Here is a 72,089-nt window from a genome sequence, read left to right on the forward strand (position 1 = left end):
TATAGAAATACCTAATATATTCCAAATCAAAGGACTCCTCTCCTAACAAAGAACATTTACTAAACACATAGAGCTAGAGCTAGGAATATAGCTCGGGGGTACAGTGCTTTCCTGGCACACCCAAGGTCCAGTTCTCAGCAGGGCAAAAGGAAAGACAACAAAACCATTTAAACAACAGCAACAAAGTACAATGTAAACTTATCTAAGATGAAATACTGAATATGCCTCAAGGGAAAGTAACATTCACAGCTCTTCTCCTACAAAACACTGGAGTAGAAATACTACCCAGTGCAGCAAGACAGGAAAAGATACATAGTTGAAAAGAAAAAAAATCTCATCCTGTCTGTAGATAATGTGACTTCCTTTAACATCTTTACAAATATTGTTTTTATTACTGCAAAGCAAGAAACAAACATAAAGTTCACCAAACGGCTAATTCCATAGCTAGGCAGGTATCCTGGTTTAGTTTCTGTGACTGTGATAAACACCATAACCAAAAGTAGTCTGGGGCTGAAGGGTGTGTTTGTTGCACAGGTTAGAGTCCATTATTAGAGGAGGCTAAGGCAGGAGCCCAAGGCAGGACCTGGAACAGAAGAGGAAGCAGAGTCCACAGAGGACAGCCACCTGCTGGCTTGTTCCGCTTGACAGGCCCACCTGCCTGGAGGTACCTAAATTTGTGAGCAAATAGGAAAATGTCATACAGGCATGCCATCAGCTCATTCTGATCCGGGCAGTTCTTCTGCTGAGGTTTCCCCTTCCCAGGTGACTCTGGGCTGTGCCAAATGACAGCTGATGCTAACTACACGGTTAGCTAACAGACGGTGGCAGGACATAAGTCAAAACTCATCATCTTGGTACACAAGCAGTGTTGAACAGATGGAACGTCATAGTTTCTTAAGGAATACATTACAATAGTATAAAATCATTTGAGCTGGTGTCGTGGTGCAAGCCTTTAATCTGTCCTTGGGAAGCAGAAGCAGGACAGTCTGGTCTGCATAGCAAATTTCAGGCCAGCCAATTCTAAACAGTGACACCCTGTCTCAAAAAATAAATAAAAATTATTTTTAAAATATGAAATCTAAGCTAGTGCATGCAAGGTCTATATGCCGAAAACAAACCAAAAGGAAACCTGACAAGGGGAGAAAAAGAGAAAGACTTCAAAACCCCTTATTTGCAGGAAATCATCTATTCTCAAGACAGCACACAGGGTTTCCATGAGCCAAACCACATCGCACAGAAGAATTTGTTTTTCAAGATACAGGCAAACTGTTATTATTTTTGCTATGGGAAATGAACTAAAATTGTGCAACTTGAAAAAGAACGTGACTGGGGATTCCTATCACTGTATCTCGTGACTAACTAAAAAGTCACAGACGGTTAACAAAAGCATAGACACATAGAGCAACGGGCCACATTTAATTCACCTGTGTGCCCACTCACACATGACCAATGCACGTGACGCAAAGTCGTCCAAGCAATTCAATGGAGGGATATAATTTCTAGACAAATAGTCATAAGAATTAAATGACCATATTAAAACTACTCAACACATCTTAGCTTCACATTATATACAAAATTAACTCAAAGTGAAACAGATGTAACAAGAAAAGTTAAAATGATACATTTCTTCTATAGTGCAACACCAGCTATACATGCTGCTATCTGCTATGGGCAAGGAGCTGGAGATTGAAACGCGCACGCACACACACACACACACACACACACACAGACAGAGACACAGGTCATCCTTGAAACAAGAATGCCCCCTTGAATCAAGAATGCCCACTTTATTGTGTTCTAGGGGAGCTTATATAGGGTTTCCTTGACTAATGACCATGCCCCAACTCTCAGCTGCAAGCCCACCAGGAACCACTCCCCTGTCTTGTGCTCACAGCAGCTACAAGCATAGGAAAAACAAGTTTTTTGCAGGAAATTCAGGGTCTGGGGGTCCACAGTTCCCAACATTCTTCCATTCTTCTTTCTTTCTTTCTTTCTTTCTTTCTTTCTTTCTTTCTTTCTTTCTTTCTTTCTTTCTTTCTTCCCTTCTTTCTTTCCTTTGTGTGGTTTTCCGAGGCAGGGTTTCTCTGTGTAGCTTTGGAACTCACTCTGTAGACCAGACTGACCTCGAACTCACAGAGATCCGCCTGCCTCTGCCTCCCGAGTGCTGGGACTAAAGGCGTGCGCCACCACCACTTGGCCCCAAATGATACATTTCTAGGAGAAAAAAAATAAGAATATATTTTTGATCTTGAATTAGGCAAAGATTTTGTAGCAACATTATCAAAAGTATGATTCAAAAACACTTTTTAAATTACTAATTGCACTTTAGTATAATCCAAAAGGTGTCCTCTTTGAATATTTAAGAAAATGCAAGACTGAGGGAGGAGGGAGGGGTCTAGTGGCGGTGTAGGGGGAAGAACCAGGAAGACCAACAGGGGAAGAAGGGTGAATGTTGTGTTTCCTTTGACGTGGGTACAGATTTAAATATATGTGCATATATGACCTGTATATGTGTCTATAAGCATATATAAGACCTTAAAGTAGACAAAGACTACTTGAGGGAGGGGTTATTGGCAAGGGTACGGTAAGTCATGGACATAGAGGATGATAAGGGAGGTGGACATGAGCAAAGTGCAGTGAGAAATGATAGTTCCCAGCAGTGTTGCCAGGGATCCCAAACTAACCCAAGAGAGCTTGCAGAGGTCTGAGAAGGTCAGTTTCTCCTCACGTACCACACGTAGATGGGGCGTTATCTTTCTCAGTGTCCCACCTATGAAATGACATCCACATTGTTTTTGAAAATGCTGACAGGACCACACTTACAATAACAATCACTGTGTCCAGTGACTACAACAAAGGCAAGAACAGGGGCAGGCACAGTAGAGAAGGGATCATTTGAATTATTAGGTTGACTTGAGAGCCCCCACCAGCCCTGATAATTCCCTGGAGAAAGAATCTTCCCATCCTAACCTGCACAGGAAATGAGAAAAATAAAATCAGAATCTCCCTGTGCTAAGAGATCTGAACTTGTTTTCTGATGCTGTAATAAAACCTCAAGACCAAAGCAACTTAAGAAGAAGCAGTTCGTGTTGTCTCACAGTTCCAGAGGGAGAGCCCTTAGTGGCAAGGAAGGCATGGCATGACAGCAGGAACAGGAAGTTGACTGATCACATTTTCATCCACACACAGGAAGCAGCAAAATGAGGTCTTTCTCTCATATCGACAATAGAAACCTTTCTTCCCTTTAGCCACACCATGGAGAGCTAATGTTTGCAGTTCTTACTGCTCCCTTCTGTATAGACTGAGATCTTTAATTCCAGCTCTTGGAAACCTGAGACAAAAAGAAATAATTTCAAGGTCATCATGGGTGAGACCCTGCCACAAAAGAGAAAAGAAAGAAAAACAATTTAAAAATGTATTAAATGTCTTTATGTCAATAGCTACAAGATTTTTTTTTTTTAAGAATTACATTTTTCTTGCTTTCTCTCTGTGGTTGTGTATGTTTATGTGTTCCGTGGTTGCATATGAAGGTCAGAGGACAACTTTTAGGAGTGACTTCTCTCCTCTGACCGTGTATGCTCTGGGGATCAAACAGACTTGGTGACAAGTGTCTTAACCTATTAAGCAGTCATGCTCACCCTACAAGTCATTTTGACTTTTTCTAAAAGATAAAGGGAGAAAAAGAAGCATCAAATGATGAGAGATCCATGGTGGTGAACGTTCAGTGTCAGTAGAAAATACATTACTTTTAAAACGGCGAATGGATTTACTGCTGCCAAATCAAATACCTTAAAATTTCTTCTTGTACATGGATGAACTTAGTCTAACAATTATTGGATTGGGGAATGAGAAGAGCAGCAAAGTCATTTGAAGAAAGAGCTGTTGAAATATATGACAGATGAAGATTAATATTGGGCACCTTATTGATTATAATGAGATCTTTTTGTAAAAACCATTCATCAAATTGAAGAGACCTTTGATTTGGGATTTATTGGGAATTTTTACATTAATTAATATTTTTAGAATTGGTCAAGTGCTGTTTCGACATCATTCATATAATTGTTTTAGAAGTCATTACAATTGGGCTTAGTAATTGATTCATACTGGGCTCCAATCTTGTTTTTAGGCCATACCAATGATGGTGACATTATTTGATTTGTGGTCTGATTTTTAGTAATGTATTCACTAGATTTTGGTATCAAGTTGATGCTGACTTTAACCTCTACTGTAACTTGATAAAATTTTATATTGTATTGCTGTGTGACACATAATATTTATATATTGTGGTACTACACATTATATATGTTATAAGCATCATTTTATCAGACATGATTAACTATAAATAATTAACCAAGGATATAACTCTAGCAGTGAGGACCTGTATAATAACTGATTTTCTGAGGATCCTAATTTTCATTGCCCAGACAGAATGCAGACTGTGAACACCTCACCTGTGTCTCTAATTAGAACCTCTGAGAAATCCACCCTGGGGGAGCTAGGGGAGCACACACTTGGCTCCATCTTCATGGCAGCACCACCTCCAGGGATGGAGCATCAATATATTCACTCCCAACCATCCAATCTTGACCAGAGAGAGCCACATGCCTCTTTCTAGATGTTCTCTTCTAGGGACAAAGGCCCTCCCCTTCTCAGCTTCAAGTGTGGATTTCTCAAAATCCAGCCTCAACCATGGCACCAGCAGAGACAGAACTTTCCTGAAGACATCTGATAACAGCCAGGAGCACCCAGGTAAGGAGGGTGGGGAAACAGCAGAGGGCACCCCCACAACAGGGAAACTCCCATAGACTTGAGCCCGTGGGATGACTTATAGAAAAAGAACTTCATTCAATCCCTCTGCATCTGACCAAGTTCAAAGGAGGAAAAATGTCTCACTCCTCCATGTCCATTCCTTGTTCCTACATGAGGTTCTCTGCACTAGGGACACAGGGGAAGCTGCTGTATGGGTAGAGGGAAGCACAAGAACAGAATGGAGTTTGGACGTTTAGGAGCATAACTACATGGTATTAAAAAGCTTTATCAGAAGTAGAGAGAAAGAGAGGGAAAAGGAGACAGAGACATAGAGAGACACAGAGACACAGAAAGAGACAGAGATGTAGAGACACACACAGAGACAGAGACAGGAAGAGACAGTGAAACAGAGACGAATGTCATTATTTTATCCTGGTCCTCATATTTGTTCTGTGCCTAAATCTGGAGTGTGTGGTTGTATAATGAAGGTGTCTCAGACTGTGGCTGCTTGGATGCTACTAAAACCTGACAGCAGAGTGTTGACTGCTGCTGGAGTCCAGAGACAAAGCAGCCTTTAAGGTTCAGGGTCTCAAACCCCAGTGATGCAGACATGTCTACACATCTGGCATCTCAGACACACCCAACAGTCCCTGACTCACAGAAATCATTCAGCAAAACAGACACAAAGTAAGGTATATATATATATACATACACACATATATGTAATGTACATACATATATATATGCATGCATATATTTACGTATATCCTGAAGGTTCTTTTTTATTAGTTGTGGCAGCTGCATTCTGTCTCATAAGGAAGCTTAAGGGGAAGTGGAATGAAATTTAAAAGCTGGAGTTGAAGAGTCAATCAAAGAAAGGGGCATCCGTGCATGGTCCTATGGAAGCTGTACAGCTAGGGCTTAACCCATGATATGTTAGTATTATTCCCAGCAACTGACTATTGCAATGCTCACCATCTCTTAATGCACAGCATGAGAAAATATGGAATATCTGCAGCTTAATGCTTCTGAGTGAGCCTTAGCTGTGGTCTTTCCCCACTGGAGCAAGTTGCCTTTCCATCCCACTCAGTCTCATTTTCTGTTTCTATCTGCCTTCAGGAACATTAGCATCTACAGACAAAGCTCTGTTTTGTTTGATTTTATGGACTATTGATCATTCTGTCTCTCATCTCTCTGCTTCTATAGTCCATTACACAGTGACCCATTAGAAGCTTATTCTAGCTTTATAAATTTTATGGTGTGTATGTATGTGTGTCTATGTGTGTGTCCATGTATGTTTATGGGTGTAGCTGCACATGTGTCACAGCACTCATGCAGAGTTCTGCTTCTCACTTCACCATAAAAGCACTGGGATAGCAGACGTGCTCTGTGGTGTGGAGTTTTAGGTGGGTTCTGGGATTTGAACTCAGATCTTCACACTTACATGGCACATGCTTTACCCACTAAGCCATCTCCCCAGACCTCATTCTAGCTCTTTGCTGTTGTGGTCACGCTGGTCTACATCCATGGCAACACTCCAGAAGTTACCTTGGACTCACATCTCAGCGCTGTGCTTAGCTCCACTCACACAGCAGCAGTCAGTTCGCTGTCTGAACCACACGAGCATCCTGTAACCAACATCACCAATTTCCATGTCATGTTCTGTCCCTGCAGCCAGGTCATTTCTCCTGACACCTGTCTCCTCTCTTCCCCTTCCCCAGCCAGGCCTCTGACCACCCCAGGGTGACTCTCCTCCCTTCTCAGCTGTAATTGCCTTGCTTCCCTCCGTGGGCATTGCAGTCCAGATGTTTTCCTGACCTCCTGACCATAGAGATGTCTTAGCCTGGGGATTGTCTTTGAGATGCACATGAATCTGCTTTTTATCCACTTGTAAAACCTCTTTCTTCCAGTTGGAAAGCAATGCACTTAGAATCTGTATGCCCCCCTCTTCTGAGTGCAGAAAGGAGAGGAACACTGCACACAGGAGTCTGGGCAGCGGCTCAAGTGTGAACTGTGGTGACAACATCTTAGCAGATAGAATGCAAAGGCCCAACCACCAGGCAGGTCTGTCAAAGCACAACCACCTGGTTTATCATACATGACAACTAGTAGTGACTTTTCATTTGATTAAAATTTAATAAATTGTAGCGAATATAACATAAAAATTTCTAGGGACTTGGTACCTGCCTATACAGAATCTGTATACTTGGGTATTCAGATTCTAAGTGCTTTATTTTTCTATTGGTGATAAAGGATTTATAGGTGGATGAAGTGGAGATTCATGTGCATCTCAAAGACAATCCCCAGCTTTAGTGCCATCCAGTTGGATGTTAAGGGAGGAGGATTTTTTTCAGATCAGAAATTCCTGGTCAGACAAAAGAATATGTAAGAAAAATCGTGTGTGTGTGTGTATGTGTGTGTCTTCTACAAATATCTATATGTATGTTTGTGTGCGTTGTGCATGTTCATATACATGTGCGTGTTTGTGTTTTGTACATGCAAGCATGCATGTCTATGTGTGTAATGTGTAACTCAGAGAACAAGACTATTAGCTTGTTTTGAACTCTCTTGCTATTGGCCAGTGATTTTTTGATATAGCACTTAGCTTCCCACTTCTCAGATTCCTCATGTATAGAGTGAAGTGGAGTATGCCAAATTTTGACTGAGTAACTACTGTATGAACTGTAATATATGAGATACTAAGCGAACAAGAGTAAAATCAATAAACTCATAGTCATTAGAATTCAGTTCTTTCAAAGAACCACTATTTGTTTTAAAAATGCCTTGTAAGGGATTTACTACCAACTAATTCTCAACTAAAGAGTCAAAATTTCCAAACTGCAAAGAAGTTTTCTCCAAGTGTTGGTCAATCATTTCTACATAAGTGTCTCACTTTCTTCTCCCGAGACATGGATGGTGACAATCAGACGACAGTCACAGAATTCCTCCTCCTGGGACTCTCTGAAGAGTCAGAACAAGAAGACGTTGTCTTTGGAATGTTCTTGGGGATGTACATGGTCACCATCTCTGGGAACCTTCTCATCATCCTGGCTGTCACCTGTGACCCTCATCTCCACACACCCATGTACTTCTTCTTGGCCAACCTCTCCAGTGTCGACATCTGCTTTTCCTCAGTCACCGTCCCCAAGGCACTGGTGAATCACATGGTGGGAAGCAAGTCCATCTCTTACACAGAGTGTATGGCACAGATGTACCTCATGTTCACATTCAGCAACATGGACAGTTTCCTCCTGAGTGTGATGGCCTATGACCGCTATGTGGCCATTTGTCACCCACTCCACTACACCCTGATGATGAGCCCCAGACTCTGTGTCCTCCTGGTGGCCATATCATGGGTCATCACACACCTGCATGCTCTCTTGTACATTCTCCTCATGGTTCGACTCACCTTCTGTTCCCACACTGCAGTGCCCCACTTCTACTGTGATCCCTACCTTGTCATGAAACTCTCTTGTTCTGATACCTTTATCAATGATGTCACAGCCTTTTCTGAGGGTGGAGTGATATTTATGACGCCATTTTTATGTATTGTTGTTTCCTATGCCTACATCTACTCCAAGGTCTTGAAGATGCCCTCTGCCCAGGGGATAAGAAAAGCCATGTCCACTTGTGGTTCCCACCTCACTGTGGTCTGTCTTTTCTACGGGGCTATCCTAGGAATTTATATGCACCCTTCTTCCTCCTACTCACTACAGGATGCAGTGGCCTCTGTCATCTTTACAGTGGTGACCCCTATGGCCAACCCCTTCATCTACAGCCTGAGGAATCGTGACATCAAAGGAGCCCTAAGGAAGATAATTCTCAGGTCCTAGAATTGGAAATTTTTAGAGCTGAGAGGACTCATTGATGTCATGCATAGTTTTCATTTTATAAATAGAGATCCAGATGGGTCCAGTGCTCAGCATGACTTCACCTGGGATTCTTGATAGATGTTTGTAATTATGCTTTTGATTGGGACGCTGACTAATGTTCTCTGTCACACACTCTGAACGTTATCTCTTCAAAGGGATGATTCTAAGACGCTCACTTCACAGATAAGAGAAACTGAGAACATTTGGGCACGTTCTGCCTTGGGATGTATTTAATATCCCCTGAGATCTTGGCTGCCACAATGATGAGGGGATTTTAAGAGATGGGATCACCTGACCCTATGGCCTCAAGCAGAGCTGTGGTTATCCTGGTAAATGACCCAGGTAGTTTAACTCACCCATGTTAGACAACTAGAGCTTGTTGGTAACTGAGGTGTTGGTGCTTCCCCCTTTTCCCAGCCTGAGGTCCCTCTCATCCTTTGTATAGCCCACAACACTACCTCTCTCCTTCTCTTCCCACCTAACATTTCAGGCTTTTGTTCCTCAGCATAAGTTTTAGGGGTACCTATGAAGTGCTATGGGAGCCTTGGATAGTAGCTGTGATCTCCCATAACATGTGTATGTTCCTACATGTTATCATGGGCTGCAGGAAGCAGAGAGTTCCATACATAGCTGAAGTATTTAGAGTCAGGGTTGCGCTAGGAACATGGGGACTGAATTAATGTCGATTATAATTGGAACTTAGGACTTTGGTGTGAAGTCCACGATTATTCTGGAATATGGACCATAGTAACCAGAGTTCCAGCCCTTTTTAGTGTATACTAAAGATCAAGTGTCCGCAATGTCACTTGTCATGTCCTTTTCTCACATCCAGATAGGTCTGCCCTCCATCTTCTGGGTTGGGGCAGTGGTCAGTCTTCAGTAGCTCTCCCTTCATGGTCTCTATATTCTCACTTCTTTCCTTCCCCGACTCTACTGGATTCTGTGTCCTTAGTGTCCTCACCATCAGCTGCTTCCAGACTCTGTCCTGTCTCTGACTGTAGCGATCTCCAGCCTGGGGAATCTCACCACTTTCTCTCCCTGCACATCTCTCTCCTCCACACAGGTGCCATTTGTTCCTCCTTGGGTGTCAAATGAGTCCTGTCACCCAACTCTCTCAGAATCACAGCAGATGTAAAATATCCTTTCTTCATGCAATAAAGCCTAATCAGTGATTTGGCACCGGATTTCCCTAGGGCCACTAAATTCTCCTCCTGGCCCCTTAAGAACCCAGAGTATAGTACCCACAGGTTCCTGGTGACTCTTAGAACAGACTACAAGATAATTTTGGATTCAGAGTCCTGGGCCAGATGGTTATTATATGGTTTAAATAAAAATGTCTCTTATAGATTCTCATATATGAACTCTTGGTCCCCAGTTGATGGTGTTTTTTGTGGGGTTTAGGAGGTGTGGCCTTGCTGGGGGCCGTATGCTACTGGGGGTATGGTATGTGACACTTCTTGTTCACTCTCTGCACCATGCTTGCCTTTGAGGATGAGTTCTCAGCTCCCCCATCCTGCAGCTGCCATGGTTCCCTGCTATGATGGACTCTTATCCCTCTGGATCCATTGGTCAAAATAAACTCTCTCTCCTGTCAGCTTGTGGTCACGTGTTCATCACAGCAACGGTAAAGGAACTACTGCAGTTGCTCTCCTGGGAGATTTCCTTTTCCTGTGTGGGGCAGGAATTGTTAGAGTAGGCAAGGAGCTAAGGAGCGGAGAGAGCAGGCAGATTCTCAAAGGGACAACTTCAAAAGTTAAGATCATCTTCAAATATAATTGACAAAATCCCAAAACATAACTGAGCTGTGGGCAGGCAACAGCAATATTATATTAGGTTCTGTCATTCGGTCCAATTTGTTATGGTTACTAAAGTGTTCTGTTTCTTTTCCTTTATTTATCTTCAGTAACTTCACACATGATTATGGTGTGTTTGGTTCATATGCAACTTAAAAAAAAGGAAAAGATAAGATTTGCAGATGGAATCCTCAAAATAAACAAGTGAACAGCTGAGCACTAAACTGGTCCTAAGGCTGATGGGAAAACTGATGGCAGTAAATAAGATTAACTGTGATAGTAGATACAATGTAAAAGCTATAAAGTCAGGAGAAGCTACAAAGGGAAAACTTGCTGCTGTTTATATGATTAGTTGTTCCCTATTCCAGGCACACATCTGGAGTTAGGGGCCACAGACAACAGCCTTGGTGTGACAGCCATGGTAGTTATGCAGAATGGACTGCAGTTATTTCTTCACAGGGTCGAGGAAGGGGAGCCTTTTTTATACCCAAGGCTCAAGTCATTATGGGCAGAACACACTTCATGTTATGACCCATAGGACTGTTTTTTTAGTCTTTACTTAAAAATAAATTGTTTATTGCATTTTATGTATTTACTCTTGCCCCATCTGTCTCTATGTCTCTCTGTGTGTTTCTCTGACTCTCTGTCTCTGTCTCTCTGTGTGTATGTCTCTCTCTGTGTGTGTCTTTGCCAGCATGCATGTGGAAGTCAGAGGACACCTTGTGGGATTCAGTTCTCTCCTTCTGGGAGAAATAATCATTCTGGTCCATTTTCAGTATGGAGCTCATCAGGGAATCCCACCCAGCAGGAGGCACTGGGCTCCCATCTTCCCTAGCTAGCAGCTGGTGCCTACTTGTCTGAGTGCTTTTGAGTTTATCCTAGGGGCGAAAAGGTGCAGTCATCTAGCCCTGCTATCTGGAAAGGGAGGGGTGCATCTAAAGCCCCAGGAGAATGGGGAGTTTGGTGGGAACCATACTAAGATTGCATCTCCTTGAAAAAGTCAGCCAATGAGAAATACAAGGGAGAGAAACACGGTCTGGAACCTAAGAACCAGTTTCTTTCCCTATTTTCTCAGGGCTGATGCCTGCTTTGCGGGTTCATGATAGCTCACTTTAGCGCACTGAGTCACCAGTGCTCTTTTTCAACATTTTCTGTTAATTTGATTTTATGTGTATGGTGTTTTGCCATATGTATGTCTGTGCATTATCTGTGTACAATGTTCAATGAGCACAGAGGCCAGAAGATGACATCAGATCCCCTGAGACTGGAGTCACAAACAATTGAGTGCACGTGTGCTGAGAATCAGATCTGTGTCCTCTGTTAGAACTGCCAGTGCTCTTAATCACTCAGTCACCTCTCCAGACCCTCCAGGACTCTTACTATGAAGTGAGGATCATCATTTCTCACACTGTTGCCATGTGGGTGCAGGGGACTGAATTTGGGTCATCAGGCTTGCTAGCAATCACCTTGAACCACTGAGCCATCTCATTGTCCCTGGTTCTTTGGTCTTGTCCCAATTCACCTGCCATGACTACTTTACTATACCACTGAACTCTCTTTGTTTTTCATGAAAGTTTCATTGGCCTTCCTTCTGGTCTCTTTGGGTAGGTTCTCCAGGGACAAGCCTTGAATCTTAGGAAATCTTATCCAATAACCAGGAACTTTTGAGCCTTCCTGTGTGTTTCCCCTACTGGTCTTTCTTTGTCAATAGAATCTACTCAAGAGCCTATCAGCATTAGGAAAAGACATTATACTTTTCCCTTTATGTTAAAACAAGCAGGTGGCTCATGGGTCCTGGGTCAACTCCAATGGAAATGTGACTGGGCAACAAGTAGCCTCTTCCTGTTTGTCAGCCTTGGCCCTTGAATGTTTGTGACCTACAGACCTAGATAATACTGTTTCGAGCCATGAGAACTAGAGGCTTGTCTTGACAAACTCTTTTCAAAAGGTTTGTTATTCTGGGCTTGGTGGAAAATGCCTATAATCATCCTGTGAGTACGCGGCCAGCTATGTTAACATAATGGGACCCTGTTTCAAAAATGAAATCAAAACAAAATTATATTTGTTTTGCATGTATGAATGTTTGAGTTTGTCTCGAGGCAATAAACTGGAGATTGATAGAGAAAGGCGCAGACATTCTTCTCTGGCTTCCACATGTGCACATGCAAAAACACACACCCAAATACATGTATGTGTATGTAACACATACACACACACACACAAGACAGGCATACTACATACCACACAGCTCATGTACTATGATTTTTGACCAAAACAAAATCAAACAAGAAAAATAACAATAACATGTCTAGAATGTAATCCCAAATATTACAAAGCAAAGAACACTCTCCTAAATTACGCACAGGAGAAACGGGAGTTTACAGTAGTGTTGCCAGGGAACCCAAATGACCCCAAGAGAGATGCCAGAGGTCCGACCTATGAAATGACATCCACATCGTTTCTGAAAATATTGACAGAATCAAACTTCCAATAAAAATCTCTGTGTCCAGTGACTACAACAAAGGCAAGAGCAGGGGCAGGCACAGTAGAGATCATTACCACCTACTTCTGTGCACTGCTTTCTTGCCTCTAACTTGAAGAGAGATCCAGACATACAAAAAGAATGCCATTGGATTTCCCAAAGGATTCTGAGACCTCACACAAACCTCTGGATGCTCAGTGAAGAAATCGGGATGCATAGAGTCTTTTTAACTAGCTTAGTTCTCTTTATAGTCAGTTTTCTCCTTCTTGAAACAAAGAAGGTTGCCATGAAACTGAAGCACTTATCGAATTAATATTCTTTATCAATAAGTATTGGGAGTCAGATTTCGGGGTAAGAACCTGAAAGATCAAAGGAGTGACCGAGAAGCCACCAGTGACCTCCTCTCCTTCTGTTCTGCAATCCAAAAAAGACTGAGATCCTCTCTCAGCCCCGCCTTACTACTTCCTGTCTTCCATCTGTCCTCAATCCTCCAAGACCTCTATGTTTTATTTTGGTCAGCTAGTAACTGGCATATGCCTGCTTCCCCAAAGCCATATGGCTTTTATAGAACTTTAGAGCTGATTCCCTTTCCCTGATCTCTCTTTGGCCTCTGATGAGGAACACCTAGTTCACCTGTCAAAGAGAAAATGGCAAGTTTTCCTCTGTTCCGGTTAAAGCATTTCACACTTCAGAATGCACCCTTTGCAGATCCTCTTCTTCCCTCCTGTCCTGTGGGCCTTTTCCTGCTCAGCATGGGCACCAGTCTGGACTGATGTCACTCAGCGATGGATATTGGAAGCTGCAGAAGTAAGCAAACCTATCTTTATAGGCAGAGTACATGGTGCATAAGAAATATTTTTAAAGAAACAATGCCAAAGCAAATCAAATGATTAGAATACTACTTTAAGATACTTTACATTTGTTTATATTGTGGAACATTTGTTTAATGATGCAAAGATGTATTGCATTCTTTTACGCTACATATGCTTAGCTCTGTGAAGCTGTTATACTTTTCCTGTTGAAAACACCTGATTGGCCCAATGAAGAGCTGAACGGCCAATAGCAATGTGGGAGAAAGAATAGGTGGGGCTGGTAGGCAGAGAGAATAAATATGAGGAAAAGTCTGGGTGGAGAAGGAGAATGAAGAGAAGGACTTCAAATTACACAGTCAGCCATGGAGTAAGAGTGAAGGTAAGTATACAAAAGTAAGAAGAGGAGAAATCCAAAAGACATAAAGTATTGTGATAATTTAAGTTAAAGAAAGTTGGCTAGAAACAACCTAAGCTAAGGTGGGGCATTCCTAAGCAATAATAATCCTCTGTGTGCATATTTATTTGGTAGCAGGGTTCCCCAAAAGATTAAAAAGAGCCAAAAATAAAAAGCTAACTACAACCAAATTTAGAAATGATCCAGTAAGTTATGAGTATTTTCAATTAAGAAATGGCTATCAATAGCCATCATATCCATGGGCAATGACCATTTACAAGACAGAACGTGTAAAGAGATCACACTTACGATAAGAACGCACTGTGTGGAACACACAAGACTACAGTTAACAGTAAAGTAAGCCGCTTAAGGACACTGCAAAGCACAGAGACAGAATTACACAAGGGGATGCTTCTTCCTAATAAACAGCTGATTCCAGCACTCCAGAGAAGAGGCTTTCTGTTTGTCTCTAACTGAAAAGCAGTAAATGACAATAGAAATACAAGACGATTTTATCAGGCTATTAGGGTTGGCACTAGAGTTGCACAGAAAGAGATGTGTCTCTATTTACATATAAATCCTCATTATAAACTCTTGTAGTCAAAGCAGAGATGAGTCCAAACATCCCACAGACTAGAGCATGAAGTACAGATTCAGACAGTGAAGGACAGGAACTTGTAGGGATTGGTCACCCCAGGTGTCAACCACGAAGCAAAGAGCCTGTGAATAGTAGCTATTTCAGAGTTCCAGAGCCTACTCACAGTATGACAATAACCTGGGACTCTCTGATGAAGTAAGGACTGGAGCTCTTTGAAGGGAAAGGCACGCATGAAGCACTCTCCCCATTTGTAAGTGTGGAGAGCAGTCCACTTCCTGAAACAGCCGGTGATAGAGGGTGCCCGGGCCCTTTCTCTTCCAAAACTAGTGTGTGGATGTTGTGGGATATTAGTATGAGCTGTATTGCATCTTAAACTGTGGAATATTTGTTTAAAACTGCAAAGATGTGTTGCATTCTTTTATGTAGCTTTTGTTTAACTCTGTAAAGTGGTACTACTTTGCCTAAAATACCTGATTGGTCTAATGAAGAGCTGAAATGCCAATAACAAGGCAGGAGAGAGCAATAGGCAGGGCTGCTAGGCAGAGAGAATAGATAAGAGTAGAGATCTAGGCTCCAGAGAGGAGCAAGGGGCAAGAAAAGGAGAGGAGCAAGTCAAGGTCAGTCACTCAGCTACAGAGCCAGCCAGTAAGAAGGAAAGAAAGATGTATAGAATTAAGAAAGGTAAAAAGGCGATATGCAAGATATTCATCAGTATGATTATAGGATAGGTTCATTTCAGGTTCCCTATCCTCAGGTGCCCCAATGAACTAACTGGGGACATTGCCCTGGGCATCTGGTAGCCAATCCAAGTTCAAGTCTCTTGCCACCCCTTAGGTGGCTCCCTTACCTAAGGTATGAGTTTCCCTGCTCCCCTATCCAACCTTCCTTTATCCCCAATCACCCCGATTCCCCAAGTTCCCCTCATCCTCTCCTTCACACTTTTCTCTCCCCATCACCCCTCATCCCCATCCCACCCCACCCCCAAGATTCCAATTTTTTGCCCATCAGTCATGTCTATTTCCCATAGCTGGGAGGATATCTATATGTTTTTCCTTGGGTTTACCCTCTTGTTTAGCTTCTTTAGGATCACAAATTATAGACTCAGTGGCCCCTATCCATGGCTAGAAACCAATTATGAGTGAGCTCTTAAGGTCCAAATGAGGAGCAGAAGGAGGGAGAACATGAGCAAGGAAATCAGGACCACGAGGCGTGCACCCACCCACTGTGACAGTGGAACTGATCTATTGGGAGCTCTTCAAGGCCAGCTGGACTGGGACTGAATAAGCATGGGTTGAAACTGGACTCTCTGAACATGGCGGACAATGAAGGCTGATGAGAAGCCAAGGACAATGGCACTAGGTTTCGATCCTAATACATGAACTGGCTTTGTGGGAGCTTAGCCTGTTTGGATGCTCACCTTCCTGGGCCTAGATGGAAGTGGGAGTACCTTGGTCTTCCTGTAGGGCAGGGAATTTGGTCTGCTCTTCAGTATCGAGAGGGAGGGGAAATGGACTGGGGGGAGGAGAAGAGGAGGGGGGATGGGGGAGGGGAGTGGGGGGAGGGGGCAATGTGTGGGAGGAGGGGAGGGAAATGGGAAACGGGGAGCAGTTGGAAATTTTAATTAAAAAAGAATAAAAAAAAAAGTATATAAAAAAAAAAAAAGAAAGGTAAAAAGCCCAGAGACAAAACATAGTTAAAGAGAAACGGGATAATTTAAGCTAGAAAACCTGGCTAGAAACAAGTCAAGCTAAGGTCAGACATTCATAAGTAAGAATAAATATCCCTGTATTTATTTGGGACATAGGTGGTGGACCACCAAAGAGTAAAAAACAAGAACAAACAAACACACCCAACTACAAGTGTATGTTTTGATTGCTCTGGAGGACCCTGAGAGAAGGGCAGGGATGGTAGCCTCACTGGAACCAAGAGTGACAATGTCTTACCAGAACATGAGAGGATTATCAGCTGTCCCTCCTGTTCCAGGGTTTGAAGCCAGACACTTAAGGAAGTCAAAGGGAGGATGCTCCACCACAGAAAGGGCTTTTTACAGTCAATCAATCGATCGATCGATCAATCAAACTCCAAACCTTACATTTTATTTAAGAAGAAAGAAAACTTTCTCTCCTCTAAGCCTGGGACAAGGTTAGAGGTAGGTTCTAATAACCCCAATTCAGCATTTTGCTGGTGTCCTGTTTTATTGTGCAAGAAGAAAAAGATGCAGAGATTGAAATGGAAAATAAATCATTAATAGCATTTGCTGGCTATAGAAAAGGCCAAGGGACATGTCAAAACCCTACCCAAACCTAACAAGCAAACAAACACATAAAACCCACTAAAAATATGATCAGATCTCAGGTTTTAAAGGTCATAGTGTGTAATTTCAATCCTCAAAACTAAATTGTTTTTCTATATGGCTACCTGTGGTGCCTATTAGCATAACCAAAGAGCACATTGGCTTCCAGGCTCTCTCAGTGTCACAGGGACCTGTCACACATGTCCTTGCTGGCATCCTACCCTCTCACCTTCTCCTCTACCCTAAACTCCCTCCAGCTCGGACTCCCTCCCCCAGCTGCTCATCCTCCTAACAACTCAGCTCACATCCTCATTCCTGCTGCTCTGGTCTTCTCCCTATGCTTCTCTCTTCTCTGTCTCGTCATTCTCTCTTCTCTCACAGGTAGCCCTGGCCACATTCAGTCTCCTTCTTTCTCAGTCTGCTCTGACTTCATCCAGATCCTCTGGTTGTTTTAAACCTCACATCAATAGAAATATTTCCTCCCTTTAGCCACATTATGGAGTGGTAAGGCTTGCACTTTTTTACTTCTCCCCTCTGTACAGAGTAAGATCTTTAATTCCAGGAAGCCTGAGACAAAAGGATGGGATTTTAAAGTCATTATGGTGAGACCCTGCCACAAAAGAGAAAAGAAAGAGAAATAATAATAAAAAAAAATATATGCAGTGTCTTTATGTCAGTGTCTAAAAGACATTTTTAAAGAGTTACATTTCTATCTCTGTGTGTATGTGTTTGTGTGTGCATGTGTGTATGTGTGTGAGTGTGCACATGTGTGTTTGTGTATCTGCATGTGTTCCATGTTTTCATGTGAAGGTCAGAGGGAAACTTTCAGGAGTCAGTTCTCTCCTCTGGCCCTGTGTGTTCTGGGCATCAAACAGACTTGGTGACAAGTGTCTTTACCTACTGAGCAATCGTGCTGGCCCTACAAGTCATTTTGATTCTTTCTAGAAGATGAAGGGAGAAAAAGAAGAGTCAAATGATGAGAGATCCATGGTGTTGAACTTCAGAAGACTCAGCATCAGTAGAAAATACATTACATTTAAAACAGCGAATGGATTTACTGCTGCCAAATCAAATACCTTAAATTTTCTTCTTGTACATGGATGAGCTTAGTCTAACAATTGCATGAATGGGGGCTGAGAAGAACAGCAAAGTCATTTGGAGAATGAGCAGTTGAAATACATGACAGATAAAGATTAATATTGGACATCTTTCTGATTGTAATGAAATCTTTTTGTAAAAACCATTCTTCAAGCTAGGTGTTGGTTGCGCACGCCTTTAATCCCAGCACTCGGGAGGCAGAGACAGGCAGATCTTTGTGACTCTGAGGCCAGCCTGGTCTGCAAGAGCTTGTTCTCTGACACACAGGGATGTTACACAGAGAAACCCTGTCTCAAAAAACAAACAATGAACCATTTATCAAGTTGAGGAGACCTTTGATTTAAGATTTCTTGGGAATTTTTACACTAATTAATATTTTTAGAATTTTGTCAAGTGCTTTTCTACATCATTCATATGATTGTTTTATAAGTCATTATAATTGGGTTTAGTAACTGATTCATACTTGATATAAAGCTCCAATTTTCTTATTAGGTAATATCGATGATGATGATATTAATTGATTTGTGTCCTGATTACTTTTTTTTAAAGTCTTTTTTTATTGATTTTATTGCGCTATACATTTTTTTGCTCTCCTCCCTTTCTCTCCCCTCCCCTTCAGCCCTCTCCCATGGTCCTCATGCTCCCAATTTACTCAGGAGATCTTGTCTTTGTCTACTTCCCATGTAGATTAGATCCATTCATGACTCTCTTAGGGTCCTCATTAATGTTTATGTTCTCTGGGATTGTAATTTGTAGGCTGGTTTTCTTTTTTTTTATGTCTAAAAACCACTTATGAGTACATATGATGTTTGTCTTTCTGAGTCTGAGTTACCTCACTCAATATGATGTTTTCTAGTTCTATCCATTTGCCTGCAAACCTCAAGATGTCATTATTTTTTCTGCTGTGTAGTACTCCACTGTGCAAATGTACCACATTTTCCTTATCCATTCTTCAGCCGAGGGGCATTTAGGTTTTTCTAGGTTCTGGCTATGACAAACAATGCTGCTATGAACATAGTTGAGCACATTTCCCTGTGGTATGATTGAGCATCCTTTGGATATATACCCCAAAAAGGTATTTCTGGGTCTTGAGGAAGGCTTGTTTCATAATTTTCTGAGAAATCTCCACAGTAATATCCAAAGGAGTGGTATCAGCTTGCATTCTCACCAGCAATGCAGGAGTGTTCCCTTTCCCCCACAACCTCTCCAGCATAAGTTGTCATCAGTGTTTTTGATCTTAATCATTCTTACAGGTGTAAGATGGAATCTCAGAGTTGTTTTGATTTGCATTTATCTGATAGCTAAGGATGTCAAACATTTCCTTAGGTGTCTTTCAGCCATTTTAGATTCCTCAGTTAAGAGTTCTCTGTTTAGGTCGTACCCCATTTTTTTTTTTTTTACTGGATTATTTGTTCTTTAAATGACCAGTTTCTTGAGTTCTTTGTATATTTTGGAGATCAGCCCTCTGTCCAATGTGGGGTTGGTGAAGATCTTTTCCCATTCTGCAGGATGCCATTTTGTCTTGTTGACCATGTCTTTTGCTTTACGGAAGCTTCTCAGTTTCAGGAGGTCCCATTTATTAATTGTTTCTCTCAGTGTCTGTGCTGCTGGGGTTATATTTAGGAAGTGGTCTCCCGTGCCAATGCGTTCAAGTTCCCATTTTATCTTCTATGAGATTAAGTGTGGTTGGCCTTATGTTGAGGTCTTTGATCCATTTGGCTTGAGTTTTGTGCATGGTGATAGATATGGGTTTATTTTCATTCTTCTGCATGTTGATATCCAGTTATGCCAGCACCATTTGTTGAATATACTTTCTCTTTTCCATTTTATACTTTTTCTTTGTCAAAAATTAGGGGTTCGTAGGTGTATGAATTGATATCTGGGTCTTTGATTTGGCTCCATTGGTCCTCTTGTCTGTTCTTATGCCAATACCAGGCTGTTTTCAGTACTGTGACTCTGTAGTAGAGTTTGAAATCAGGGATTGTGATGCCTCCAGAAGTTCCTTTATTGTACAGGATTGTTTTGGTTATCCTGGTTTTTTTGCCCTTCCATATGAAGTTGAGTACTGTTCTTTCGAGATCTGTGAAGAATTTCGCTGGAATAGTGATGAGCATTTCATTGAATCTGTAGATTGCTTTTGGTAAAATTGTTGTGGCCTGATTTCTAGTAATGTATCCACTAGGTTTTGGTATCAAGTTCATGCTGACTTTAACCTCTATTGTAACTTGTTAAAATTTTATATTGTGTTGCTGTTTGATATATAATATTTATTTATTGTGATATTTAAATATAGCTTTAAGAACCATATTATCAGACATGATTAAATATGAATAATTAACTAAGGATAGATCTCGAGTAGTGAGCACTTGTGAAAAAACTGACTTTCTGAGGATCCTAATTTTTGTTGCCCAGACAGAATATAGACTGTGAACACTTCGTCTGTGTCCCTAATTGGAACCTCTGAGAAATCCACCCTAAGGGAGCACCCACTTGGCTCCATCTTCACAGCAGCACCACCTCCAGGGATGGAATATCAATTTATTCACTTCCAACCATCCAAGCTTGACAGAGAGCCACATGCCTCATTCTAGATGTTCTCTTCTGGGGACAAAGGCCCTCCCCTTCTCAGCTTCAAGTGTGGATTTCTCAAAACCCAGCCTCAACCATGGCACCAGCAGAGACAGAACTTTCCTGAAGACATCTGATAACAGCCAGGAGCACCCGGGTAAGGAGGGTGGGGAATCAGAAGAGGGCACCCCCACAGCAGACAGACTCCCATAGACTTGAGCCCATGGGATGACTTATAAAGAACTTCATTCAATGCCTCTGCCTCTGACCAAGTTCAAAGGAGGAAAAGCGTCTCACTCCTCCATGTTCGTGCCTTGTTGCTACATGAGGTTCTCTGCTCTAGGAACACAGTGGAAGCTGCTGTATGGGTAGAGGAAGCAGAGGAACAGAATGGACTTTAGCTATTTAGAAGCATAACTACAAGGTATTAAACAGCCTGGTCAGAAGGAGATAGATAGATAGATAGATAGATAGATAGATAGATAGATAGATAGACAGACAGACAGACAGACATAGAGACACACGCACAAAGAGAGACAGAAACAGGAAGAGACAGGGAAACAGAGACAGAATGTCATTATTTTCATTATTTTATCCTGGTCCTCTTGTTTGTTCTGTGCGTATCCCCTGGAGTGTGTGGTTGTATAATGAAGGTGTCTCAGACTGTAACTGCTTGGATGCTACTGAAACCTCACAGCAAAGTGTTGACTGCTGCTGAAGTACAGAGACAAAGCAGCCTTTAAGGTTCAGAGTTTCAAACACACAGTGATTCAGATATGCCTATACATCTGGCATCTCAGACACACCCAACAGTCCCCGACTCACAGAAATCATTCAGCAAAGCAGTCATATATGTGTGTGTGTGAATTTTTTTTTATAGTGGCAACTGCATTCTATTTCCATAAGGAATCTTAAGGGAAAGAGGAATTAAATTCAAAAGCTGGAGTTGAAGAGCCAATCAAAGAAAGAGGCATCCATGCATGACCTACCACAATACACTGGGGTCCTCTGGAAGCTGTCAACCTAGGTCTCAACCCATGATATGTTAGTGTTATTCCCAGCAATGTCTACAATCTCTTAATACATGTTGCAAGAAATATATGGAATAACTGCAGCTTAATGCTTCTGAGTGATCCTTAGCTGTGGTCTTTCTACACTGAAGCAAGTTGCCTTTCCATCCCATTGAGCCTCATTTTCTATTTCTTTGATAGGAAACTACCTTCCTTCAGGAACATTAGCATCCATAGGCAAAAGACTCTTTTGTTGGTCCTTATGAGCTATTTATCATTCTGTCTCTCATCTCTCTGCTTCTATAGTCCACTGACACAGTGACCCATTAGAAGCTTATACTAGCTTTATAAATTTTATTGTATGTATGTGTCTATGTGTGGGTCCATGTATGTTTAAGAGTGTAGCTGTGTGTGTCACAGCACCCATACAGAGTTCTACTTCTCACTTCACCATAAAAGCACTAGGATAGCAGACGTGTTTTAGTTGTGCTCTGGGGATTTGAACTCAGGTCTTCACACTTACATGGCACGTGCTTTACCCACTGAACCATCTCCCCAGCCCCAGTTCTAGCTCTTTGTTACTGTTGTTGTTAGGCTGGTCTACATCCATGGCAACGCTCTGGAAGTTACCTTGGATTCACATCTCAGCGCTGTGCTTAGCTCCGCTCTCACAGCAGCAGTCAGCTCGCTGTCTGGACCACAGGAGCATCCTGTACCCAACGTCACCAATTTCCATGTCATGTTCTGTCCCTGCAGCCAGGCCATTTCTCCTGACACCTGTCTCCTCTCTTCCCCTTCCTCAGCCAGGCCTCTGACCACCCCAGGGTGACTCTCCTCCCTTCTCAGCTGTAATTGCCTTGCCTCCCTCCATGGGCATTGCAGTCCAGATATTTTCCTGACCCCCTGACCATGGAGATGTCTTAGCCTGGGGATTGTTTTTGAGATGCACGTGAATCTGCATTTTATCCACCTGTAAACCTTTTTTTTCTCAAGATAAACAATGCACTTAAACTCTGTTTGTTCCCCTTTTGTGAGTTTAGAAAGGGGGGGGGCGCACTGCACACAGGGATTTGGCCAGTGGCTCAGGTGAGCAGACAAACAGCTGTGCGATGTGGTGAAAACTTTTTAGTAGCAGACAGAAAGTGAAGGCCCAACCACCAGGCAGGTCTGTTGACGCCTATTGGTCTTCCCAGTTGTGAGGAAATAGAAAAGTCAAAGCACAAGCACCAGGTTTATAATCGATGATGCTTTGTAGTGAATTTTCATTTGATCAAAATTTAATAAATGATAGTGAATGTAACATAAAAATTGCGGGGGTCTTGGAACCTGCCTATAGTCCCAGCCAGTTGGATGTTAAGGCAGGAGGATTATTTAAGGCCGGAAATTCCTGATCAGACAAAAGGAAATGTAAGAAAAATCGTGTGCTTGTCTGTGCTACAAGATATCTATGTGTGTATTTGTGTATGTATGTGTGTGTTGTGCATGTTGTTGTGTTCATTCACCTGAGTGTGGTTGTGTTTGTGTATGTTTGAGCATGCATGCCCATGTGTGTGTATTGTAACACAGAGAATACTATTAGTTTGTTTTGAACTCTCACTGCTATTGATCAGCAATTTTTGATAAAGCACCTAGCTGCCCAGTCTCAGGTTCTTCATGTGTTCAGTTCAATGTAGTAGCCAGAATTAACTATTTTATTTTATATATATATATAGATAGATAGATATGTATATGTATATGACGCTAAGCAAACAAGAGAATCAATAAACTCATGACCATTAGAATTCAGTCCTTCAAAATGTACCGAAATTGTTATAAAATTTTTTAAAGGGATTTTACTAGCAGTTACTTCTCACTAATGGGTAAACTTTTCCAAACTGCATCAATGTTTTCTCCAAGTGTTGGTGAATGATTTCTCTATACGCATCTCACTTTCTTCTCCAGAGACATGGATGGTGACAATCAGACGACAGTCACAGAATTCCTCCTCCTGGGACTCTCTGAAGAGTCAGAACAAGAAGACATTGTCTTTGGAATGTTCTTGGGGATGTACATGGTCACCATCTCTGGGAACCTTCTCCTCATCCTGGCTGTCACCTGTGACCCTCATCTCCACACACCCATGTACTTCTTCTTGGCCAACCTCTCCAGTGTCGACATCTGCTTTTCTTCAGTCACTGTCCCCAAGGCTCTGGTGAACCACATGGTGGGAAGCAAGTGCATCTCTTACATGGAGTGCATGGCCCAGATCTATTTCTTCTTAGCATTTGGTACCACAGACAACTTCCTCTTGAGTGTGATGGCCTATGACCGCTATGTGGCCATTTGTCACCCACTCCACTACACCCTGATGATGAGCCCCAGGCTCTGTGTCCTCCTGGTGGTCATATCATGGGTCATCACACACCTGCATGCTCTCTTGCACATACTCCTCATGGTTCAACTCACCTTCTGTTCCCACAATGCAGTGCCCCACTTCTACTGTGACCCCTACCTTGTCCTGAAACTTTCTTGTTCTGATACCTTTATCAATGATGTCACAGCCTTTGCTGAGGGTGGAATGATATTTATGACACCTTTTGTATGCATTGTTGTTTCCTATGCCTACATCTGCTCTAAGGTCTTGAAGATGCCCTCAGCCCAGGGGATAAGAAAAGCCATGTCCACTTGTGGTTCCCACCTCTCTGTGGTCTGCCTTTTCTACGGGGCTATCCTAGGAATTTATATGCACCCTTCTTCCTCCTACTCACTACAGGATGCAGTGGCTTCTGTCATCTTTACAGTGGTGACCCCTATGGTCAACCCCTTCATCTATAGCTTGAGGAATCGTGACATCAAAGGAGCCTTGAGGAAGATAATTCTTAGGTCTAGAATTTCAAATTCTAGAGTTAAGATGATTCCTAGATGTCATGCATTTTTTTCCTCTTTAAAGAAATCCAGATGGGTCCAGTGCTCAGCATGACAATGTCAGGGATTCTTGATAGATGTTTGTAATCATTCTTTCGATTGGCATGCTGACTAATGTTCTCTGTCACACACACATTGAACTTTACCTCTTCAAAGGGATGATTCTATGATATTCATTTCCCAATTTTTTGAGAAACTACCATACTAATTTCCAAAGTAGCTGTACAAGTTTGCACTCCCACCAGCAATGGAGGAGTGTTCCCCTTATCCTACATCTCCTCCAGCATAAGTTGTCATTATGTTTTCAAGTTTAGCTATTCTGACAGGTATAAGATGGTATCTCAGAGTTGTTTTGATTTGCATTTCCTTGATGGCTAAGCATGTTGAGTAATTCTTTAAGTGCCTTTTGGTTATGTGATATTCCTCTGTTGAGAATTTTCTGTTTAGATCTGTACCCCTTTTTTAATTGGATTGTTTGGTATTTTGATATCTAGTTTCTTGAGTTCTTTGTATATTTTGGATATCAGCCTTCTGTTAGATGTGGGGTTGGTGAAGATCTTTTCCCATTCAGTAGGTTGACATTTTGTCTTATTGATTCTGTCCTTTGCCTTCCAGAAGCTTCTCACTTTTAGGAGGTCCCATTTATTGATTTTTAATCTCAGTATCTGTACTAATTGTGTTGTATTTATGAAGTGTTCTACTGTGCAAAAGTGTTCAAGGCTACTTCCCATTTTCTCTTCTATAAGGTTCAGCGTAACTGGATTTATGTTGGGCTGGAGAGATGGCTTAGCCTTTGCAGGCTAGGCTCACAACCAAAAACACAGTGCATTGAACGTTATCTCCAGTCATTTGTGACTTTACTGTTTGTACTGTAAGCATCTGATGTACTGGAGTCATACAGTTAATGAACAGATATCTTCCCCATACAGTAAAAAAAAATGATCACAGTTAAAGTGAGCAAGGATTTTAACTGAGTGATAATAGAAATAAACTCCATAAAACGTGTGGAATATTCACAGGGAGAGTTTGTCCTTTTAAATGCTTGCATTAACAAAATTACAAACCATGGGATAAGTACTTATGTTGAAACTAAGTTTCTTCCCCTTGTATTCTTTGACCCAAGCAGACAGAATGCACACAGTGAGCACTGAGCACACCCCTGCTGAGGACCTCTGAGGAATCAACCCTTGGGATGCCCCGTGTGACAACAAACCTCTCACCCCCATGGGAATTCAGGGACAGAGCCTGCATCTCTTAGTTTTCTCTCCACAATCTAGGCTTCACCATACACAGCCACCTCACTCTAAATGTCCCTGAGAGAAGAGCTCCCTCCGTTCTCACCCCATGCTGTGAATTTACCATCATCCAAGTCCAGGATGGAACCAGCAGAGACAGGGATTCTACGAGAGCCTCAGTGAGCAGCAGGTGAGAAGCTGGGGACACAGGTTAGGGACTAGTCCATCCAACAGCAGACAGACACCCAGAGACAGCGACTTAAGGTGTAACACTGGGGAGCACCCCTCCAAACCTTTCTGTAGCTAGCCAAGTGCCAGAGGAAATGTTTCTAAAGAGGAGACAACTGGGGTTAGAGACAACAGACCCCTAACAGCGTTTCCTGGAAAATGAGACTCTCCTCTCAGACACGTAAGCTTGATCTATTCTACACCAAGTCTCCACGTTTGTGCCAGTTGCTTCTCTGTGCTCGCTGACTGTGACCTGTGATTCCAGAACATAGGGGTCTGAGACCTAAGTACTTTGGATACTGTTCTGAGCCCCATAAGGAAAGTAGGCTATTCTAGAAACTACTCCTTTTAATTGTGCAGTCCAGGGATCCAAGTTCATGGACACAGCTATCAGATATTTCTGGCTCAGTCTTTAGCATGGCTCACAGGAGGCTAATGGATGAAGGAGATGTCAACTTGCTTAATTCCACCACTGAGCATCACTGTCAATGATAGCAGGGCTGTCTCTCTACAAGGAAGCTGCAATAGATGCTGACTTCTACTTCAGAGGACGCCTGCCAGTTTCCAGTCAGAGGGAGAGCAGTTAGGTGTGTGACATGTCTGAACACACTGCTTTGCTGAGGAAGCGCATCTTGCTCAGGTGTCACTGTCCAGGAGAAAACCTGCCTGTGCCAGGCCACCTCCTGTCACAAATACTACAGTAGGAGAGCAAAGAGAATTTCACCTTCTTCCGATGATGATCTTAGCACTGATTTCAAGTATGTGGGCAATTCCCCTGCAGACTGTATTTCCTCTCTTCTCTTTGTTTCTGCTCTGGGAACAGTCTGTACTTAGTCTAGGGACTCTTCCATGTGTCAAACTTCCTCCTTCACCCCTAGCATATATAAGTCATATAGCCATAAGTCATCAAGACCCCAGGACCACAGTCTAGGTTTCTTTAAACCCATGTACTCCATATACTGTCACTTTAGAAGTTACGCTAGGTTCAAATCAAAGTATTTCTTGGAGGCTAGAGAGACAGCTTAGTGTTTAAGAGCACTGCCTGTTTTTCTGAAAACCAGTGTTGGGTTTCCAGCACTGACACGAATGTGTAACTCACATGGTGAGTCACAGCCATCCACAATTTTAGTACAAGGGAATCCAATACCCTCTTCCTACCTTGCAGGGCACAGGCATGAACTTGGAACAATACATAACTGCAAGCAAAACACTTATACACAAATTTTAATGACTAAATATAAGAAACATTTTAGTGATTTCTTATCTTAGCACTTTTCCTTTAATTTCAAGAATTTCATCCCTTTGGGACTAGTCACCGTATACAGAGCCAGCAGCATCTCTAACCAGTCTATTAGATTCTCCTTCTGTGGAGCTCTACCCGACAGTCAGGTCCCATCACACAGAGTAGTGCTGTTCAGCCTTCCTAATACTGCAACCACTTAGCATACTTCCTGATGTTGTGGTGACCCCCACCCATAAATATCTTTGTTTCTACTTCATAACTGTAATTTTGCTATTGTTATAACTTGTAATGTAAATATCTGGTACGCAGGATGTCTGACATGCGACCGTGAAGAAGTCATGACCCACTGTGTCAGTGGCTCCGACTCTTTTGTGTGGCTTTGACCACCTAGGCGAGCAGTATTCTGCTTTCCTGGGCAAACACCTTGGTTTCTCCCAGGAGCACTGCAGCCCAAATGTCTCAAGTGACCCACCTGGCCATTTCACAGAGATGGTTTATCAGAGCAGGGTTGACTTTGGGACAGACTGTATTAAGTTGCTCCTTATCATTCTGTAATTGCTTTTTCTCTCAGAAAAAACCCCTGGTATGCTCACAGCAGGTTTTTCTCTGACTGCAGTAAAGAGGTGGGTAGTGCCCATGCTGGGGCCCTTGCATGAGCTCAGTGACAGATAAACGGCTAAGAAAGCCACTAGGCAGGTTTCTCGGAGGCCACACAGTTTCCAGCTCTCTGAGAGTAGGAAAAAGACAGAAGTTCGGGATTACAGTATAGAAAGCTGACACAGCACTTATTCTTTGGTTAAAATTTCCATAGATAAAAGCTATGAACATGCAGACTAAAGAAAAAGACTCCAAACCTGTCTTGAACTTTTTATTCCATTGGCTCCATAAACATGGTCCAGTGACCTAACAGCCCCATTCTAAATTTCTTTTTTTTTTTCTTAAAAAAAGAAAACAAAGCCAGTTCATGTATTAGGATCGAAACCTAGTGCCATTGTCCTTGGCTTCTCATCAGCCTTCATTGTCCGCCATGTTCAGAGAGTCCAGTTTCAACCCATGCTTATTCAGTCCCAGACCAGCTGGCCTTGGTGGGCTCCCAATAAATCAGTTCCACTGTCACAGTGGGTGGGTGCACCCCTCGTGGTCCTGACTTCCTTGCTCATGTTCTCCCTCCTTCTGCTCCTCATTTGGACCTTAAGAGCTCAGACTGTTGCTCCAAATTGAGTCTCTGTCTCTATCTCGATCCATCGCCAGATGAAGGTTCTAAGGTGATATGTAAGATATTCATCAGTATAGGATAGGATCATTTCAGGTTCCCTCTCCTCAGTTGCCCAAGGTACCAGCTGGGGACATCTCCCTGGACACCTGCAAGCCCCTCTAGAGTCAAGTCTCTTGCCAACCCTAAGATGGCTCCCTTAGTTAGGATATATACTTCGCTGCTCCCGTATCCACCCTTCCTATATCCCAACCATCCCAATCCCTCAAGCTCCTCCCATCCTCCCCTTCTCACGTTTCTCATCCCATTTCCCCTTAGCCCCAAGCCACCTCACCCGCAAGTTCCCAGTTTTTGCCTGGCAATCTTGTCTACTTCCCCTATCCAGGCGGATGACTATACGATTTTCTTTGGGTTCACTTTCTTATTTAGCTTCTCTAGGATCACAAATTATATGCTCAATGTCCTTTATTTATGGCTAGAAACCAATTATGAGTGAGTACATCCCATGTTCCTCTTTTTGGGTCTGGGACACCTCACTCAGGATAGTGTTTTCTATTTCCATCCATTTGCATGCAAAATTCGAGAAGTCATTGTTTTTTACCGCTGACTAGTACTCTAATATGTATATATTCCACACTTTCTTCATCCATTCCTCCATTGAAGGGCATCTAGGTTGTTTCCAGGTTCTGGCTATTACAAACAATGCTGCTATGAACATAGTTGAGCATATACTTTTGTTGTATGATAAGGCATCTCTTGGGTATATTCCCAAGAGTGGTATTGCTGGGTCCAGATAGAAGTGGGAGGACCTTGGTCTTCCTGCAGGGCAGGGAATTGGTACTGCACTTCAGTATCGAGAGGGAGGGGGAATGGAGTGGGGGGAGGAGAAGAGGAGTGGGGATAGGGAAAGGGGAGTGGGGGGAGGGGGCAATATTTAGGAGGAGGGGGAGGGAAATGGGAAACGGGGACAGGTGGAAATTTTAATTAAAAAAGAAAAAAAAAAAGAGGTGGGTCTTAGTTAAGGCGTGCTTTCGCTGAGACCCAGGATAAAATCTGTGCACCTCCAGGTGTTTCTTCTTCTGTGCTTTTTCCCGTGGGTGCTGTGCTTGGATTTTTTGTTTCCTGTTTGTGAGTTTTCCCCTTATAACAAGTAAAAATATAATTGTTTTATCATCAAAAAAAAAAGAAAACAAACGATTTTTTTCATTATACATACCAATCCAAGTTCCCACTCCCTCTCCTCCTTACATTCCGTCCACATACCCTCCTACCCCATCCCCAATCCTCAGAGAGAGTGAGACACATTGCTTTGGGGAAGGTCCAAGCTGAGCAAGGTATCCATCCAAAGAGAATAGGTTCCCAAAAAGCCAGTACATGCAGTAGGGATAAATCCTGGTGCCACTGCCAGTGTCCCCTCAGTCTGCCCCAGCCATGCAACTGTCAGCCACAATCAGAGGGACTAGTTTGGTCCAATTGGTTCCTTCCCTTTCCAACTAAAGTTGGTGAGCTCCCATTAGCTCAGGTAAACTGTCTCAGCGGGTGTACCCATTATGGTGTTGACCTCTTTGCTCATATTCTCATTCCTCCCACTTTTCAACTGGACTTTGGGAACTCAGTGCTCTAGTGTGAGTCTCTGTCTCTGTTTCCATCAGTTGCTGGATGAAGGTTCTATGGTAATATTTAAGATATTCATACGTCTGACTACAGGTCAAGTCAAGATCAGGCCCCCTCTCCTCTATTGCTTAGGGTCTTAGCAGGGGTCATCCTTGTGGATTCCTGGGAATGCCTCTAGAGCCAGGTTTCTTGCTAGCCCTATCATGTCTCCCTCATTCAAGATATCTCTTTCCTTGCTCTCATCTCTGTCTTTCCTCCTCCTCAACTATCCCATTCCACCCCTATTTCTCCCCCACACTCCCATGATCCCAATTTTGTCAGGGGATCTTGTCTATTCCGACTTTCCAGGTGGATCTATATCTGTTTTTCTTAGGGTTCACCTTATTACTTAGCTTCTCTAGGGTCACGAACTATAGGCTCAATGCCCTTTGTTTATGGCTAGAATCCATTAATGAGTGAGTACATCCCATATTCATATTTTTGGGTCTGGGTTACACTCAGGATAATGTTTTCTAATTACATCCATTTGCATGCAAAATTCAAGATGTCATTGTTTTTTACTGCTGAGTAGTACTCTAATGTGTAGATGTGCCACACTTTCTTATCCATTCTACCACTGAGGGGCATCTAGGTTGTTTCCAGGTTCTGGCTATTACAAATAATGCTGCTATGAACATAGTTGAACAAATGCCTTTGTATAATGATTGAGCATCTTTTGGGTATATTCCCAAGAGTGGTGTTGCTGGATCCTGAGGTATGTCAATTCCCAATTTTCTAAGAAACACCCACACCAATTTCCTAAGTGGTTGCACAAGTTTGCATTCCCACCAGCAATGGATGAGTGTTCCCCTTACTCCACATCTTCTCTAGCATAAACTATAATTGGTGTTTTTGATCTTTTCATCATCTGTAAATTAAATTCAGTCCCTCAATTATTAGAAAAAGGTAAGTATTATGTCAGAAATGTTCAGCATTGGAACTTAGCAAACAGGTATGTAGGTCAGAAAGTATGGGCACAAGAATACATTGTTGGTGAATTTAGCAGGTGTTTTATTGGAAAATTCTACAATATTGTAATTGTGTTTGTATTTATTCATCACCAACTAGAAAACCATTGATAAAAAGAAACTTTTTGCTTAAATCTTGGTGAATGATGTTACTGACTGATGATACTTTCTTCCCCACAGATGGTGTGGGAGAATGGTCTGTATTCTGTCAATTAGTAAGAAGGAAAGAAAGATATATAGAATAAAGAAAGGCAAAAAGCCCAAAGGCAAGATATAGTTAAAGAGAAATGGGATAATTTAAGTTAGAAAAGCTGGCTAGAAACAAGACAAGCTAAGGCCAGAAATTCATAAATAACAATAAGACTCCAGCCATTTATTTGGGAGCTGGGTGGTGGAGAAATCTAGGAGAGTGGATCAAATAAGGACAAGAGAACAAAGAAAGGAGGACTCTAGGGGGCCACCTACTCAGCCTCAAAGCCAGCCACAGAGTAAGAGTGAAGGTATGCTTACAGACATAAGGAAATGAAAAAGTCCAGAGGCACAAGGTAGATGGGATAATTTAAGTTAAGGAAAGCTGGCTATAAATAAGCCAAGCTAAGGGCTTCTTAAGTAATAATAAACCTCTGTGTATATATTTATTTGGTAGCTAGGTGATGCCTCCCCAAAAGAGTAAAAGAGCCAAAAGAATACAACTACAATCAAATACAGAAATGGTCCAGCAAGTTATGAATATTTTCAATTAATAAATAGTAATCAATAGCCTTCATATGCATGGTCCATGTCCAGTTACCTGACAGAGTGGGTAAGGAGATCACACTCATGACAGGAACACACAAGAATACAGCTGACAGTACATGTGAGCAGCTTCTGGACACTGTGAAGCACAGAGACAGATTTGCAGAAGGGAATGCTTCTCAATAAACAGCCAATTCCAACATTCCAGAGAAGAGACTTTCTGTTTGTCTCTAACTGAAAAGCAGTAAATGACAATAGAAATTTAAGACACCTTTACCAGGCTATTAGGGTTAGCACAAGAGTTGCATAGAATCAGATATGTCTCTATTTATGCATAAATCTTCAATATACACTCTTGTCATCAAAGCAGAGAATAGTCCAAACATCTCACAGACTAGAGAACGAAGCACTGAGCCAGACACAAGTGCACAGTGATGGACAGGAACTTGTAGGGAATTGGTCACCCTAAATGGCAACCAGCAAGCAAAACAACTGTGATAATTAGCTATTTTTTAAACTTTTTAAAAGACTTATTTATTATGTATTCCGTGTTCTGCCTGCATGCCAGAAGAGGGCAGCAGATATCACTATAGATAGATGTGAGCCACCATGTGGTTGCTGGGAATTGACCTCAAGACCTCTAGAAGAGCAGTCAGTGTAGTTAACCTCTGAGCCATCTCTCCAGTCCCCTATAATTAGCTATTTCAGAGCTCCAGAGCTTGCTCCCAGCGTGGAGTAGCAGGGGCTTTCTGATGAATTCAAGCTGCAGCTCTTTGGTGAGAAAGGGCTTGGCATGCATGAAGCACCCTCCCAATTCCTAAGCATGGAGGACTGTCTGGTTCTCAAAGGATCCCTGGACCTGTGCCTTCCAAAATTAGTGGGTGGATGTTGTGGAACATTAAAGATGTCTTATATCTTAAACTGTGGAATAAATTTTTTAATGCTTCAAAGGTGTGTTGTATTCTTTTAAACTACATTTGTTTAACTCTGTGAAGCTGTGTTACCTTGTCTGCCTAAAATACCTGATTGATTTAATAGAGAACCAAAGAGCCAGTAACCAGGCAGGAGAGAGAAATAGACAGAGAGAATAAATCGGAGAGATCTAGACTTGAGAGGAAAGCAAGGTACAAGAAAAGGAAAAGAGCAAACCAGGGGCCAGTCACTCAGCCACAGAGCCAGTCAAGAAGTAAGAAGGAAAGAAAGATATATAGAATAAAGAAAGGCAAAAAGCCCAAAGGCAAGATATAGTTAAAGAGAAATGGGATAATTTAAGTTAGAAAAGCTGGCTAGAAACAAGACAAGCTAAGGCCAGAAATTCATAAATAACAATAAGACTCCAGCCATTTATTTGGGAGCTGGGTGGTGGGCCCTCAAAGAATGAGCAAAACAAAACAAAACAAAAACCCAACTACAGGTGTATGTTTTGATTTCTCTGGAGGATCCCTGAGAGAAGGGCGGGATGGTAGCCTCACTGGAACCAAGAGTGACAATGTCTTATCAGAACACGAGAGGATTATCAGCTGTCCCTCCTGTTCCAGTGTTTGCAGCCAGGCACTTAAGGAAGTCAAAGGGAGTCTCCATCAGAGAAAGGGCTTTTTTTTTTCAACTAACCAACCAATCAGTGAGATCAATCAATTAATCAATCAATCAACAATCAGTCAAATACAAAACCTTGCAGCAAAAGTATTTAAGATGAAAGACTAAACCTTCTCTCCCCTAACCCTTGGACAAGGTTAGAGGTATGTTCTGATAACCCAAGTTCAGCTTTTTGCTGGTGTCCTATCTAATGGTGCAGGAACAAAATGATGCAGAGATTGAAATGGAAAGTAAGACCATTAAGGACATTTGCCTGAATTAGAAAATGCAAAGGGACAGACCAAAAACAAAACCAAAGCAAGCAAACAAACACTTAAAATGCACCAGGAAAAATATGGTCAGATCTCAGGTTTTAAAGATCATAGTGTGTAATATCAACATTCAAAACATAATTGCTTTTCTATATGCCAATAATGAAATTGGAAGTCAATATTTTTTAAAATACACTTTATAATGGCATGATATATGGAGTCAGTTATGGTGATGAGTGTCAGGTCCAAAGGAAATGCCAATTTCCTAACCCCAAAAGCTTGTCCATATCTTGATATGAGCTCAAGCTGGACTATAGTATTTCTGGCAGTTAGATAAAAGCCAGCATTCCTCAGGAATTTGTGAAGTCAGTTCCCATGGGCTGAAAGGGGTAATTTCCCTTATCTCTACCTGTGGTGCCTATCAGCATACCAAAGCTTGTGCTGGCTTCCAGGCTCCTCAATGTCACAGGGACCTGTCACACATGTCCTTGCTGGCATCCTACCCCTCACCTTCTCCTCTACCCTAAACTCCCTCCAGCTCAGACTCCCCTCCCCCAGCTGCTCATCCTCCTTACAAGTCAGCTCTCCTCACACCCTCACTCTTGCTGCTCCTTGTTCTCTGCCTGGTCATTCTCTCTTCTCTCACAGATAGCCCTGGCCAGGTCCATTCATCTCCTTTCTCTGTCTGCTCTGAACTCTTCCAGATCATCTGCCTCTTCTCTCTCAGATCAGTAGAAACCTTCCTTCCCTTTAGCCACACCATAGAGGGGTGATGTTTGCCCTTCCTTACTGCTCTGCTCTGTACAGAGTGAGATCTTTAATTAAAGCTTTTGGAAGCCTGAGACGATAGGATGTTTTCTCTAGGTATTCATGGGGTATATGGTGAAACCCTGCCAAACAACAGAAGAGAAAGAGAAACAATCAAATTTACCAAATTGACTACCTTAAAAAAATTTTAAAAATGGATGAGCTTAGTGTAGCAGTTCCATGAACAGGGGAATGAGTAGAACAGCAAAGTCACTTAGAGAAAGGTCAGTTGATAAAGATAACATTGGGCACCTTACTGGGTGTAATGAAGTCTTTTTGTAATAATCTTTCATCAAGTCAAGAAGCTCTTTGACGGGATTTGTTGGGAATTTTTACACTAATTAATATCTTTACAACTTTGTCAAGAGCTTTTATGCATCATTCATATGATTGCTGTAGAAACCATTGCAATTGGATTTGGTAATTGGTTCATACTTGATTGAGGGATCCAATTTTGTTATTAGGCCATACCAATAATGATATCATTAATTGGTTTGTGATTTGATTTTTAGTATGTATTCGCTAGGTTTTGGCATGAAGTTCATGGTGATCTAAACCTCTATTGTAATTTGACCAAATTTTATGTTGTATAGCTATAGGACACATAATACTTACATATTTTGATAGCATATAATATATGTTTGTAAGCACTATCTTATCAAATATGAATAAATATAAATAATTAACCAAGGATAGAGCCCTAGCAGTGAGCACTTGTACAAGAACTGACTTTCTAAAGATCCTAATTTTCGTTGCCCAGACAGAATGCAGACTCTGAACACTTCATCTGTGTCTCTAATTAGAACTTCTGAGAAATCCACCCTAGGGGAGCACATACTTGGCACCATCTTCGTGTCAGCACCACCTCCAGGGATAAAGCATCAGTTTATTCACTCTCAACCATCCAATTTTGACCAGGAGAGCCACATGCCTCATTCTAGATGTTCTCTTCTAGGGACAAAGGCCCTTCCCTTCTCAGCTTCAAGCGTGGATTTCTCAAAACCCAGCCTCAACCATGGCATCAGCAGAGTCAGAACTTTTCTGAAGGCATCTGATAGCAGCCAAGAGCACCCGGGTAAGGAGGGTGGGGAAACAGCAGAGGGCACCCCCACAGCAGGCAGACTTCCATGGCCTTAGGCCCATGGGATGACATGCAAAGAAAGAATTTTATTCAATGCCTCGGCCTCTGACCAAGTTCAAAGGAAGAAAAGTGTCTCACTCCTCCATGTCCATGCCTTGTTGCTACACGAGGGTCTCTGCACTAGGAACACAGAGGAAGTTGCTATTGGGTAGAGGAAGCAGAGGAACAGAACCAAGGTTAGTGGGTTAGGAGCAGTTTTCAGACTAATGAAAAGCCTGCTCAGAAGAGTGGGGAGGGACACACGGAGAGACACACAGAGGGAGAAAAGCGACAGAGACACAGAGACACACACACAAACACAAAGAGAGACAGAGACAGGGAGAGACAGAGACAGAGAATGTCATTATTTTTATCCTGGTCCTCATATTTGTTCTGTGTCCAGCCTCTGGGCTGTGTACTGTATAATGAAGGTGTTCCTAGTGTGAGTGCCTGGATGCTACTGAAACCAGGCAGGTAAGAGTTGACTTCACCTGATTGCAGAGACAAAGCAGCCTTTAAGTTTGAGGGGCTCAAACACCCGGAGTTGCAGACATACCTGCACATCTGGATCTCAGACACACCTGACAATCCTCCAACTCACAGACATCAACCCAGTACAAGAGACACACAGTTATGTTCTTGCTTTTTACATTGGTGGCAGTAGAATTCTGTCTCCATAAGGAAGTTTTAGTGCAAGTGGAATTGAAATCCAAAAGCTGGAGTTGAAGAGCCAATCAAAGAAAGGGGCATCCATGCATGACCTAGCATGATGCCCTGAGGTCCTGTGGAACATATACACCTAGAACTTAAACCATAAAATGTTAGTATTATTCCTGGCAACTGACTGTTCCAATGCCCACTATCTCTCGATGCACAGTGTAAGACACCACAGAATAACCAGGATTGAACCTTATGTGTGATCTCGCCCCACTGAAACAAGTTGTGTTTACATCCTATTGCACTCCTTTTTCCATTTCTTTAATAGAATCCATGTGGCTTCTAGATCATAAGCAACTATAGTCAAAGGACTCTTTCATTTGTCCTGATAATCTATGGTCATTCTGTTTCTTATCTCTCTGGTTCTACAGTCCCCTGACCCTGTGACTCACAGGAAGCATATTCCAGCTTTTTAAATTTTATATACTGTACATGTGTAACTGTGCTTGTGTGTGCATGTATGTTTATGAGTGTAGATGTGCATATGCCACAGCACTCATTCAAATTTCAGCTTAGCACTTCACCATAAAAGCACTAAGAGAGAAGACATGTGCTATGGTGTGGAGTTTTAGGTGGGTTCTGGGGATTTGAACTCAGGTCTTCACACTTACATGGCACGTACATCCCACTGAGCCATCTCCCCAGCCCTCATTCTAGCTCTTTGCTGCTGTTGTTGTCACGCTGGTCTACATCCATGGCAACGCTCCGGAAGTTACCTCGGACTCACATCTCAGCGCTGTGCTTAGCTCCGCTCTCACAGCATCAGTCAGCTCGCTGTCTGGACCACACGAGCATCCTGTAAACAACATCACCAATTTCCATGTCATGTTCTGTCCCTGCAGCCAGGTCATTTCTCCTGACACCTGTCTCCTCTCTTCCCCTTCCCCAGCCAGGCCTCTGACCACCCCAGGGTGACTCTCCTCCCTTCTCAGCTGTAATTGCCTTGCATCCCTCCATGGGCATTGCAGTCCAGATGTTTTCCTGACCTCTTGACCATGGAGGTGTCTTAGCCTGGGGATTGTCTTTGAGATGCACATGAATCTGCTTTTTATCCACCTGTAAATCTCTTTTTCTTCAGTAGAAAACCAATGCACTTAGAATCTGTATGCCCCCCTCTTCTGAGTGCAGAAAGGGGGGGAACACTGCACACAGGAGTCTGGGCAATGGCTCAGGAGTGAGTTGAGGTGAAAACCTCTTAGTAACAGATAGATTGCAAAGGCCCAACCACCAGGCAGTTCTGTCAAAGCCTCTTGGTCTTCCCAATTGTGATTAAACAGAAAAGCCACAACAGAACCACAGGGTTTATAATACATGACAACTAGTAGGGACTTTTCATTTGATTAAAATTCAATAAATGGTAGCTAATATAGCATAAAAATTGTTGGGGACTGGGTATCTGCCTATAGTTCCAGCTGGCTGGATGTTAAGGCAGGAGGATAATTTAAGTCCTGAACTTTCTGGTCAGAGAATAGTTAATGTAACAAAAATTGTGTGCATGACTGTGCTACAAGATATCCATGTGTGTGTTTGTGTATGTATGTGTGAGTTGTGCATGGTGTGTGTGTGCATGTACCTAAGTGTGCTTGTGTTTGTGCATGTGTGAGTATGCATGTCCTTGTGTGTATATGTGTAACAGAGAGAACAAGACTATTAGCTTGTTTTGAATTTTCACTGTTTATCAACTTTTTTTTTTACTAAAGAGTTAGCTGTCCACTCCTCAATTTTTTTTCATTTGTACAGTTAAATGTAGTAGCCAACTTCTAGACTGAGTTAACTATTGTGTGAAATGTACATATATATGGCATTAAGCAAACAACAGAATTAATAAACACATTAGAATTCTGTCCTTTCAAAATGGACCGCTCTTTGCTATAAAAATACATTGTAAGGGAATTTACTAACAGTTAATTCTCAACTAATGAGTAAAATTTTCCAAGCTGCATCAAAGTTTTCTTCAAGTGTTGGTGAATGATTTCTCTATGTGCACCTCACTTTCTTCTCCAGAGACATGGATGGTGACAATCAGACGACAGTCACAGAATTCCTCCTCCTGGGACTCTCTGAAGAGTCAGAACAAGAAGACGTTGTCTTTGGAATGTTCTTGGGGATGTACATGGTCACCATCTCTGGGAACCTTCTCATCATCCTGGCTGTCATCTGTGACCCTCATCTCCACACACCCATGTACTTCTTCTTGGCCAACCTCTCCAGTGTCGACATCTGTTTTTCCTCAGTCACTGTCCCCAAGGCTCTGGTGAGTCACATGGTAGGAAACAAGTCCATCTTTTACGCAGAGTGTATGATCCAGATCTACTTCTTGATCACATTCGTCACCTTGGACAATTTTCTCCTGAGTGTGATGGCCTATGATCGCTATGTGGCCATTTGTCACCCACTCCACTACACTCTGATAATGAGGCCCAGATTCTGTGTCCTCCTGGTGGCCATATCATGGGTCATCGCAAATCTGAATGCTCTCTTACACACTCTCCTCATGGTTCGACTCACCTTCTGTTCCCACAATGCAGTGCCCCACTTCTTCTGTGATCCCTACCTTGTCCTTAAACTCTCTTGTTCTGATACCTTTATCAATAATGTCACAATCTTCACTGAAGGTGGAATGACATTTATAACACCATTTGTATGCATTGTTGTTTCCTATGCCTACATCTGCTCTAAGGTCTTGAAGATGCCCTCAGCCCAGGGGATAAGAAAAGCCATGTCCACTTGTGGTTCCCACCTCACTGTGGTCTGTTTTTTCTACGGGGCAATCCTAGGAATTTATTTGCACCCTTCTTCCTCCTATTCACTACAGGATGCAGTGGCCTCTGTCATCTTCACAGTGGTGACTCCTATGGTCAACCCCTTCATCTATAGCCTGAGGAATCGTGACATCAAAGGAGCCCTAAGGAAGATAATTCTCAGGTCCTAGAATTGGAAATTTCTAGAGCTGAGAGCCCTCCCAGATGACATGCATATCTTCATTTTTTTTTTTTTTTTTTGTAAACAGAGATCCTGACAGGTCCAGTGCTCAGTATGATAGCCCTTAGGATACCTGACAGATGTTTATCATCAAGATTTTGATTCAGATGCTGACTAATACTTTCTGTCACACAGTCTGAAATTTATCTATTCAAAGGGAAGATGCTAAGATGTTCACTTCACAGATAAGAAAAATTCTGTGAACATTCTGAACTTGGATTATTTTAACATGTCCTAAGATCCTGACTGTCACAGTGACCAGTAAATTTTAAGAGATAAAATCCCCTGTCCCCATGCTCTTTAAGAAAGCCGTGGCTAGCTTGGCAAGTGACTCACAGGAAGTTTAACTTACCTTTCTGGAAAGCTAGAGGTTGTTGGTTATAGAGTACTCCACTCTCAGAGCCTCTGGTAACTCAGATATTGGTGTTTCCCCTTTGTCCCATGTTGGAGTCCCTCTAGTATATTCTACAGCTCAGGACACCACCTCTACCCTTTTCTTCCCACCCAACATTTAAGGGATTTGTTCTGTAGCATGACTCTCGGGGATGCTTGGGAAGAATCAGAAAGTCTTGGGTAGTGACTGTGCTCACCAAAAGAAGCTCATGTCCCTGCATGTTCCCATGGCTGCTGGAACAGAGATTTCTTAACAAAACTGAGGTGTCTGTAGTGACAACCATATAAACAAGGCAATAAAAATAGAATTTGAAAAAAATAAACCTCTGAATGTGTTACAGTGTTTAAATATTATATAAGCTTGGGAGAGTGAGGAAAAAGAGTATAGACAATTATAAAGAAATAAACAGTTTTAAAAACAAAGCAATGTTTTTAAAGAGACATTAAAAGTAATACAAGACTCCAGACAGACATAGATTTAAGGAATAAAAGTAATAAAAATTCATGTAAATATAGAAAATATGCATAGAATCTAGATTAGGCATACTATTGTGTTTTCTTTAGTTTTTTTTTGATTTCAGATAGACATTTGATTCTGGACGCTGCTAAGCTAAACCAACATATATATTTTAACGGTATCTTGACTTGAAAATTTGAGTCTAAGGATATGTTACTTTGGAAAAGAGGTTTTGCTTTTGTTTCCACGTCAGAAGAAAACATGTGGATTCCTTCCAGGCTAATGTGGTTTAATGGAAGAAGTCCCCACGAAATGTCTCTGTGAATCCTAAAAATGCTTGTCCCAATAAACAGCAGGAAGCAGCTTGGAGAAGACATTGCACAAATTCCCAAAATGATTATTTGTAAATGTTTGTTTTCATTTAAAGGGGGTTAAATATAAGTGATAAATGGTCTCAGGGATATGTTATAGAAATGATTATATTGGTATGGACTTTGTTTTATTGATATAAATTTAAGGCCAATTTTATTATAAGTTTATTTTTATTCTTGTTTAAGGTATTATGTTTCTGCAGCTCATTTAAAAATGTAATTTATAAGTATGAATTACAGATTAATAGATACTCATCTATAATAGTCAAACTGTAGTCAGGTTAGGTTTTTTTTAATTTTTTTATTCTTTTTTAATTAAAATTTCCACCTGCTCCCCGTTTCCCATTTCCCTCCCCTCCTCCCAAATATTGCCCACTCCCCCCACTCCCCTCCCCCTATCCCCACTCCTCTTCTCCTCCCCCCACACCATTCCCCCTCCCTCTCGATACTGAAGAGCAGTCCAAATTCCCTGCCCTGCGGGAAGACGAAGGTCTTCTATCTACGTCCAGGAAGGTGAGCGTCTAAACAGGCTAAACTCCCACAAAGCCAGTTCATGTATTAGGATAGAAACCTAGTGCCATTGTCCTTGGCTTCACATCAGCCTTCATTGTCCACCATGCTCAGAGAGTCCAGTTTCAATCCATGCTTATTCAGTCCCAGACCAGCTGGCCTTGGTGGGCTCCCAATAAATCAGTTCCACTGTCACAGTGGGTGGGTGCATCCCTCGTGGTCCTGATTTCCTTGCTCATGTTCTCCTTCCTTCTGCTCCTCATTTGGACCTTAAGAGCTCAGACCGTTGCTCCAAACTGAGTCTCTGTCTCTATCTCGATCCATCGCCAGATGCAGGTTCTAAGGTGATATGTAAGATATTCATCAGTATAGGATAGGGTCATTTCAGGTTCCCTCTCCTTAGTTGCCCAAGGTACCAGCTGGGGACATCTCCCTGGACACCTGCGAACCCCTCTAGAGTCAAGTCTCTTGCCAACCCTAAGATGGCTCCCTTAGTTAGGATATATACTTCGCTGCTCCCGTATCCACCCTTCCTATATCCCAACCATCCAAATTCCCCAAGCGGGTGAGGTGGCATGGGGCAAAGGGGAAATGGGATGAGAAACAGGTTAGTTTTTAAAATGTTTCAAGAAATTAGTCTTTTCTTGACAGTGAGACATGTCTGCTTCTGGCAGCAGCAATGACTTCATAGAGGTTGATGGCATTGAAGAAACTTGTTAAGGAATTTGCCTTCTGTGTGACAAGGCTAACCATCCAGGCAAGAAACTGCTTTTGTCTGGACTGCATTATGGTATGCTGTATGAATGAACCCGCAGGACCCACAGAAAAGTGACTGCTGAACTTTCCAAAAGACAGTCTTTCAGGTTTCCTGATTCACAGAAGATCTTGCTGGACATTCTGCAGGACACAGAAGAAAGAAAATGATGAACTTTGCCATTAAAAAGCAGCACAGATCTTCAAGTTTCTTGCTTTATGGAAAAGTCTGCTGAATACTATGAACCTATAGACTAAGATAGATGCCCCAATGTTACATAAGAGTCTTGAGTGACTGTCCAGGCAGCAAGATGTGTCTGTCAATTCTAGGGTTTTGGAAATTTTTTACAATGCACTTCCTGTTTACTTAGGTAATATTATATCTTCTGAGGTCTTTGAAGAGTTGAAGACAAATAATTATAGTTTTCCTTACTTATAATAAAGATAAATTAGGTATGAAACTTTAGACTCACAAAGAAATATTGTAATATTAAGTAATTCTTGCATAATACCTATTTCGTTGTATACAATTTTACTATGTTAATGTTAAAACTTTCCTTTTTAATTAGACAGAAAAAGGGAGATGATGTGGGATATCTTTCTGTATATGTATTACTTTTATTGGTTAATAAATAAAGGTGCTTTGGCCTCCAGAGGGGCAGAATACTGTCAGGCTGGAAGTGATGGAGAAAGGTCATTGGCTAATAAAGAAACTGCCTTGGCCCATTTGATTGGCCAGCTTTTAGATTGGTGGAGTAAACAGAATAGAATGCTGGGAGGAAAAGGAAGTGAGCTCAGATGCAGGGCAGCTCCTCTCAGAGCCAGAAGCGATGAAGCAAGCCGCCAGGTAAGACATGCTGAATCTTTCCTGGTAAGACTGATGCTACACAGATTATTAGAGATGGGTTGATCGGGATATGAGAATTAGCCAGTAAGGGCTAGAGCTAATGGGCCAAGCAGTGTTTAAATGAATACAGTTTGTGTGTCATTATTTTGGGGCATAAGCTAGCCAGGCAGCCATGAGCCGGGCTGTGGGAAGAGGCCCACAGCTCCCTCTACAGATGGCCCCCAACGTGTGGACAACTGAATCCACAGAAAGCTTGGAATAGAGTAAAGCATATTTTCTTGGTAGCAGCAATTTCTTGGTTCTGTTCTGCTTGCTAGAGGCAAGCAAGCGCTCTCATCTAAGAGAGGCTTCCTGACTCAGCTTTAGCTGCAAAAACTTGCAGCTCTCTTAAAAGGTCCTGCCACAAAACACTTAAATGGTATTGATAAAAGCTGAACGCATGCTTTTCGGTTTTTAGCCATAGCAGGAAAAAATGCGCTGTTTAAAAATGCCGTCTTTCTGGGTCGTCCTGCCAGGGCAAACTCTGACTGTTTGAGGCAGGAGGTCAGCTACAGAGAAAGCATTTGAGTGTTGGAGCTTGTTTGCTGGCAAGGACCTTGAAACGCCACAGAGTTGTGGTGATAAACATGGCTACAGCTGGTATCTCCGCCATGAGGCTGGAAAGCTAAGGAATGGCTGGATCCACCCATCAAAGCCATGGCTTTCGTCCTACTGATATTGCTTGGTAAATTAAAGACTCATGTGGTCAGAAAAAGAGAGATATACAGTAAAGAGAGATTCAAAGACAAAGAAAATTTCTAAATTGTTAACAGTGTGTTAAAAGTATATGCAGGCTAAAAGTTCTTAAAAAAATAAGGAAGAAAGAGTAGTTGGGTGTGGTAGTACACACCTTTAATCCCAACACTTAGGAGACAGAGGGAGATTGACCTCTGTGACTTCAAGGTGTGGTAGCACACGCCTTTAATCCCAATGCCTGGGAGGCAGAGACAGGTGGATCTCTCAGAGTTTAAGGACAGCCTGGTCTAAAGAGTTATTCCAGGACAAATATATACAGATAATATAAAACAAAAGTAAAAATAAACAAAATAGAGTTAAAATAAAGCTGCACAAAGATGGAAAATACACAGAGAATCTTGATACTGTATGCTATTGTGCTCTCTTTGTATTGTTTGAATGCTGAGGAAGGAGCAACAGATGCTAAAAGATACTTGTTTATAAATGCTGCTGAACTAATCCAAGATAGGTATTTTCAAAATACCTTGACTTCAGAATTTGGATCTAAGGATATGATACTTTGGAAAAGAGATTCTTCTTTTGTTTTCACAGAGGATGAGATGCTGTGGATTACTTCTATCACAATGTGGTATGATGGACCACGTCCTCCTGAAAGATTGCTGTGAACACCCTCAAAAAATTACTTCACTCAACTGCAGACTGAGAGGAACCTAGCAGACAGGTTATACCATGAAAGACTTGATTAACAGCGCCCCCATTCAGCAGGAAGCAGTTTGGAGAGAAAAAACTGCGCCCATGTTCCCATACATTGTTTATAAATGTTCTTTTACATTTAAAGGGGGAGATGGTATAGACGTGAATAATTTGCATTGATATTAATTTTGGTTTACTGATATTAATTTAAGGCCAATTTATTATATGTATATGTATTTCTGACCTTGACTAAGGTATTGTGATTGTGTAGTTCATTTAAAAATGTAATGTATATAGGTTGTTAATAGATAATCATAATAGTCAAGTTTGTAATCATGTTAGTTAAGATTTTCTAGATATGCATAGATATATTTTAGATAGGCATTCTTCATATCTTTCAAAGATTATAAAATATGGCATTTTAGTGTTTTAATAACTTAAGGGGGGGCTGGAGAGATGGCTCAAAGGTTAAGAGCACTGACAGCTCTTCCAGAGGTCCTGAGTTCAATTCCCAGCAACCACATGGTGGCTCACAGTCATCTATAATGAGATCTGGTGCTCTCTTCTGGCATATAAGCATACATGGAAGGAATGTTGTATACATAATAAATAAATAAATCTTTTAAAAAAAATAAAATAACTTAAGGTTTTTCATGACAATGAGACACGTCTGCTCCTGGCAGCACCAATCTACTTCAAGAAGAAGATGGGCATCGAAGAGGCACCTTATGGAGTTTGATAGCCATTTGGGCAAGAAACTGCTCTTGCCTGGACTATTGCATAAACTGGACACAAAGAACCCGCAGAGAGAGGACTGCTGAACTTGCCTAAAGGTGAGATGATCTATTGGGGTTCCTGATTTATGAAAGAGTCTGCGAGACATTCTGTAGGACACAGCAGATAGTGACTGAACTGTCTTTGAAATTTCCTGCTTCATGGAAAAGTCTGCTGGATACTATGGGCCTGAAGGCTGAAGATTGATGCCCCAACGGTACAGAGGAACTTTGGGTGACTCTCCAGGCAGCGAGATGTCTCTGTCATTTCTAGAGTTTAGAAGTTGCTTACTTTTTGTTTGCTTAGGTAATATTGTATTCTTCTGGAGTCTTTGATGGAGTTGAAGAACAGATAGATAGAATAGTTATAGTTTTCCTTAGTTATGATAAAGATAAAATAGATGTAAATATTGTAATTTTTACTTGATAACTGTTTTGTTATATGTAATTTTGCTATGTTAAAGTTAAAGCCTTCCTTTTTTGGTTTAAACAGAAAAAGGGGAAATGATGGAGGAAGGTCATTGGCTAATAAAGAAACTGCCTTGGCCCATTTGATTGGCCAGCTTTTAGGTGGGTGGAGTAAACAGAATAGAATGCTGGGAGGAAGAGGAAGTGAGCTCAGATGCAGGGCAGCTCCTCTCAGAGCCAGAAGCGATGAAGCAAGCCGCCAGGTAAGACATGCTGAATCTTTCCTGGTAAGACTGATGCTACACAGATTATTAGAGATGGGTTGATCGGGATATGAGAATTAGCCAGTAAGGGCTAGAGCTAATGGGCCAAGCAGTGTTTAAATGAATACAGTTTGTGTGTCATTATTTTGGGGCATAAGCTAGCCAGGCGTCCACGAGCGGGGCTGTGGGAAGAGGCCCGCAGCTACTACTACATGGAAGAGATATATAGAGAGAGTAGGCAGAGTCGGAGAGACATCATGTAGCTGCTGAAGGAAAAAGATGCCCAGTATTTGACCCAGTAAGTCACAGTCTTGTGGTGATACACAGATGAATAGAAACGGGTTAATTTAAGAAATAAGAGCTAGCTAGAAGTATGCTCGAGCTGTTGGCAAAACAGTGTTGTAATTAATATAGTTTCTGTGTGATTATTTTGGATCTGGACTTCCAGGAACAAAAAAGCAGTTTCAGCTTACACATCTCTCTTCTCCACAAGTTGTTATTTGTTCTTCCTCAGGTGTCAGATGATCTCTGGCAACCAACTGTCACAGAAGCATAGGAGAGGGAAAATGTTTCTTTCTCCTTGTAGAAAAGACCAATAGTGATTTAGCACAGGATTTCCCTAGAGCCACTAAACTCTCCTCCTGGCCTTAGGTGAGCCCAGAGTGTAGTAACCACAGGTTTGAGTTTTATTTAGAACAGACTACAGTCTCCCCAATCTCCTCCACTCTGGTGGCAGGAATGTCTCATCCTGTGTTTGTCACTGTAACATATAATGGCCTTTGTCAAGATAATGTTGGAATCAGAGTCCCAAGCCAGATGGTTACTGTTGTGGTTTAAATAAGAATGTCCCTTGCCATCTCACATATTTGAATTATTGTTCCCTAGATGGTAGCACTATTCGTGTGGCTTCTGAGGTGTGGCCTTGTTGGAGGAACAATGCCACTGAGGGCTATGTGGTACTTTTAGCTCATTCCCTCTTTATCATGCTTTTCTTTGAAGATGAGTTCTCAGCTTTCCCATCCTGCTGCTTCCATGGTTCTCTGTTATGTGGACTCTCCTCCTTCTGCAACCATTGGTCAAAATAAATGTTTACTTCTCTAAGTTTTCTTGAAATAGTGTTTTATCACAGCAGCAATAAAGTAACTAATACAGTCACTCTTCTGGGAGATTTCATTTCTTTTCTAAGGGGCAGGTATTGTTAGAGTGGGCTAGGAATTAAGGAATTGAGAGAGCAGACAAATTCTCAAAGGGACAACTTTAAAGTTAAGACTAACTTCATATTTATTTGACAAAGTCGCAACAAAACTGACCTGTGGGCAGGAGATAGCAATATTAAATTAGGTTCTATTTTTCGGATAAATTTGGTCTGGTTATTCAGGGATTTGATTTCTTTTCTTTTAAATGTATATTTATGTTTGGTAACTTCATGCATAAGTACGGTGAGTGTGGTTCATATGAAACTTAAAAGGAAAAGTTAGTATTTTAGAATGGAGTCCTCAAAAAATAAAGAAGTGAACAGCTGGTAGCACTAAACTGGTCACAAGGCTGATGGCTAAACTGATGACAGTAAATAAGATTAACTGTGATATTATATATGTAATATAGAAGATATAACACTAAGAAGAGCTACAAAGGGCAAAGGTGCTGCTATACACGTTATTAGCTGGCTCCTGTTACAGGCACACATCCTGAGTTAGGGGCCACAGACAACAGACTTGAGTGACCACAGAGGTACATTATCAGTAACAGAATGCAATTATTCCTTTACATGGTCAAAGAGGTAGAGCCTTTTCCATACCTAAGGCTAAAGTCCTTGTGGGCAGAACATACTTGTTATATTAAAACCCCCATGAGACTTATTCTTTATTCTTTAAACAGTTTATTGCATGTTAGGTATTTACTCTTGTCTCTTTGACTCTTTGTCTCTGTGTCTCTGTGTGTGTGTGTTTGTCAGCATGCATGTGGAAGTCAGAGAACAACCTGTTCTCTCCCTGTCTGAGACACAAATCATTCTGGTCCATTTTCAGTATGAGTGCTCACCAGGGACTCACAGCCCAGCAGGAGGCTCTTGGCTCCCACCTTCTGTAGCTAGCAGCTGGTGCCTGCTTTTGACTTTATCTTCAGTTTGAAAATTTGCAGTCATCTATGTGACTGAGCCCTGCTATCTGGAAGGTGAGTGGTGGATCTCACGCCCCAGTAGAATGGGGAGTTTGGTGGGGATTATGCTAAGATTATACCTCCCTGAAAAACTCAGGCAATGAGAAATGCAGGGGAAGAGAAATGCAAATGGGAACCAGTTTCTTGCTTCATTTTCTGGGGGTTCATGCCTACTTTGCTGGATCAAAATAGTTTCCTTTAGTGCCCTGAGTCTCCAATGCTCTTTATAGTTTTGTTGTTGTTGTTGTTTATGTGTATGGTATTTTACCTGTGTGTAGGTCTGTGCATCATCTGTGTACAATGTTCAAGGAGGCCAGAAGAAGACATCAGATCCCCTGAGACTGGAGTCGCAAACATTTGAGCTCATGTGGGTGCTGAGAATCAAATCAGGGTTCTCTTAGAGCAACCAGTGCTCTTAACCCCCCAGCCTCCTCTCCATCACCCCAGGACTCTTATGGTGAATGAAGATCTCCATTTCTGACGCTGCTGAATGTGGATTCAGAGGAATTGTGGTGTCCTACAAGTGACCCAGTTTCCATCTGTATTCAATTCTGACTTAAAAGTCATTAGAGTTCAAACTCTCTCACTCTAGTCTCCTTGAGAGCAATGAGAATATTCTGATTAAAGCCATGAGAAAGAACATATTATCTAGCTAAACACAAGGTGCTGATGCCACTTGAAGGTACATAGAGATAGATAATAAAGGTGCTTACTGCTAGCAGGAGGCATGGGACGAGATAGTGAGACTGCCGGCTCCTTGATTCAAGGACCGAATAGGGAGGTGGTTATCTGCCTATGCTGTGCTTTGTTTTGCTTTTTGCCTTTACTCTGTCTATAAGCAGATCCAGAAGTAAACTCGGTACTGTTTGGCATGGACCGACAGACCTCCCAACTCTGTCCTGTCTCCTTTATTTTCTCAGTCCTCATGCCTCCTTTCATGTACCCTAGCTGGCTCCCTGGAGCAGGCTCTGACAGATGGTGCCTGCCTGTGGGGTCTGAATACAGCGGGGTCCGTGAATGACCCGAGTAGGAGAAGTGGGTGCCCGTGGGAAAAGTGGAAGTGCAGTGAGTAACTTGGGAGTTAAAAGCAGAGTGCAGTCAAGCAGTACCCGGTGTACACAGAAAAAGAAACTCGAGTATAAGAGTAAATATAAATATGGGTCAAGGAAATAGTATACAACTCTTTGTCCGTCTGCTTTAAGACATTTTAAAGGCTAAGGGTACTAAGGCAGGGCAACAGCAATTTTTTGAAATGTGTGAAGGATGTATGGCCCTGGTTTCCTCCAGAAGGGACTGTGTGTCTAGAGATTTAGAATAGGGTAGGAAAATGAGTGTTCTTTGTCTTGGTCTGTGTTTTGACTGTTAGTATGCTGGGAGCAAAACCTGTAGTTGGTTATAGCCATCTTAGTCACAAATTAAGTAAGACATTCACCTCTGTCACCTCTGTAGGGCACGTTCCAGGCCTAGGATATAACCCTTATCTCCCTGTGAGTTAAGATTATCTGCAGACCTGTGGGTCCCAGGCACCAGAAGCAATTAGCATCCCCCTGTTAATTAACTTTTCCAGACCCTCAGTATTTCCCTATCTCTTCCTGTCAGCTAGATGTCTCTAGACCTGACATTCCAACATTCTACCCACCCCCTGCCCTTCTTGCTGTATAATGCTCCTGAGAAAAACGAAAGTTGGCAGCTTGATCAGAATACAGACTTGCTGTCCGTTTCTGTGTCTCTTGCCCCATTCATTCCTCTCGCTTCAAGGTTTGCACTCCTGTTAGTGTCCTGCTGGTCGGGACATTATATATTGCTGTTCTGTTTTATGTGTTCATATCTATCTGAATCTTAAGCTGTCTGAATTTAGAGGCTCAGCTGTACCAGGCAGATGCACTAATGATGACAAAGGGTTGCAAGTAATTGAGGAAATCAAGAAAACTTTAAGTAGACAGAAATGCATTGTTGGGGAGTAGTTACAGCAGGAATTGTAGCTCTTGTTGTTATGATTACGACTACTGTGATTGATTCAGTAGTGGCTTTGTCTTAGTCCATTCAGAATGCAGCGTTTGTTAATCAATTATCTATGAATATTTCTATAATATTGAAGACACAAAATGATATAGTTATAAAAATGGAGCATAAATTGAATGCTTTGTATGATGTGGTACAATTCTGGGAGCTGAGGTTCAGAGACTGAACCAGAGTACAATTGAAATGTCATGCTAATTATGAATGGATTGCTGGGTGTCCATGGTGCAAGTCCTTATCTCTGTGACTTCGAGACAAATCTAGTCTATATAGTGAGTTCCATGACTATCAGGGATATGCAGATAAATCCTGTCTCAAAGAAGAAAAAAAAAAAGAATGGATTTGTGTTACATCTTCTGTGTATAATAAAAGTGTTTTTTGATGAAAAAGAGTTAAAACACAGCATAAAGAATTTGGGGTGGTTCTAATGAATCCTTAGATTGGGCTAAAGTTCATGAAGAGAAAATGGAAATGAAAAAGACTAAATTTGATTTAGTGCAGCAAAAGAAGCTGAAGATATTTTTAGAACAGTCTAAAAAAAAGCTGTTCCATCATGGCCAGCATTTACTTCACACTTAGGAGCATTGCAGTTATTGGATCATGTGTTCTATTGGGCAAAATCTGTTTCCTATAGTTTTAAGCTGATCATGAACTCGCTGTAGAAAGTGGACTTGAAAATTTGTTCTGCCTTCTGCCTTCGATCTGTATAAAAGCGAGTTCTGAAATAAACTCGGGGCTGGTTGGTATTCACCTTCAGCCCTCCCGGATCTATCCTGTGTGTCTTTCTCCATTTCTCTCACTCTGCCATTTCCTCAACCTTGCCCCCGTTCCATGTACCCTGTGCTGGTTTCTGTCAGAGTGGGCTCCCACACCTACCAGTCTAGGCATTCTTATTTCTGTATTGATAGCATGTGTCAAAATTCCTCTGTCACCCCTAGCATATACAGTTGTCATAGTCATCAAGACCCCAGGACCACTGTCTAGGGTTCTCTAACCAAGCTTCATATGCTGTGGCTCTAGAAAGGTACTCTAGGTTCAAAATACATATTTCTTGGGGTCTAGAGAGACATCTCAGTGGTCAAGTGCACTCACTGCTCTCATGAGAAACTGGTGTTAATTTCCCAGCTCCCACATAGTGTGTGACACACATGGTGACTCTTAATAACTCATAATAACCCATATGGCAACTCCCAGTCATTCAGAATTCTAGTTCCAGGGAATCCAATGTCCTCTTCCTACCCTATAGGGCACATGCATGCACATGGAACACATACACACCTGCTAGCAAAACACTTATACACAAAATATAATTAAATTTAATAAATATTTTAATGATTTCTCATATCAGCACTTTCCCCCTAATTTCAAGAATGTAACTCTCCCAGGACTATTCACCACATGCAGAGCAAGCACCATCTATCTCCAGTGCCCTGAGATGCTCCTTGTAGAGCCCTCTACCCCAGCAGTCAGGTCTCATGACATAGAGCAGTGACTGTAACCTTCCTGATGCTGATGCCCTTTAAAACAATTCCTGGTGTTGTGTTGAGCTCCAGCCCTAAAATTATTTTTTCTATTTCATATCTCTAATTTTGATGGAGGAGGGTCATCTGTCTATGTGTTACTCTCAAAAGAAAACTGCTTGGCCTGATAGGGCAGAATTTAGATAGGCGGAGTAGACTGAACAGAATGCTGGGAAGAAGGGCAGTGAGGCAGACGCTATAGCTCTCGTCTCCAAGATGGACACAGGTTAAGATCCTTCCCGGTAAGCCACCACCTCGTGGTGCCACATAGATTATTAGAAATGGGTTAAGCAAGATGTGAGAATTAGCCAATAAGAGGCTGAAACTAATGGGCCAGGCGTGTTTAAAAGAACACAGTTTCCGTGTAATTATTTTGGGTAAAGCTAGCCGGGAGCCAGGCAGCAGCCTGCCACTCCTATCACTACATAATTTTGCAAGTGTAATGAATTGTAATGTAAATATCTGGTATGCAGGATATCTGACATGCGACCTCCATTCTAATATTCCAGGAAAACACTCTGGTATGCTCACAGCTGGCTTTCTTTCTCGGGATGCAGTGAGAAGGTGGGCAATGCTCCACTGAGGCCCTTGCAGGGGGAGAGTGACAGATATGACACCAAGGACATCATCAGGCAGGTCTCTCGGAGGCCACACACCTCCTGCCCTCTGAGAGTAGGAAAGAGAGAGAAGCTTGGGGTTAGGGTATGGAGTCCTGACACAGCACTTGCTCCTTGATTAAAATTTCCATGGATAAAAGCTATTAACATGCAGACAAACGAAAATAAAACACTAAGCCTGTCTTGGACTCTTTATTCCATTGTCTCTGTGAATGTGGTTAAATGGCCCATTCTAAATTTCACCATCTATAAATTCATCCTCTCAATTAATAGACAATGATAAATATTATGTAGGAATTGTCCTGCATGTGGTATGTAGTTCAGAAAGTATTGGCACTAGAATACCATGCTGGTAAATTTAGCAGGAAATTTATTGTAAGATTCTACAGTATTGGGTGTGTATTTGTATTTATTCATCATGAACCAAAAAATTATTGTAAAACAGAAGCTGTTAATGCTTAAATCTTGGTGAATGATGTTACTGACTGTTGATACTATCTTCCCCACAGACATGGGTGGAGACAATGACAATGAGACCACGGTTGCAGAATTCCTCCTCTGGGACTCTCTGGAAATTCAGAGTAAGAAATCGTCTTTGGGTTGGTCTTGTGGATGTAACTTGTCACCAGCCACAGAGTAAGACATGCTTACAGACATAAGGAAATGAAAAAGTCCAGAGGCACAAAGTAGACGGGATCGTTTAAGTTAAGGAAAGCTGGCTAGAAAGAAGTCAATCTAAGGCATTCATAAGTAATAACAAGCCTCTGCGTGTGTATTTTTTGGTAGCTAGGTTGTGGGCCCCCAAAAGAGTAAAAGAGCCAAGTGAATAAAAGAAAACAATTACAATCAAATGCGGAAATGGTTCAGCAAATTATGAATATTTTCAACGAACCAATAATAATCAATAACCTTCATATGCATGAACCATGTCCAGTTACCTGACAGAGTGGGCAAGGAGATCACACTCATGACAGGAGCACACAAGAATACAGCTGACAGTACATGTGAGCAGCTTCTGGACACTGTGAAGCACAGAGACAGAATTGCAGAAGGCAATGCTTCTTCCCAATAAACAGCCGATTCCATCATTCTAGAGAAGAGACTTTCTGTCTCTAACTGAAAAGCAGTAAAAGACAACAGAAATACAAGACAATTTTATCAGGCTATTAGGGTTAATACTAGAGTTGCACAGAAAGAGATGTGTCTCTATTTACATATAAATCCTCATTATAAACTGTAGTCAAAGCAGAGATGAGTCCAAACATCCCACAGACTAGAGCATGAAGTACAGATTCAGACCTCAGTGCACCGTGATGGACAGGAAATTGTAGGGTTTGGTCACCCCAAATGGCAGCCATGAAATGAAGAGCCTGTGATAATTAGCTATTTTAAAAAACTTTTTAAAAAGATCGATTTATTTATTACGTATGCATGTACACCAAATGAGCACACCAGATCTCATTATAGATGGTTGTGAGCCACAGTGTGGGTGCTGGGAATTGAGCTCAGCACCTCTGAGTCATCTCTCCAGCATCTTATAATTTTATCTTTCAGAGCTTCAGGGCCTGCTCACAGCATGACAGGAACCTGGCATCCTCTGATGAAGTAAAGGTTGGAGCTCTTTGATGAGAAATCGCTTGGCACGCACGAAGCACCCTCCCCATTCCTAAGCATGGAGAGTAGTCCAGGCTCTGAAACATCTGGTTCTTGAAGGATCCCGGGGCCTGTGTCTTCCAAAATTAGTGCGTGGATGTTGTGGCTCATTCGTTTAAATTGTGTTGCATCTTAAACTGTGGAGTAATTTGTTTAATGCTGCAAAGATGTGTTGTATTCTTTGAAACTGCATTTGTTTAACTCTGTAAAGCAGTGTTACTTTGTCTGCCTAAAACATCTGATTGGTCTAATAAAGAGCTAAAGAGCCAATAACCAGGCAGGAGAGAGAAATAGACAGGGCAGTCAGTTAGAGAGAATAAATAGGTGAGCTAAGCTCAAGAGGAGAGTAAGGAATAAAAAAAGAAGGGCAAGCAAGGGGCTAGCCCCTCAGTCACAGAGTCAGCCAAGGAGCAAGAAGGAGAGAAAGATATACAGAATAAAGTAATGTAGAAAGTCCAGGGTCAAAACATAGTTAAATAGACACATGATGATAATGTAAGCTAGAAAAGCTGTCTAGAAGGAAGCCAAACTGAGGCCAGGCATTCATAAGTAAGAATAAGCCTTTCTCCATTTATTTGGGAGCTGGATGGAAGGCTCCCCAAAATAAACCAAAGCAAACAAAACAAAATAAAAATCCAACTAAACCTGTATATGTTTTGATTGCTCTGGAGGACCCTGAGAGAAGGGCAGGGATGGTAGCCTCACTGGAACCAAGAGTGACAATGTCTTATCAGAACATGAGAGGATTATCAGCTGTCCCTCCTGTTCCAGGGTTTGCAGCCAGGCACTTAAGGAAGTCAAAGGGAGGGTCCTCCAGCTGAGGAAGAGCTTTTTACAGCCAGTCAGTCAGTCAGTCAGTCAGTCAGTCAGTCAGTCAGTCAGTCAACCAAATCAAAACCTTGCAGCAAAGGTATTTAAGGTGAAAGACTAAACCTTATCTCCTCTAACCCTGGGGACAAGGTTAGAGGTATGTTCTGACCACCCCAATTCAGCTTTTTGCAGGTATCCTTTCTAATAGTGTAAGACTAAATGATGGAGAGATTGAAATGGAAAATAAGAAAATTAATAGCATTTGGCAGAATTAGACAATGCCAGGGGACATGCCAAAACCAAACCAAATCAAACAAAACAAAATCCAACAAACAAACACATAAAACCCCACCACGAAAAATATCAGGTTTTAAAGATCATAGTGTGTAATATCAACACTCAAAACTTAATTGTCTTTCTATATGCCAATAATGAAATTGGAAGTCAATGTTTTTTAAAGTTCACTTTAATAGTATCATACACAAAGCTGGTCATGACGGTGATTATCAAGTCCCAATTTCCCAAACTCCGAAAGACGGTCCATGTATCCAGAAATGAGCTCAAACTGAACTATAGTATTTCTGGCAGTTAGATAAAAGCCAGCATTCCTCAGGAATTTGTGAAGTCAGTTCCCAAGGGCTGAAAAGGGTAATTTCCCTTATCTCTAGCTGTGGTGCCTATCAGCATACCAAAGCTTGTGCTGGCTTCCAGGCTCCTCAGTGTCACAAGGACCTGTCACACATGTCCTTGCTGGCATCCTACTCTCTCACCTTCTCCTCTACCCTAAACTCCCTCCACCTCGGACTCCCTCCCCCAGCTGCTCATCCTCCTAACAACTCAGCTCTCCTCACATCCTCACTCTTGCAGCTCTGGTCTTCTCCCTATGCTCCTTGTTCTCTGTCTGGTCATTCTCTCTTCTCTCACAGGTAGCCCAGGCCACATTCAGCCTCCTTCCTCAGTCTGCTCTGACCTCTTCCAGATCCTCTGCCTCTCCCTCTCTCATATCAGCAATAGAAACCTTTCTTCCTTTAGCCACACCATGGATTGCTTAGGCTCTCACTTTTTTTACTGTTCCTCTCTGTATAGAGTGAGATCTTTAATCCCAGTTTTTGGAAGCTTGAGACAAATGCATGGGATTTCAAGGTCATCATAGTCTATATGGTGAACCCTGGTCATAAAAGAGAAAAGAAAAACAATAAAAGTATGAATGCAATGTCTTTATGCCATTATCAACAAGATATTTCTTATGAATTACATTTTCTCTCCCTCTGTCTCTCTGTGTGCGCGCGTGTGTGTGTGTGCACACGCGTGTGTTTGTATATGTGCATTGTTGCATTGTGTGCATGTGAGGGCCAGTGGACAACTTTCAGGAGTCAGTTCTTTCCCTTGACCTTGTATGTCCTAGGGATCAAAGTCTCATTTGGTGACAAGTGTCTTTACATACTGAGCAATCACTCTGGCATTACAAATCAGAATTTTTTTTTTTTTTTGACAACTGAAAGAAGAGAAAGAAGAGTCAACTGATTAGACAGATTCATGGGATTGAAAGTTTAGAAGACTCGGTGCCCATACGAAATTTATTACTTTTTAAACTGTGAATGGGCTTATTGTTGCCAAATTCAACACTGTAAAATATATTGTTATAAGTTAGTGAACTTAGTCTAACTGTTATATGAACAGGGGACTAAGAAAAATAGTAAAGTCATTTGGAGAAGAACAGTTGAAATACATGCCAAAAAAGATTAATGTTGGGCACCTTACTGATTATAATGAAATATTTTTGTAAAAGCATTTAACCAAGTCAAGGAGCCCTTTCATTTGGGATTTATTAGAAATTTTACACTAATATTTAAGTGCCTTTTGTTCATCATTCATATCATTGTTATAGAAACCATTGCAGTTGGGTTTGGTAATTGATTCATACTTGACAGAGGGCTCCAGTTTTGGTTTTAGGCCATACCATTGATGATGACATTAATTGGTTTGTGGTCTGATTTCTAGCAATGTATTCACTAGATTTTGGTATCAAGTTCATGCTGACCTTAACCTTTACTGTTACTTGACAAAATTTTATAATGTATTGTTGTGTGATACAAAATATTTATATACTGTGATATTTTATATATATATATATTTGTAAGCCCTATGTTATCAGATATGATTAAATATAAATAATTAACCAAGGATAGAGCTCTAGCAATGAGCACTTGTATAATAACTGACTTTCTGAGGATCCTAATTTTTGTTGCCCAGACAGAATATAGACTATGAACACTTTATCTACGCCTCTAATTGGAACCTCTGAGAAATCCACCCTGGGGGAGCACACACTTGGAGCCATCTTCACAGCAGCAGCACCTCCAGGGATAAAGCATCAATTTATTCACTCTCAACCATCCAAGTTTGACCAGAGAGAGCCACATGCCTCATTCTAGATGTTCTCTTCTAGGGACAAAGGCCCTCCCCTTCTCAGCTTCAAGTGTGGATTTCTCAAAACCCAGCCTCAACCATGGCACCAGCAGAGACAGAACTTTCCTGAAGACATCTGATAGCAGCCAAGAGCACTTAGGTAAGGAAGGTGGGGAATCAGAAGAGAGCACCCCCACAGCAGGCAGACTCCCATAGACTTGAGCCCATGGGATGACTTATAGAGAAAGAACTTCATTCAATCCCTCTACATCTGACCAAATTCCAAGGAGGAAAAGCGTCTCACTCCTCCATGTCCAGGCCTTGTTCCTACGTGATGGTCTCTGCACTAGGAACACAGTGGAAGCTGCAATGTGGGTAGAGGAAGCACAAGAATAGAATGGAGGTTAGAGGATTAGCAGCAGTACTGCAGACTGTTAAAAAGCCTAGTAAGAAGCAGAGAGAGAGAGAGAGAGAGAGAGAAAGTAAGAGAGAAAGTGAGAGACAGACAGAATCAGAGAGACAGTGACAAGGACTCGGAGATACATAGAGAGACAGTGACACAGAGACACACACAGAGAAGAGATATACACACAAACACACACAGAGACAGATACAGAGAGAAAAAAAGAAACAGAGATGGAGAATGTCATTATTTTATTCTGGTCCTCCTCTTCTTTGTTCTGTGCGTATCCCCTGGAGTGTGTGGTTGTATAATGATGGTGTCTCAGACTGTGGCTGCTTGGATGCTGCTGAAACTGGGCAGTGGAGTGTTGACTGCTGCTGGAGTTCAGAGACAAAGCAGCCTTTAAGGTTCAGGGTCTCAAACACCCTGTGATACAGACTTGTCTTCACATTTGGCATCTCAGACACACCTAACACTCCTATGATTCACAGAAATCACTCAGCAAAACAAACACACATTTAGGTATGCATATATGCACATACATATGTGCGTTTATACATGCATGCCTACATATATCCTGAAGGTTCTCTTTTTACAGCCATGACAGCAGCATTCTGTCTCATAAGGAAGCTTAAGGTGAAGTGGAATTGGAATCCAAAAGCTAAAGTTGAAGAACCAATCAAAGAAAGGGGAGTCCATGCATGGCCTACCATGATGCACTGGGTCCTTTGGAAGCTGTAAACCTAGGGCTTAAACCCAAAAATGTTAGTATTATTCCCAGAAATTGACCATTTCAATATCTGCCATCTCTTTTTAATACTAATTTTTTAGAATTTCATTTTACATTCCATCCACAGTTCATTCCACCTGTCCTCCCTTCCCTCCCCGCTTCAAGCCTCCCCACATCCATTCTTCCCAATGGGTAAGGGCTCCCATGGGAAGTCAACAGACTCAACCACTATAAATGCACAGTATAAGAAAGTACGGAATAACTGCAGCATAACAAACTCAGGAGTGAGCTTAGCTGTGGTCTCACTGCACGTGAGCAAGTTGCCTTTACATCCCAATGCATATCTTTTTCTATTTCTTTGATGGAAAACTATGTGGCTTCTAGAATATTAACACCTACAGTCAAGGACCACTTTTTTTGGTCCTTATGAACTACCCATCATTCCAACTCTCATCTCTCTGCTTCTATAGTCCACTGATCCTGTGATCCATTAGACGCATATTCTAGTTTTTAAATAGTAGCGTGTGTGTGTGTGTGTGTGTGTGTCCATGTACGTTTATGGGTGTAGCTGCACATGTGTCACAGCACTCATGCAGAGTTCTGCTTCTCACTTCACCATAAAAGCACTGGGACAGCAGATGTGCTCTATGGTGTGGAGTTTTAGGTGGGTTCTGGGATTTGAACTCAGGTCTTCACACTTACATGGCACGTACATCCCACTGAGCCATCTCCCCAGCCCTCATTCTAGCTCTTTGCTGCTGTTGTTGTCACGCTGGTCTATATCCATGGCAACTCTCTGGAAGTTACCTTGGACTCACATCTCAGCGCTGTGCTTAGCTCCGCTCTCACAGCATCAGTCAGCTCGCTGTCTGGACCACACGAGCATCCTGTAACTAACGTCACCAATTTCCATGTCATGCTCTGTCCCTGCAGCCAGGCCATTTCTCCTGACACCTGTCTCCTCTCTTCCCCTTCCCCAGCCAGGCCTCTGACCACTCCAGGGTGACTCTCCTCTCTTCTCAGCTGTAACTTCTGGTGACTTGGTACCTACCTATTTCAGCCAGTTTGAATTTGAGGCAAAAAGATTGCATAAGCTCAGAAATTCCTGGTCAGGCCAAAGAACAATGAGAAAAAGTGTGTTTGTGTGTCTGAGTTTCAGAGAATATATGTGTGTTGTACATGGTGTGTGTTCATGCATCTATATTTGGTCGTGTTTGTATATGTGTGAGCATGCATGTACATGTGTGTATTTGTGTAATACAGAGAACAAGATCATCAGGTTGATTTGAATTTTCCCTGATATTGATCAGCAAATTTGATAAAGCATCTAGGTGTCCACTCCTCAGTTCCTTCATGTAGTATGTAAATTCCTAGACTTAGATAACTATTCCATAAAATGGATATATATATATATATAGCACTTAGCAAATAAGAGAATAAAATCATAGATAATAGAATTCAATCCTTTCAAAATGGACTAATCTTTTGCTGTAAAAATATATTGTGAGGGAATTTACTACCAATTAATTCTCAACTAATGAGTAAAATTTTCCAAACTGCATCAATGTTTTCTCCAAGTGTTGGTGAATGATTTCTCTATACGCATCTCACTTTCTTCTCCTGAGACATGAATGATGACAATCAGACAACAGTCACAGAATTTCTCCTCCTGGGATTCTCTGAAGAGTCAGAACAAGAAGACATTGTTTTTGGAATGTTCTTGGGGATGTACATGGTCACCATCTCTGGGAACCTTCTCATCATCCTGGCCATCAGCTGTGACCCTCATCTCCACACACCCATGTACTTCTTCTTGACCAACCTCTCCAGTGTCGACATCTGCTTTTCCTCAGTCACTGTCCCCAAGGCTCTGGTGAGTCACATGGTGGGAAGCAAGTCCATCTCTTACACAGAGTGTATGATCCAGATGTACTTTTTGTTCATATTTGGCAACATGGACAGTTTTCTCCTGAGTGTGATGGCCTATGATCGCTATGTGGCCATTTGTCACCCACTCCACTACACCCTGATGATGAGGCCCAGATTCTGTGCCCTTCTGGTGGCCATATCATGGGTCATCACAAACCTCAATGCTCTCTTGCACATTCTCCTCATGGTTCGACTCACCTTCTGTTCCCACAATGCAGTGCACCACTTCTTCTGTGATCCCTACCTTGTCCTGAAGCTTTCTTGTTCTGATACCTTTATTAATGATGTCACAGCCTTTTCTGAAGGTGGAATGATATTTATGACACCGTTTGTATGCATTGTTGTTTCCTATGCCTACATCTGCTCTAAGGTCTTGAAGATGCCCTCAGCCCAGGGGATAAGAAAAGCCATGTCCACTTGTGGTTCCCACCTCACTGTGGTCTGTCTTTTCTATGGGGCACTCCTAGGAGTTTATATGCACCCTTCATCCTCGTATTCACTACGGGATGCAGTGGCTTCTGTTATCTTCACAGTGGTGACCCCCATGGTCAACCCGTTCATCTATAGCCTGAGGAATCGTGACATGAAAGGAGCCCTAAGGAAGATAATTCTTAGGTCCTAGAATTTGAAATTTCTAGACCTGACAGGATTCCTAGATGCCATGAATTTTTTTCCTTTTATAGAGAGATCCTGACAGGTCCAGTGCTCAGCAGGATGGCTCCTGGGATTAGAGATAGATGTCTGTGTTCATGTTTTGATTCAGAAACTGACTAATGTTTTCTGTCACACCCTGAAATTTATCTCTTCAAAGGGATGATTCTAAGATGCACATTTCACAGATAAGAGAAACTGAGAACATTTGGAAACATTCTGAACTGGGATGTGTTTAATATCTCCTGAGATGCTGGCTATCACAGTGATCAGGGAATTTTAAGAGATATGGTCATCGACCCCTTTAGCCTCAAGCAGAGCTGTGGTTACCCTGGTAAATGACCCACAGAAACTTTAACTTACCCATACTAGACAACTAGAGGTTGCTGGTTATACAGTGTTCCACTCTCAGTGCCTCTGGTACCTGTGGTGGTGGTGATTGTCCTTTGTCCCAGGCTGAGGTCCCTGTCACATGCTACAGCTGAGAACACTACCTTTGGACTTCTCTTTCCACCTAACATTTCAGGGCTTTGGTCCTCAGCAGGATTCTTAGGGATGCCTAGCAAGTGTCAGGAAGCCTTGCGTAGTGGCTTTATTCACCCAAAGATGCCTGTGTCTGTGCACATTCCCAAGAGCTGCAGGGAACAGATTTCCTTACAGAACTAAAGTGTCTAGAGTCACGGCCTAGGGACATGGGGACTTGGATTAATGTCATGATTGTAATTGGAACTCAGGACTTCAGAGTCCAAGTGCAAGCCTATTCTGGAATATGGGTCAGAGTGTCCAGAGTTCCAGCCCTCTTCTAGTTTATACTAAAGGTCTAGTGTCCACAATGTCACTTGTCATGTCCTTTCCTCACATCCAGATAGTTCTGTCCTTTATCTTCTGGGTTGGGGCAATGGTCAGTCTTCAGAAGCTCTCCCTTCATGGTCTCTATATCCTCACTTCTTTCCTTCCCCGACTCTACTGGCTTCTGTGTCCTTTGTGTCCTCACCATCAGCTGCTTCCAGACTCTGTCCTGTCTCTGACTGTAGCGATCTCCAGCCTGGGGAATCTCACCACTTTCTCTCCCTGCACATCTCTCTCCTCCACACAGGTGCCATTTGTTCCTCCTCGGGTGTCAAATGAGTCCTGTCACCCAACTCTCTCAGAATCACAGCAGATGTAAAATATCCTTTCTTCATGCAATAAAGCCTAATAAGTGATTTGGCACAGGATTTCCTTAGGGCCACTAAACTCTCCTCCTGGCCCCTCGTGAACCCAGAGTGTTACTGGTGACCCTTGGAACAGACTCCAGTCTCCCCACAGTCTCCTCCACTCTGGTGGCAGGAATGTCTCATCCTGTGTTTGTCACTACAACATACAACAGCCTTATTCAAGATGATGTTGGAATCAGAGACCTAGGCCAGATGGTTACTGTTGTAGTTTGAATAAAAATGTCCCCTTTAGGATCTCAGATTTGAACTCTTGGTCCACAGTTGATATTGCTATATGTGGGGTTTAGGAGGTGTGGCCTTGCTGGAGGCAGTATGCCACTCGGGGTATGTGACACTTCTTGTTCACTCTCTGCACCATGCTTGCCTTTGAGGATGAGTTCTCAGCTCCCCCATCCTGCAGCTGCCATGGTTCCCTGCTATGATGGACTCTTATCCCTCTGGATCCATTGGTCAAAATAAACTCTCCTGTCAGCTGTGTGGTCATGTGTTCATCACAGCCACTGTGAAGGAACTGCTGCAGTTGCTCTCCTGGGAGATTTCCTTTTCCTGTGTGTGGCAGGAATTGGTAGAGTAGGCAAGGAGCTAAGGAACGGAGAGAGCAGGCAGATTCTCAAAGAAGCAACTTCAAAAGTTAAGTCTAACTTCATAATCATTTTGTGAAGTCCTAAAACAAAGCCGAACTCTGGGCAGGCGACAGAAATTTTAAATTAGGTTCTATGTATCAGACTTATTTGATCCAGTTCCTAAAGGGTTCAGCTTCATTTCCCTTTAAATCTTTATCTTCGGTAACTTCACACATGATTGTGGTGTGTTTGGTTCATAGGCAATTTTAAAAAGGGGAAAGATAAGATTTCAGTGTGGAGTCCTCAGAATAAACAAAGGAACAGCTGGCAGCACTAAGCGGCCCCCAGGCTGATGGGGAAACCGTGGCAGTGATGAGATCAGCTGTGATAGTGCACATATAAGAGATATAGAGCTAAGAAAAACTAAAAGGGGTAAACCTGCTGCCACACATGATTAGCTGCCTCCTATTCCAGGCACACATCAGAGTTAGGGGCCACAGACAACAGGTTTGGTGTGACCGCAAGGTAAACTGTTAGTAATGGAATGCAGTTATTTCTTCACACAGTCAAGAAGGCGGAGCCTATTCCACAACCAAGGTTCAAGTTGTTATGGGCAGAACTCATGCTAACTAGAATTTCGTGCTAAGACTCCATAAGACTACTTCTTGACTCTTTAATAATAAAAATTTATTACATTTTAGGTATTTATTCTTGTGCCATTTATTTATCTTTGTGTGTGTCTCTCTGTCTCTGTGTCTCTCTCTGTTTCTGTTTGCCAGCATGCATGTGGAAGTCAGAGGACACCTTGTGGGATTCAGTTCTCTCCTTCTGGGAGAAATAATCATTCTGGTCCATTTTCAGTATGGAGCTCATCAGGGAATCCCACCCAGCAGGAGGCACAGGGCTCCCATCTTCCCTAGCTAGCAGCGGGTGCCTGCTGATCTGAGTGCTTTTGAGTTTATCCTAGGGTGGAAAAGTTGCAGTTGACCATGTGACTAAGTCCTCTTACCTGCAAAGGGAGGGGTGCATCTCAAGCCCCAGGAGAATGGGGAGTTTGGTGGGGACCATGCTAAGATTGCACCTCCCAGAAAAACTCAGCTAGTGAGATATGCAGGGGGCAGGAAACACAGTCGGGAACATAAGAACCAGATTCTTGCCTCATTTTCTCAGGGTTGATGCCTTCTTTCCTAGTTCATAATAGTTTATTTTATTGTTCTGAGTCTCTAGTGCTCTTTTAAATTTTTTGTTTGTATTATATTAATGGTGTTTTGCCTGTATGTGTGTCTGTGTATCATCTATGTACGACGTTCGTGGAAGCCCGAAGAACATCAGACCCCCGAGACTGGAGTCAGAAACAACTGAGTGCATGTGTGCTGAGAATCATACTGGGACCCTCTGTTAGAACCGCCAGTGCTTCTCTCTGGGCCCTCCAGGACTCTTATTATCAAACGGGGATCATCATTTCTCACACTGCCACAGGGGATTCAATTTGAGTCCTCAGGCTTGGTAGCGAGCACCTTGAACCAGAGAGCAATCTCACTGGTCCTGGTTCTTTGGTCTGGTCCCAGTTACCTGCTCTGCCTACTTGTAAGTTTACTATTCCCCTGAACTCTTTCTTTCCATTTAAGTTTCTTTGGCCTTCCTTCTGGTCTCTTTGGGTAAGTTCTCCTTGAATTTTAGGCAATTAAACCCAAGAAACAGATAGTTTTGAGTGCTCCTGTGTGTGTTTCTTTCCCACTGGTCTTTCTTTTGTCAGTGGGATATATCCATGTTAAGGCTCTTTGAGCCTTAGAAAAAGACATTATACATTTCCATTTGGGTGTCCCGAACAGGCGGCTGAGGGGTCCTTCGGTAAACTCAAATAGTAATGGTGGCTAGGCAAGGAGCAGCCCCTTTGGTTTATCAGCCTCCACCCTTGAGTGTTTGTGGTCCATAGACCTAGAAACATACTCTTCTGGGACATGATAGTGAGAGGCTTATCTTGATGAACTAGTTTTAAAGATTTATTTGTCTGGCTCATCATCCCAGCACCAAAAGACAGAGTTAACAGGATCTCTGTGAGTACCAAGTCAGTTATGACTACTTAGTAAGGCTCTGTTTCAAAAACACAAAACAAAAATTATTTTTATTTTGTAAGTGTGAATGTTTGGCCTGGTCTAATGCAATAAACTGAGTGGCAACTCTTCCCTAGGCCGACGACCCTAGATTGCATTAGGGCAGAGAAAGGGAGCTGAGCCCCAGCATTCCTACACTCCTCTCTCTATTGCTTTCTTCTATTTAGAGATCCCTGTGATTCACCATTGTGAGCTCCTGCCATCAAGACTTCCCATCAATGACCTACTGTAACCTGGAATTGTGTGGTGGTTTGAGTGAGAATGACCACAATAGGGTCATCTGTTGGGATGCTTTGTCTCTGCTTTGAAGAGATGTTTGGGAAGGATTAGGAGGTATGGCCTTGCTGGAGGAGGTGTGCCAATCAGTGTAGGCTTTGAGGTTTCACAAACCCATGCCACACTCAATCCAATCTCCTCTCTCCCTCGCTCTCTACTTCCTATTCTCCTCTCTCTCTCTCTTTCTCTCTTGCATTAGTCAGTCAGCCTATCCAAACCAGCAATTGAGAGAAAAAAAAAGCCAGAGTAAAAGGCTCCTGAAAAACAACATAAAATGCTGGCCTCTGGCATACATTTGCACACACATACACAGACATACACATTCAAACACAGATGCAGGTGCATACTCACACTCACACTGAAATACTAATAATAGAAATCCAGAGATGCTGTTTGACATTTGCCTTGTTAATTAAACACCCCTACAAGTATTGTACATTGTAAGTTTTTAAAATTATTATTACTCTATTTTAAGGGGCTGGAGAAATGGCTCAGCAGTTAAGAGCACTGACTGCTCTTCCAGAGGACCCGGGTTCAATTCCCAGCACCCACATGGTAGCTCACAACTGTCTGAAAATCCAGTTCCAGGGGATCTGACACCTTCACACCAATGCACATAAAATAAAGATAAATAAATCTATTTTATAAACAATATTTATTATTTTACATAGCAAACCCAGTTCCCTTGCCCTCTCAATCTCCCACTCCCCCCACCTTTCTTCACCTTCTCCCTTCCATCCCTCAGAGAGGATAAGCCTCCCATAGGGGGGTCAACAAAATCTGTCACAGCACTTGAGGCAGGCAAGGCCCTTCTCCTTGTATCTAGGCTGAGCAATGTATCTCCTCATAGGGAAGGGTCCGCAAAAAGCCAGATCATTTACTAGGGAAAAATACTGGTTCCATGGCCAATGACCCCATAAACTACCCAAGTTACACAAGTGTAACCCGCATTCAGAGAGCCTAGTTTGGTCCTATGCTGGTTCCCCTGCTGTCAGTCCCGAGTTAGGGAGGTCCCACTACGTCAGGTCAGCTGTTCCTGTGGGTTTCCCCATCATGGTCTTGACCACTTTGCACATATTGTACTTCCTTCCTCTCTAATACTGGGCTTCAAGAGTTTGGTCCAGTGCTTAGCTGTGGATTTTTGCTTCTGCTTCCATCAGTTACTGGATGAAGGTTCTATGATAACAATTAAAGGAGTCCTAATCTGCTTTCAGGGAAAAGGTAGTTAAGGCACCCTCTCCACTATTGCTTAGATTCTTAGCTACTGTGCCAATGTGTTCAAGGCTACTTCCCAGTTTCTTTTCTTTCAAGTTTAGTGTAACTGGATTTGTGTTGGACTGGAGAGATGGCTCCGCCATGAAAGGCTATGCTCACAATAAAAACATAGCATATTGAACGTTATCTCCAGTCATTTGTGACTTTACTGTTTGTACTGCAAGCATCTGTTGTACTGGAGTCATACTGTGAGTGAATAGATGTCTTCCACACACACTAGAAGAATGATCATGGTTAAAATGAGTAAGGATTTTAATTGATTTATGATGGAAATAAACTCCATAAAACGTGTGGAATGTTCACAGGGAGAATATCTTCTTCTAAAAGGTTACATTAATAAAAAATACAAAACTGTGGGATAGAAACTGAGTCTTCCCCTCTTATTTCCTTGGCAGAAGCAGACAGAATGCACACAGTGAGCACTGAGCACATCCCTAATGAGGACCTCTGAGGAGTCAACCCTCTGGATGTCCCATGCGACAACTAACATCTTACCCTAAAGGAAATCCTGATCTCCAGGGACAGAGGCTGAATCTCTTTGTTTTCTCTCCAGCATCTAGGCTTCCCCATAGACAGCCACCTCACTCTAAATGTCCTTGAGAGAAGAGCTCCCTCCGTTCTCACCCCATGCTGTGAATTTACCATCATCCAAGTCCAGGATGGAACCAGCAGAGACAGGGATTCTATGAGAGCCTCAGTGAGCAGCAGGTGAGAAGCTGGGGACACAGGTTAGGGACTAGTCCATCCAACAGCAGACAGACACCCAGAGACAGCGACTTAAGGTGTGACACTGGGGAGCACCCCTCCAAACCTTTCTGTAGCTAGCCGTGTGCCAGAGGAAATGTTTCTAAAGAGGAGAAAACTGGGGTTAGAGATGCTGTGACAATAGACCCCTAACGGCATTTCCTGGAAAAAGGGACTCTCCTCTCAGACATGCAAGGCTGCCCTATTCCATGAAAAAACTCCATGTTTGTGACAATTGCATCTCTATGTTCATTGACTGAGTTGATTCTATAACAAAGGGTTCTGAGACTTAAGCTACTTTGGACACTGTTCTGAGACCCATAAGAGAAGTAGGAACTACTCAGTTTATTTGTGCAGTCCAGGGATCCAAACTCATGGACACAGACCTCAGATGTCACAGACTCAGTCCTTAGCATGGCTCACAAGAGGCTAATGGATGACAGAGATGTCAACTTGTTAAATCCCCAAAAGATCCCTACCAATGATAGCAGGGCTGTCTGTCTACAAGGAAGCTTCCGTGGATGGTAACTTCTACTTCAGAGGACGCCTGCCGCTTTCCAGACAGAGGGAGAGCAGTTAGGTGTGTGACATGTCTGAACACACTGCTTTGCTGAGGAAGCGCATCTTGCTCAGGTGTCACTGTCACTGTCCAGGAGAAAACCTGCCTGTGCCAGGCCACCTCCTGTCACAAATACTATAGTAGGAGAGCAGGGAGAACTTCTGCTGTGGGATGATGCTCTTGTAAAGATTTGTCCCTCATATTGGCTTAAATAATATGATTGACCAGTAGCCAGGCAGGACGTATACGCAGGGCAACCAGACTAAGAATTCTGGGAAGAGGAAAGGAAGACATGCAGTCACCAGCCAGACACAGAGGAAGCAAGATGAGAATGTCTCACTTGAAAAGATACCAAACCAGGGGCTAAATATAGACAAGAATTATGGGTTAATTTAGTTGTAAGAGTTAGTTAATAATGAGCCTGGGCTAGCTAATAGGCCAAACAGTTTATAATTAATAAAAGCCTCTGTATGTTTCTTAGGGACTGAAAGGCTGTGGGACTGGTTGAGACAGAAATTTCCGTCCACAAATTTCACCTTGATTCTGATTATGATCTTAGCAACAATATCAAGTACATACAGCAATTCCCCTGCAGACTGCATTTCCTCTCTTCTCTTTGTTTCTGCTCTGGGAACTGTCTGTCCTTAGTCTGGGCATTCTTATAGCTGTCTTGATGGCATGGGTCAAACTTCCTCCTTACTCTGGGTATAATTACATCTGTCTTGACAGCAGGTGTCAAAATTCTTCCTTTACCCCACAGCATATACGGTTGCCATAGCCACGGGGTCACTGTCTGGGTTTCTCTAACCAAGCTCCATATATTGTGGCTCTAGATGTTATCCAGGTTTTTGAAAAAAGTATTTCTTGGAGGGCTATACAGACAGGTTAGTGGTTGAGAGCACTTGTTGCTCTTATGGGAAACTAAGGTTGGGTTCTCAGCATCCACATGGTGTGTAACACACATAGTGACTCATAGCCATTCATAACTCTAGTTCCAGGGAATCCCATGCCCTCTTCCTACCCTGGAGGGAACGAGGATGCACAAGGAACACATAAGTACCTGCAAACAAATCACTTATACACAAAATATAATCAATAATTCTAATAAATATTTTAATGATTCCTTATGTCAGCACTCTCCATCAATGTCAAGAATGTAAGTCTCCCAGGATGAGTCACCACACACAGAGCAAGCACCATCTATCTCCAGTGCCCTGCCATGCTCCTTGTAGAGCCCTCTACCCCAGCAGTCAGGTCACATAGAACAGTGGCTGTAACCTTCCTGCTGTTGTTACCCTTTAATACAATTTCTGATGTTATTGTGACCACAGCCCTAAAATTATTTTCATTTCTATTTCATAACTGTAATTTTGCAGTGTAATGAATTGTAATGTAAATATCTTTCATGCAGAATATGTGACATGCGACGTCCAAGGGGTCATGGTGCGCAGGTTGAGAACCACTGACACGGTGGCTCTGCCTCTTTGTGTGTCTTTTTTCAGCTAGGCGAGCAGTACTCTACTTTCCTGGGCAAACACCACTGCAGCCCGCATGTCTCAAGTGACCTCCCCCTGTCCACAGAGGGCTCTTCAGGCCACTCTTGCCTTTGGGACAGACTGCATTAGATCGCTCCTTATTATTCTGTAATTGTTTAGACTCCCAGAAAAACACTCTGGTACACTCACAGCAGGCTTTATTTCTCTGCATGCAGTGAGCAGGTGGGTAATGCTCACAATGACGCCCTTGCAGGAGGAGAGTGACAGATATGACACCAGGAAAGCCACCAGGCAGGTCTCTCAGAGGCCACACACCTTTCCAGCTCTCTGAGAGAAGGAAAGAGCCAGAAACGTGGGAATATAGCATAGAGACCGGACATAGCACTTGCTCCTTGGTTAAAATTTCCATAGATGAAAGGTGTTAACATGCAGACTAAAGAAAAAGACACTAAGATTTTTGTCTTGAATTTTTATTCCATTGTCTCGGTGAATGGGGTTAAATGGTCTAATCTTAAATTTTCTAATCTATAAATTCAGTCCCTCAATTATTAGACAATGGTAAATATTATGTAGGAAATGTCTTATATGTGGAACTTAGAAAAAAAGCATGTAGTTCACAAACTGTGGGCACTAGAATACCATGCTGGTGAATTTACTATGGATTTATCGTGAGATTCTACAATATTGGAAGTGTATTTGTATTTACTCATCACCAACCAGAAAATCATTGCAAAATAGAAACATATTTTGCTTAAATGTTGGCAAACAATTTTAGTGACTTATGATACTGACCTTCCCACAGACATGGGTGGAGATAATGAGACCACGGTTGCAGAATTCCTCCTCCTGGGACTCTCTGGAAAGTCAGATCAAGAAGAGATTGTCTTTGGGCTGTTCTTGGGGATGTACATAGTCACCATCTCTGGGAACCTTCTCATCATCCTGGCCGTCACCTGTGACCCTCATCTCCACACACCCATGTACTTCTTCTTGGCCAACCTCTCCAGTGTCGACATCTGCTTTTCCTCAGTCACCGTCCCCAAGGCTCTGGTGAATCACATGGTGGGAAGCAAGTCCATCTCTTACACAGAGTGTATGACCCAGATGTACTTTTTGTTCAAATTTGGCATCATGGAAGTTTCCTCCTGAGTGTGATGGCCTATGACCGCTATGTGGCCATTTGTCACCCACTCCACTACACCCTGATGATGAGCCCCAGACTCTGTGTCCTCCTGGTGGTCATATCATGGGTCATCACACACCTGCATGCTCTCTTGCACACTCTCCTCATGGTTTGACTCACCTTCTGTTCCCACAATGCAGTGCACCACTTCTTATATGATCCATACCCTATTCTGAAACTTTCTTGTTCTGACACCTTTATTAATGACCTGATGGTCTTTACTGTGGGTGGAGTGATATTCCTGACACCATTTTCTTGCATTGTTGTTTCTTATGCTTACATTTTCTCTAAGGTCCTGAAGATGCCCTCTACCCGTGGGATAAAGAAAGCCCTATCTACATGTGGGTATCACCTCACTGTGGTCTCTCTCTTCTACAGGGCAATGCTGGGGGTCTATATGCACCCTTCATCCTCATACTCACTACAGGACACGGTGGCCACTGTCATCTTCACTGTGGTGACACCACTGGTCAATTCCTTCATCTACAGCCTGAGGAATCGTGACATGAAAGCAGCCCTAAGAAAGATGGTTCTCAGATGCTAGAACGTGAAATTTTAGAGCTGAGAGGACGCCCGGACACCACGCATCTCTTCATCCTTGTAGAGAAAACAATTCACAGATTGGTATAGAATGAATGCATGACTTTTCCTGTGACTAACACCAAATGATCATGGTTGTGTTTGCTAATCTCAAACTGGCAGATTCTCGTTTTCCTGAGTGCAGTAAATTGCCATCTGAATTGGGCTTATCTGACAGGCTCATTTAAAAAACAAGAAACACTGGGATAACTGGGTGTGTTGTGGTTTGAGATGGTCCCATCCAGTCTGTTTGATACCTGCTCCCACAAAGAACTGGGACTTTTACAGCACTTAAAGCTGATCCCCCTTCTCTGATTTCTTCGTGGCATCCAGTTCACCTGCTGGTGGGTAAATGGAAAGTTGTCCTCTGTCCCAGGCTTAAGCATGCCCTCTACATTTCGCAGCTCAGAATGCACCCTTTGCAGACCCTCTGCCCCCCTCCTGCCCTGTTGGCCTTTTCCTCCCTCAGCCTGGGGAATGGTCCATTGCTGGTGCCACTCTGGATGGACACTCGAATCTGGGGACAGTAAGCAAAACTGCCTTTAGAGGCAGAGGATATGGTGGCATAAAGATTTTAAAGAAACAACGTAAAACTAAATCAAATGCAGAATATTATTTGAAGGTGTGATACATTTGTTTATTTTGTGGAACATCTGTTTTTTTTTTTTGGAACATTTGTTTAATGATGCAAAAGGTGTGTTGCATTTGTTTAATTCTGTGAAGTTGTATTTCTTTGCCTGTCTACAGTACTTGATTGGTCTACTAAAGAGCTGAACAGACAATAGCAAGGCAAAAAAAAAAAAAAAAAAAAAAAGCAGAGGCAGGGATGTCAGGCAGAAAGAATATACAGGAGGAGAAATTTTGGGGAGAGGATCAAGGATGGGCAAGAGAACAGGGAGAGGAGGACTCTAGGGGCCATCCACCCAGCCTCACAGCCAAGATACACAGAAGAAGAAGAAGCTCAGAGCAAAAGGTAGGTAGGATAATTTAAGTTAAGGAAAGCTGGCTAGAAATAAGTCAAGCTAAGGCTAGGCGTTCATAATAAGCCTCTCTGTGTGTATTTATTTCGTAACTGGGTGGGAGGTCCCCTTAAAAAAGTAAAAGAGCAAAACAAACTTTAAAAACTGACTACAAGCCGGGCGGTGGTGGCGCACGCCTTTAATCCCAGCACTTGGGAGGCAGAGGCAGGCGGATCTCTGTGAGTTCGAGACCAGCCTGGTCTACAAGAGCTAGTTCCAGGACAGGCTCCAAAACCACAGAGAAACCCTGTCTCAAAAAAAAAAAAAAAACAAAAAAAAACTGACTACAATCAAATTAGAAAATTATCCAGCAAGAACACACAGCATGGAACACACGAGAATACTGTTTGTTGTATGATGGTTTTTGCTTTTTTTTTTTTTTTGCTCTTTGGGGGCCCAACATCCAGCTCCCAAAGAAATCACACACACGGAGGCTTATTCTTACTTGTGACGCCTGGTCTAGCTTGGCTTGTTTCTTGCCAGCTTTTCTTATCTTCAATTATCCCCTCTATCTTTTTGCTCTTGGTTTTATCTTTCTGACTTCTCTATATCTTACTTTCCTTCTTACTCTGGCTGGGTGCTGGCTAGGATGCTGGGTAGCTGGTTCAGTGGCTGGCTGGGATGCTGAGTGGCTGGCTCCTA

At 42.3% G+C, this 72,089-nt stretch overlaps 4 protein-coding genes and 1 pseudogene across 4 annotated transcripts; all 5 read left to right on the forward strand.

Annotated features, from left to right (window-relative positions):
* The first annotated feature begins 7,658 nt into the window (after nucleotides 1–7,658).
* LOC130878442 (olfactory receptor 1361-like) lies at nucleotides 7,659–8,582 on the forward strand. Its single transcript, XM_057776410.1, has one exon. It carries the CDS (start codon nucleotides 7,659–7,661, stop codon nucleotides 8,580–8,582), a length of 924 nt encoding a protein of 307 aa, XP_057632393.1.
* A 15,032-nt stretch (nucleotides 8,583–23,614) lies between these two features.
* On the forward strand, nucleotides 23,615–24,628 carry LOC130876820 (olfactory receptor 1361-like). The gene has a single exon (XM_057773446.1). It carries the CDS (start codon nucleotides 23,615–23,617, stop codon nucleotides 24,626–24,628), a length of 1,014 nt encoding a protein of 337 aa, XP_057629429.1.
* Nucleotides 24,629–38,347: 13,719 nt separating this feature from the next.
* LOC130878269 (olfactory receptor 1361-like) lies at nucleotides 38,348–39,271 on the forward strand. Its single transcript, XM_057776140.1, has one exon. The coding sequence runs from the start codon at nucleotides 38,348–38,350 to the stop codon at nucleotides 39,269–39,271; it is 924 nt and encodes a 307-aa protein (XP_057632123.1).
* A 20,198-nt stretch (nucleotides 39,272–59,469) lies between these two features.
* Nucleotides 59,470–60,393, forward strand: LOC130878262 (olfactory receptor 1361-like). The gene has a single exon (XM_057776125.1). It carries the CDS (start codon nucleotides 59,470–59,472, stop codon nucleotides 60,391–60,393), a length of 924 nt encoding a protein of 307 aa, XP_057632108.1.
* A 9,077-nt stretch (nucleotides 60,394–69,470) lies between these two features.
* LOC130876821 (olfactory receptor 1361-like) lies at nucleotides 69,471–70,393 on the forward strand (annotated as a pseudogene).
* Nucleotides 70,394–72,089: the final 1,696 nt, after the last annotated feature.

Source organism: Chionomys nivalis, chromosome 7, assembly GCF_950005125.1.
Source record: "Chionomys nivalis chromosome 7, mChiNiv1.1, whole genome shotgun sequence".
Taxonomy (NCBI): domain Eukaryota; kingdom Metazoa; phylum Chordata; class Mammalia; order Rodentia; family Cricetidae; genus Chionomys; species Chionomys nivalis.

Excerpts from the sequence above, each read along its gene's own strand:
- LOC130878442 (XM_057776410.1), top strand. The coding sequence starts at position 7,659 with ATGGATGGTGACAATCAGACGACAGTCACAGAATTCCTCCTCCTGGGA.
- LOC130876820 (XM_057773446.1), top strand. The coding sequence starts at position 23,615 with ATGGATGGTGACAATCAGACGACAGTCACAGAATTCCTCCTCCTGGGA.
- LOC130878269 (XM_057776140.1), top strand. The coding sequence starts at position 38,348 with ATGGATGGTGACAATCAGACGACAGTCACAGAATTCCTCCTCCTGGGA.
- LOC130878262 (XM_057776125.1), top strand. The coding sequence starts at position 59,470 with ATGAATGATGACAATCAGACAACAGTCACAGAATTTCTCCTCCTGGGA.